The 72,089-nt window shown below is 43.5% G+C and overlaps 4 protein-coding genes and 1 pseudogene across 8 annotated transcripts; all 5 read right to left on the reverse strand.

The window, feature by feature from the left end:
* Window positions 1–15,301: 15,301 nt before the first annotated feature.
* LOC125511532 (transcription factor BHLH6) lies at window positions 15,302–23,952 on the reverse strand. Of its 5 annotated transcripts, none has more exons than XM_048676927.2 (6): window positions 23,803–23,952; window positions 23,477–23,669; window positions 23,173–23,385; window positions 20,296–20,466; window positions 19,014–19,066; window positions 15,829–17,307 (listed from the first exon to the last, which is right to left on the reverse strand). In XM_048676927.2, the coding sequence occupies exons 1-6, from the start codon at window positions 23,877–23,879 to the stop codon at window positions 17,265–17,267; spliced, it is 750 nt and encodes a 249-aa protein (XP_048532884.1). In that variant the 5' UTR covers window positions 23,880–23,952; the 3' UTR covers window positions 15,829–17,264. The 5 variants fall into 5 exon arrangements, with proteins under 5 accessions (XP_087378428.1, XP_048532884.1, XP_048532881.2 ...); XM_048676924.2 differs by having other exon boundaries at window positions 19,014–19,080; XM_087522302.1 differs by lacking the exons at window positions 15,829–17,307; window positions 19,014–19,066 and adding an exon at window positions 15,302–15,796.
* Window positions 23,953–33,212: 9,260 nt separating this feature from the next.
* Window positions 33,213–34,591, reverse strand: LOC147973936 (uncharacterized). Its single transcript, XM_087525136.1, has 5 exons — window positions 34,556–34,591; window positions 34,235–34,408; window positions 33,791–34,150; window positions 33,497–33,706; window positions 33,213–33,407 (listed from the first exon to the last, which is right to left on the reverse strand). The coding sequence occupies exons 1-5, from the start codon at window positions 34,589–34,591 to the stop codon at window positions 33,213–33,215; spliced, it is 975 nt and encodes a 324-aa protein (XP_087381262.1).
* A 5,236-nt stretch (window positions 34,592–39,827) lies between these two features.
* LOC147973937 (uncharacterized) lies at window positions 39,828–41,301 on the reverse strand. The gene is made up of 3 exons (XM_087524845.1): window positions 40,438–41,301; window positions 40,151–40,351; window positions 39,828–39,950 (listed from the first exon to the last, which is right to left on the reverse strand). Exons 1-3 carry the CDS (start codon window positions 41,299–41,301, stop codon window positions 39,828–39,830), a joined length of 1,188 nt encoding a protein of 395 aa, XP_087380971.1.
* Window positions 41,302–42,847: 1,546 nt separating this feature from the next.
* LOC147973938 (uncharacterized) lies at window positions 42,848–44,078 on the reverse strand. The gene is made up of 3 exons (XM_087525137.1): window positions 43,938–44,078; window positions 43,440–43,715; window positions 42,848–42,880 (listed from the first exon to the last, which is right to left on the reverse strand). Exons 1-3 carry the CDS (start codon window positions 44,076–44,078, stop codon window positions 42,848–42,850), a joined length of 450 nt encoding a protein of 149 aa, XP_087381263.1.
* A 367-nt stretch (window positions 44,079–44,445) lies between these two features.
* LOC147973939 (F-box/FBD/LRR-repeat protein At1g16930-like) lies at window positions 44,446–45,229 on the reverse strand (annotated as a pseudogene).
* Between the last annotated feature and the right edge of the window lie 26,860 nt (window positions 45,230–72,089).

Here is a 72,089-nt window from a genome sequence, read left to right on the forward strand (position 1 = left end):
TCCAAGGACAGGTTCTTTAACGAGTTTAGCACATCGCCCAAAGGCGAGTGCTAGAAGATATCTGCGGCGCTGAACTCGAAGATCGATAAATGATCAAGTTCGGCGCCCGCGGGCTCATGTGGTTCGGAACGTACAGCCGGAGACGAGTCCGGAGTTCCGGTGACAAAGACGTCGTGAGAGGTTAAGTCTATGTGCGGCTCGAACACCATGGAATCTGTGGCCTCCGTGGTGGGGTTGATCCTCCCGTCCTTGGATGGCACAGTCTTCTCCGGCTCTAAGGCCAGAGCGGTTACAGGGTCGATCTCCTGGATGTGGTCTGATGACAGATTTAGGTCATGATCATTGGGGTGACCGGGGGTGGCAGCCGCGGTCTCGAATCCGGCGAAGATCAAGTCTCCACGGATGTCTACAACGTAGTTCAAGCTCCCAAATCTGACCTGATGGCCAGCGGCGTAGCTATCAATCTGATCTAGGTGGCCACACGAGTTGGCCCGCAGTGCGAAGCCGCTGAACACGAAGATCTGTCCGGGAAGGAAAGTTTCTTCTTGGACAGCGTCACTATCGACGATTAAAAGGGCCATCAAACCTTTCGTCGATAGCACAGTGGAACTCTCAATGAAAGCACCAATGTCGGTGTCAAAACCGGCGGATCTCGGGTAGAGGGTCCCGAACTGTGCGTCTAAGGTCGATGGTAATAGGAGAGAAGGGACACGATGTTTACCCAGGTTCGGGCCCTCTCTATGGAGGTAATACCCTACGTCCTGCTTGATTGATATTGATGAATATGAGTATTACAAGAGTTGATCTACCTCGAGATCGTAATGGCTAAACCCTAGAGGTCTAGCTTGTATGGCTATGGTAATGAAAAATCTCCTCCGGACTAAGTCCTCCTGTTTATATAAGCACCGGGAGGATCTAGGGTTACACAAGGTCGGTTACAAAGAAAGGAATCTACATATCCGGTCGCCAAGCTTGCCTTCCACACCAAGGAGAGTCCTATCCGGACACGGGTACAGTCTTCGGTCTTCGTATCTTCACAACCCATCAGTCCGGCCCATGGCTAACAGGCCGGACGTCCGAGGACCCCTTAGTCCAGGACTCCCTCACCCCCTCCACCATAATCCACCTCGATCATATTGTAGTGGTGCTTAGGCGAAACCCTGCGTCGGTAGAAACATCATCACCGTCATCACGCCATCGTGCTGACGGAACTCTCCCATGAAGCTCTGCTGGATCGGAGTTCGTGGGACGTCATCGAGCTGAACGTGTGCTGAACTCGGAGGTGCCGTGCGTTCGGTACTTGGATCGGTCGGATGGTGAAGACGTTCGACTACATCAACTGCATTCTCATAACGCTTCCGCTTACGGTCTACGAGGGTACGTGGACGATACTCTTCCCTCTCGTTGCTATGCATCACCATGATCTTGCGTGTGCGTAGGATTTTTTTTGAAATTACTACGTTCCCCAACAGTTGCGAGCAAAAAACAACATGTGAAAAATAGAGTGAAGTTCAAAAAACATGCGAAAAAGCTCAACCTCTTCACGCAATGCATTTCCGAAGACTCTGTTTTCGCAATGAAGGCAGAATGCATGATCTCGCCATTTTCATAATTACATAAAAACTGCTAGGAATCAGTGAAAATGTTATATATATGAAAAAGTTCTGCATTTTCGACATCTTTCCAGCTGTATATTATTTTTCCCATTCCGACAAAGTCTGCAAAAATTATGAAAAATAACCTTTTTAGCCATTTTCAAAATTGTCATAAAACCGTAAATAACTGGGAGAAACCATATATATATAAGTTTCGCATTTCTTCAACCTTTCCAACGCCATATCATTTGCTGCATTCTGACAAAACATTTAAAAAATAAGTTGAAAAATATGAACTCGGAGGAACTTTGGCCATTTTCTAAATTACTTTTAAACCATTTAGAATTGGAACAAACATTCTATATGAAAGAGAAGTGCATTTTCATAAGCTTTCCAAATGCCATATCATTTGCATCAATCTGGTTAGCCCTTCTCATATTATGCCAAAAAATGGGCTCGGCTGTTTGGTTTGAGAAATTCCGCCAATTTTTAAATTGCTCTTTACCTTAGGGAATTTGGAAAAACTTTCTACATGTGGAATGAGCAGGTATGCAGCAGATTTCCAATGACTTATTATTTTCCTCATTCCGATAAACGGTTTAGAAATGGTCTCAAAAATACGATTCATGTTTTCCTGTATGAAGAATAATGGTTTGTAAAACTGCTCTTAACCCGTGTAGATTTTGACAAAAAATTAACTTAGGTTGTGATTCATGTGTCCACAGTTTTCCAACGATATATCGCAGGACCCATTTGTACAATATTCGCTGAAGTTCAACTACTACTAATGCGATGGGTCGACTAGTTATCAGAATATTATTCTCATCCTGTATTATCTTCAGGCAATCTGAAAACAATGCCCGAGCCAGGGACGACATTGTTGTTCGCTGCCATTGGGATGCTCTTCGGTCAGTTGGCGTACGTGGGGAGAAAGACTACAGAGAGAGAGAGATGGGGGCAATGCCTTTGAATGATCAAATGGCAAGGCATATATATAGTGAAAAATGGGATACGAACATCATTCGTGAGAAGTCAAAACATATTTGGTTTCACACTATTTTTGTGACCACATTACTATTTTGATATTTTTTTGTGTCACGTATTAGTGGCGCCGACCTCTATAAAGACGCCACAAGACTCAAGGCCACAACACTCTGCTGAATGTGATGCGGAAGTCTCCTTGTGTGGATTTCTGACCTTTAATTAAATACTAGCGGGGATACATATGCCAACGCTAGTCAAGACGCTCGTTGGCAGTGGGTAGATACTGATACGTCTCCGTCGTATCTATAATTTTTTATTGTTCCATGCCAATATTCTATAACTTTCATATACTTTTGGCAACATTTTATACTATTTTTGGGACTAACATATTAATCCAGTGCCCAGTACCAGTTCCTGTTTGTTACATGTTTTATGTTTCACAGAATATCCATATGAAACGGAATCCAAACGGGATAAAAACGGACGGAGCTTATTTTTGGAATATTTGGAAAAATCCGGAAGAAAAATCCACGCGAGACGGTGCCCGAGGTGGCCACGAGGCAGGGGGGGCGCGCCCCTGACCCTCATGGGCCACCCGTAAGGCGGTTGATACCCTTCTTCAGCCGCAAGAAAGCTAATTTTCAGAAAAAAAATCACGGCGAAGGTTTCGATCCAATCGGAGTTACAGATCTCCATATATACCTGAAACGGTGAAAGGGCAATAGAACAGAACGCAGAAACAGAGAGAGACAGAGAGACATATCCAATCTCGGAGGGGCTCTCGCCCCTCCCATGCCATGGAGTCCAAGGACCAGAGAGGAAAACCTTCTCCCATCTAGGGAGGAGGTCAAGGAAGAAGAAGACGAAGGGGCCCCCTCTCCCCTTCTCTTCCGGTGGCGCCGAAACGCTGTCGTGGCCATCATCATCATCACCGCGATCTACACCAACACCTCCGCCATCTTCACCAACATCTCCATCACCTTCCCCCCTCTATCTACAGCGGTCCACTCTCTTGCAATCCGCTGTACCCTCTACTTGAACATGGTGCTTTATGCTTCATATTATTATCCAATGATGTGTTGCCATCCTATGATGTCTGAGTAGATTTTTGTTGTCCTATCGGTGGTTGATGAATTGCTATGATTGATTTAATTTGCTTGTGATTATATTGCTGTCCTTTGGTGCCCATCATTTGATTGCGCGCGTGGATCACACCCTAGGGTTAGTTGTATGTTGATAGGACTATGTATTGGAGGGCAAGAGTGACAGAAGCTTCAACCTAGCATAGAAATTGATGCATACGGGATTGAAAGGGGACCAATATACCTTAATGCTATGGTTGGGTTTTACCTTAATGAACATTAGTAGTTGCGGATGCTTGCTAATAGTTCCAATCATAAGTGCATAGAATTCCAAGTCAGGGATGGCATGCTAGCAGTGGCCTCTCCCACATAATACTTGCTATCGGTCTAGTAAAGTAGTCAATTGCTTAGGGGCAATTTCGCAACTCCTACCACCACTTTTCCACAATCGTTATATTTACTTTATTGCTTCTTTACTTACAACGGCCCCTACTTTTTATTTACATACTCTTTATTATCTTGCAAACCTATCCAACAACACCTACAAAGTACTTCTAGTTTCATACTTGTTCTAGGTAAAGCGAACGTTAAGCGCGCATAGAGTTGTATCGGTGGTCGATAGAACTTGAGGGAATATTTTCTTTGCCTTTAGCTACTCGTTGGGTTCGACACTCTTACTTATCGAAAACTGTTGCGATCCCCTATACTTGTGTGTTATCAAGAGATACCAGACGCCGCTAGTGGGCCAGGGACAAAGAACTTGTGGCGTTGGCGGCGGACGTGGAGATAAACGCCACTATTTATTAATATGTTAATGGCATTGGTGTGCATAGACACCACTACTATTTATGCTTGCTATGGTCCATGAACGATGGACCACAAGTATAGGGGATCAATTGTAGCCCTTTCGATAAGTTAGAGTATCGAACCCAACGAGGAGCAGAAGGAAATGACAAGTGGTTTTTAGTAAGGTAATTTCTGCAAGCACTGAAATTGTAGGTAACAGATAGTTTGATAGCAAAATAATTTTTAATGAGCAAGTAACGGTAATGGTAAATAAAGTGCATCACGTTAGCCCAATCCTTTTGTGGCAAATGACAGGCCAAAATGATCTCTTATAATAAGCAAAGCGTTTTTGAGAACATACGGGAATTTCATCTAGTCACTTTCATCATGTTGGTTTGATTCACGTTCGCTACTTTGATAATATGGTATGTGGGTGGACCGGTGCTTGGGTGCTATTCTAACTTGAACAAGCCTCCCACTTATGATTAACCCCCTCGCAAGCATCCGCAACTATGAGAAAAGTATTAAGATAAAATCTAACCATAGCATTAAACATATGGATCCAAATCAGTCCCTTACGAAATAGCACATAAACTAGGATATAAGCTTCTGTCACTCTAGCAACCCATCATGTAATAACTACTCCACAATGCATTCCCTTAGGCCCAAAGATGGTGAAGTATCATGTAGTCGACGTTCACATAAAACCACTAAGGGAATCACAACATACATATCATCAAAATATCGAACGAATATCAAATTCACATGATTACTTGCAACATGACTTCTCCCGTGGCCTCAAGAACAAAAGTAACTACTCACAAATAATATTCATGCTCAAGATCAGAGGGGTATTAAATAGCATAATGGATCCGAACATAATCTTCCACCTAAAAATCATATAGCATCAACTACAAGATGTAATACACACTACTAGTCACCCACATGTACCAATCTGAGGTTCCGGTACAAAGATTGAACACAAGATATGAACTAGGGTTTTGAGATGAGATGGTGCTGTTGAAGATGTTGATGAAGATTGGCCTCCCAAAGATGAGAGGGTTGTTGGTGATGACGATGGCTTCGATTTCCCCCTCCGGGAGGGAAGTTCCCCGGCGAAATCACTCCACCGGAGGGCAAAAGTGCTCCTGCCCAAATTCCGCCTCGACACGGCGGTGCTCCCTCCCAAAATTTCTCTCCTTATTTTTTTCTAGGTTAAAAGACCTTATATACTAGAAGATGGGCACCAGAGGTGGACCAGGCTGCCCACCACTCACCAGGGTGCGCCTGGGGGGGTTGGTGCGCCCTGGTGTCTTATGGACACCTAGCAGCCCCTCTCTGGTAGTTATTTTCTCCAATATTTATTATATATTCCAAAATAATTCTCTGTAAAATTTCAGCTCATTTGGAGATATGCAGAATAGGTATATCTGACATAGCTTTTTCAGGTCCAGAGTTCCAGCTGCCGGTATTCTCCCTCTTTGCGTAAACCTTGCATATTATGAGAGAAAAGGCATTAGAATTACTCCATAAAGTGTTATTATGCATAAAAATATTATAAATAAGAGTAGAAAAACATGATGCAAAATGGATGTATCAATGAATTACTAAGGTTTGTAGTACGGCACACACATGTAAGGAGCTGATGTTTGCGGCGCCTCGCGTATTTCCGACGTTGGTGCTATTTTGCCAGAATAGCGCCGACGTCCAAAAATGGTGATGCTCCACTAACGTATTATTCCTATAAGGTTTTTCTTACTAGTGCGCAGCGCAAAATCTGTCAAGAGAGAAATACTCATGTACATAGTGGTCCAACTTCAAGTTCCTGCTTTCCATGAGAAAAACTAGTGCACCCATGTTCCTCAAGTTTGCCCTATGTGTTGCCAGTCAAGACAAGTGCAGCCATGTTCATCAAGTTCCACAACAATTCTAAGATTCTTTTTGTCAGTATCCCTCACCTCAGCCATTGTATTAGAGGACTTACATGTCTTCAAGTGACCATGTCCTCTACTTCTATTGTTTATTTTTTGAGTGGAAACAGGTAGCATCTCACCTTTAAGAAAGTATCCAATTGTTATCCTCTTGTTCATAAGTATCATAATTGTGTCTCTCAGTGTGATAGCTAACTCGTCAACGGACATGCTTCGTAGTCCTTAACCCAGTTACTGAATGACTTGAAGAGGATTTTATGAATGTAATCACACTTGATGTCAATATTAAATTTGCACCTTATGCACAACAATGAGTGATATGTGTTCAAATACTCACCAACACTTGGATCTGTTTCCAAGACCTTGTTCATGTGGTACTAAAAAGAAGTGTCCTTGTAAGCCTTAGTTGCTAGCCACATGTGACCAAAGACATCACTATGAAACCTTTTGACAAAGTTCTATATAAATATATTGTGAATGTACTTTCCTATCACTTTGAATCATCCATCTAACTCTTGTTCAATGCCTCATGAACTAAGTTATAAATTCACTATTAGTTGGGTCAATTATTTTATTTGGTCCCTTTTAAATAATAAGTTTTTACTAAGCATCACTCTCATTGAGGGGTTGCCGCAATCTTAGAGGACATTGAGCTAACTAGGACAAAAGGTGTCACAAACTCAATCTTAGGGGACCAAAAGTGAAATTTCCTATTCAAAAAAATACATGCACACACATGAGTGTTCCTCATAATCAGAGAGGATATACCATATGTTTTTGCATAATTTCCAATTTATATGGAGTGCATGCTGGCATTAAGTCCATAGAACATGACTATTTCTTTAGCCATATAGTTAGTTTCAACTGTTGTCACATTATTTGAAGATGACTATAGTATGAGAGTGAAACTGAACAAGGTGTAGGTAATTGGGCTGCCAATTTGTGCATTCTTTGCAACATCTAATCTTCATTAGGGATTCATGGACTTCGGTGATCTTCTTCTCACATTGAGATGACTGAGTGAGACTTTACCATCTCCTTGATCGTTTGAGCACAATCCATTCCATCCGTCTGAAAAATACAACTAGATTTATTTAAATAATATTAATGCCTGCTAATATTGACACAAAATATTGTGAAATATGTGCACACAAATATTAATGCACGTGTCCAACAAATTTCGGTGAATCAATTTTCAAGAACCCAACTTAATCATATTAATCCGTACTCAGAATATTGGATTACAATTTGTAATTCTTGTTTGTTCTCGATCGCTCGCGGATATTAAACCTTTGCGTCCAGGCTTGCCATGCCTTTGGCATCGTCGGTGACCTCTAGGGGATTGGTCTAGCGGTTTGCAAGACACACTGGCTAGTGTCCAGCATGGTCGGGTCGTCAAGGTTGATTTTTCGTTCAAAAGAAGTTTGTCACAACGAAATATCGAGATACCGCTACCTCATATAAACAAATAACAAGAAAGATGTTGGTGTATCCTCTAGGAAGTTGTAGCCTAGCTAGATGACTTTTTCTAATGGGCACAAACCTTAGGATCAATCCCGACTCTTTTCCAAATTGAAGCATGAGAAAACCCCTAAGCGAGAACTCATTTAAATTGGCCCTAATTAACCATGGCCTAACACATGAGATAGCCCACCCAGTTTTTCTTTAAGAGATAATTCATTCCTAGGAAACACTAGCACCACATACGTGAAAAGAATGTGTTCACAATCACTATGCCACAATGCAAGCTCATGCAACTACATACATAGTAATATGAACTCACAACATGATCAAGCATAATTGTCAAATGTGATACACACCATGTTTTTGGTAATATTTTTAGAATAACGATCTAGCTATAGCGATTCATAAAAAATTGAAATCAACACCAACAACAATTATCTCTGATAGAAAAAAATATCTACCAAAATTCTTGTTAATTAGCCTACATCATTCGTTCCCTCTTTCGTAACTTGATGTTTTCCTATGTATTGCGATGACCTAGGCGCAAAATGCCAAGCCCACACAAGCTAGACTAAGTCCATATGTTTTGAAGAGCGTCAAGAGACACACACCACATGAAGAGAGAAGCTATAATCTTTGGAATGGGCCTTGTTCGGGGATGCGCACCTCACAAGACATGTTCTCAAACCCATTCTAAATTGACGAGGAATAAGATGAAAGCACGAAGTGGCAAGTTATGAGATTTGTGTCCATTATTAGACCACGGGAGTCATTCTAGGAGATCAGTGGAACGAGGAGACATTTATTCAACATGGCACCATCTCCACCACCAAAGCACACAAACCTAACAAATAATGTACCCCAGACTAAATATTAGATGATTCGTGGTTGTGTTGCCTCTTGTCTCTATATTAGGTATCAGAGACATAGGTAAATTTTGAAAATTTAAAGGTTGAACGATTCTTTGTTGGTGGTTAGGGTTTATTCGCAGCGTCTCTGTTAGACGATGCATGAAAAAAGTAGATCAGAATGTCTTTTAGGGTAAATCAAATTTGAAAATATTTTCCAAAACCTAATAATATTGGACTACAAGATTTTTACACAAACCTTGAACTCATGCCTAAAATTCATGTTTACTGTTATTTCTCAATGGGTTTTAAATAACTCATGTCTATTGCATAGAAAACATATATAACATATTCTTAATATGTGTGCCTATGTCATAATCGTCCAATGCCAAAAAGCCAAAAAGTGAAACACAAACATTTTGAATGGGGTTATAGAAAAATAAGATGACATGAAGATTCTCTTACTTTTCTGATGAAGTACAATACTCCCTCCATTCCATAATGTAGTGCGCCCACACCTTTCAAGATTCAACTTTGACCAGAAATTACACCAATAATACATAAATAACTTTACTAAAAAATTATACCTTTGAAAACTTCTTTCGAATACGAATTCAAAGTTATCTATCATGCTCTCACCATAGTCGCCCATGTTGGTTAAATTTATGGTCAAAGTTAAATCTCAAAAGCATGGCGCACTATATTATGGAATGGGGGGTGTTCCTTAAATAATATCATTTCCATTGATTGGCAACTATGTGACTTGTTTGCAGCAACTCTATGCTTGAGTGATTACTCTACACTTGTCCTTTGTCGGAAATCATATGAGGACACAAATAAAAAATACACTAGCACATGTCAATAGATCTGATATTGTGTTATAACATGTTGATGGGATGTTTCGTAGGACATGGACATAGACATGTCGAGCCAATAATATGAACACATGTTAGGAACATGGAGTTGGACAGGACCAACTTAAAACATAGCGGGGTTGTTTTCTAATTTTCTCTTGTAATGTGTAAGCTATGTCAATAGATACGATATTATCACATGTAATTGCGATGTCCTAGTGAATTACTTATGAGACACCAAATGCTACGATGTACTGGATCACTATAAAGTTTTCTTTCTTATTTTTCGTGAAGCATGTTCTATGGCGTGGTCAGTTAAGATGGGGTTTGTCAATCTCTGCAATGGGATAGATATCTCTAGGTCCGTGGGGTGGTCACAAGTTGTAATTCATGTCCGCACTGCTTAAATTACAGAGTTAACCTGATATAGTATTCCTAGTCATGTGATCGAGAAAGAGTGGTTCAACCTGAGCCTGAAAAATATTGTGGGGGGGGGGAGGAATTTTCATGTAACATTGTTAATTAATGCTCATCTCTACCGTCTTTATGTCTCCTTCTAGGGGCATTTACCAACTAGTGACTGAGTAGGAATATTCCAATCATATCTAATAATGCAAGAGCCTAGGTTTATCACACTTAAGTGGTCGGAGCCTAATTTGGGCTAGTGTAGTCTATCCTGTTTCCTTCACCAGGCACATCAAGAATCCCAATGAACGTCTTAAAAAAATAGTGGACTTGCCATATGCCGCCATCAATCAGGTGGTGACCTGACCCTAAAGATTTCCAGAAAACTCGATGAAAGAGATAGGAGCAATCATTTTGTTCGGGAAATCTAGAGAACAATAGGATAAATTAATTAGAATGGAAAGGGGAAAATCATGGGTGGTTACCTCGATGAACATGTTGTGGACAATGTTGTCGGACACGACGGTCACACTTGCCGTGATGACATTGAGACAGAGCGACTCGAGCACCCCATACACCTTCGCCATGGCCTCCTACGCTTTTCTATGTCTCACGTTAACCACTGCCAAATCCTCTGCCACCTGCGTCACCTCCAGCTGCACAACTTGTAAAGTTATATGTTTATTTAATGGTCATTCAATTGTATGATTTTCACAGTGTTGTTACATAAAGTTGCCCCACATTTTCCCTCTGTCCCAAATCTTCTCATTGTCTAAGACATGGTGCATGCATAAACATAAGTTCTAGAAATAATTAATCAAAATAATATCTATCTTTTGTGCATTTCAATACTTCTTTACAAGCCTATTGAGATTTTCAATAGAAATACTAGATTCAGAGTGGGTTAGTACTTGATTTAATTATTCTAGAATTCTCCTACCAAACCCTGCATTAGGAGTGTCTATTCAATTGATTCTCTTAATATGATTGCATGTTAATACTATGTTGGTACCACATTTCAGGTAAATACCATAACAACCGAAGTCAATTAGAGTACCAACTTGCTAATATACATGTTTCATGTGTGTGGTCCACAAATGTGGCCTTCTCCCTCTCATCATTTTCTTCTCATTTCACATGGTAGATTCACATAATTCGTATATCTAGCAATGCCACTAGCTCAAGTGATGAATCAAAGATCGATGTGACGAATACATGCTTGCCAATAAGTACATGACTATAACGACATGCACACAACAACCTAACTTTTGTGAGATATTTGTAAAAGTGAAACTAAAACTAATGGCATTTCAATAGTTTAACTCTTTAAAAAAGTGATTTCAATTTTTAACTATTCATAAAAGGTGATTTCAATAGTTTCGGTATTTCAAAATGCAAAACTAACACCGTGTTAAAAAATATTTAATGTTGTTGTTTCAAATAATGATATCAAAGTTGCACTATTAAAATGGTTAAAAGAAAATTTCCAAAAGGTGATTTCAATTATTTCACTATTTAAAACATGATTTTAATTGTTTCATTATTTCAAAATGTGATTTCAAATTTTCTCACTATTCCAAAAATTACTGAAACTTAACTATGATACCTTCTGAACCAGCTTATTTCAGTTATACACACGGGGAAATAAGCATATTGATAAATATTATATTCCCATTTCAGTTAAATTTCACAAATATTAGTTTCACACAAAAAAATAAGCATCTTACAAACACCGTAAGTTTTTTCATACATGAAAAAAAATATTTTTCAGATTTTTTAGGATAGATTTAAATTATTTCAAAAAAACCAATTTCACTAACTTAAAGAAACTAATTTCACTCAATTTAACCAAATAGTAAAAATCATTCAAAAAGCCCATTCCAGTCATTTCAAAAAACTAATTTAACTCAATTCAAAAACTTATTTAACTAACTTGAAACAATCAATTTTATTCTCTTGAAAAACTAGAAGTTCACTCGATTGAGTTCAGTCATTTTTAAAATTTATTTCACCCAATTCAAACAAATAATTCCACTTATGTCAAAACCATATTTCACATATTTAAATACTGGTCAAACTAAATTAGATAGTTCATTCATTTTCAAAAGGCGGATTCCCCTTATTTCAAAAAACTATTTTTGCTGAATTTGAAAAACTAGTTTCAATCATTTGATAATTTATATCACTCATTTCAAGAAACATAGTTCACTCATTTCAAAAACTGACTTAGACATTTTCCAATATTGATTTGACCCATTTGTACAATATTCGCTGAAATTCAACTACTACTAATGCGATGGGTCGACTAGTTATCAGAATATTATTCTCATCCTGTATTATCTTCAGGCAATCTGAAAACAATGCCCGAGCCAGGGACGACATTGTTGTTTGCTGCCATTGGGATGCTCTTCGGTCAGTTGGCGTACGTGGGGAGAAAGACTACAGAGAGAGAGAGATGGGGGCAATGCCTTTGAATGATCAAATGGCAAGGCATATATATAGTGAAAAATGGGATACGAACATCATTCGTGAGAAGTCAAAACATATTTGGTTTCACACTATTTTTGTGACCACATTACTATTTTGATATTTTTTTGTGTCACGTATTAGTGGCGCCGACCTCTATAAAGACGCCACAAAACTCAAGGCCACAACACTCTGCTGAATGTGATGCGGAAGTCTCCTTGTGTGGATTTCTGACCTTTAATTAAATACTAGCGGGGATACATATGCCAACGCTAGTCAAGACGCTCGTTGGCAGTGGGTAGATACTGATACGTCTCCGTCGTATCTATAATTTTTTATTGTTCCATGCCAATATTCTATAACTTTCATATACTTTTGGCAACTTTTTATACTATTTTTGGGACTAACATATTAATCCAGTGCCCAGTACCAGTTCCTGTTTGTTACATGTTTTATGTTTCACAGAATATCCATATGAAACGGAATCCAAACGGGATAAAAACGGACGGAGCTTATTTTTGGAATATTTGGAAAAATCCGGAAGAAAAATCCACGCGAGACGGTGCCCGAGGTGGCCACGAGGCAGGGGGGGCGCGCCCCTGACCCTCATGGGCCACCCGTAAGGCGGTTGATACCCTTCTTCAGCCGCAAGAAAGCTAATTTTCAGAAAAAAAATCACGGCGAAGGTTTCGATCCAATCGGAGTTACAGATCTCCATATATACCTGAAACGGTGAAAGGGCAATAGAACAGAACGCAGAAACAGAGAGAGACAGAGAGACATATCCAATCTCGGAGGGGCTCTCGCCCCTCCCATGCCATGGAGTCCAAGGACCAGAGAGGAAAACCTTCTCCCATCTAGGGAGGAGGTCAAGGAAGAAGAAGACGAAGGGGCCCCCTCTCCCCTTCTCTTCCGGTGGCGCCGAAACGCTGCCGTGGCCATCATCATCATCACCGCGATCTACACCAACACCTCCGCCATCTTCACCAACATCTCCATCACCTTCCCCCCTCTATCTACAGCGGTCCACTCTCTTGCAATCCGCTGTACCCTCTACTTGAACATGGTGCTTTATGCTTCATATTATTATCCAATGATGTGTTGCCATCCTATGATGTCTGAGTAGATTTTTGTTGTCCTATCGGTGGTTGATGAATTGCTATGATTGATTTAATTTGCTTGTGATTATATTGCTGTCCTTTGGTGCCCATCATTTGATTGCGCGCGTGGATCACACCCTAGGGTTAGTTGTATGTTGATAGGACTATGTATTGGAGGGCAAGAGTGACAGAAGCTTCAACCTAGCATAGAAATTGATGCATACGGGATTGAAAGGGGACCAATATACCTTAATGCTATGGTTGGGTTTTACCTTAATGAACATTAGTAGTTGCGGATGCTTGCTAATAGTTCCAATCATAAGTGCATAGAATTCCAAGTCAGGGATGGCATGCTAGCAGTGGCCTCTCCCACATAATACTTGCTATCGGTCTAGTAAAGTAGTCAATTGCTTAGGGGCAATTTCGCAACTCCTACCACCACTTTTCCACAATCGTTATATTTACTTTATTGCTTCTTTACTTACAACGGCCCCTACTTTTTATTTACATACTCTTTATTATCTTGCAAACCTATCCAACAATACCTACAAAGTACTTCTAGTTTCATACTTGTTCTAGGTAAAGCGAACGTTAAGCGTGCATAGAGTTGTATCGGTGGTCGATAGAACTTGAGGGAATATTTTCTTTGCCTTTAGCTACTCGTTGGGTTCGACACTCTTACTTATCGAAAACTGTTGCGATCCCCTATACTTGTGTGTTATCAAGAGATACCAGACGCCGCTAGTGGGCCAGGGACAAAGAACTTGTGGCGTTGGCGGCGGACGTGGAGATAAACGCCACTATTTATTAATATGTTAATGGCATTGGTGTGCATAGACACCACTACTATTTATGCTTGCTATGGTCCATGAACGATGGACCACAAGTATAGGGGATCAATTGTAGCCCTTTCGATAAGTTAGAGTATCGAACCCAACGAGGAGCAGAAGGAAATGACAAGCGGTTTTTAGTAAGGTAATTTCTGCAAGCACTGAAATTGTAGGTAACAGATAGTTTGATAGCAAAATAATTTTTAATGAGCAAGTAACGGTAATGGTAAATAAAGTGCATCACGTTAGCCCAATCCTTTTGTGGCAAATGACAGGCCAAAATGATCTCTTATAATAAGCAAAGCGTTTTTGAGACCATACGGGAATTTCATCTAGTCACTTTCATCATGTTGGTTTGATTCACGTTCGCTACTTTGATAATATGGTATGTGGGTGGACCGGTGCTTGGGTGCTATTCTAACTTGAACAAGCCTCCCACTTATGATTAACCCCCTCGCAAGCATCCGCAACTATGAGAAAAGTATTAAGATAAAATCTAACCATAGCATTAAACATATGGATCCAAATCAGTCCCTTACGAAATAGCACATAAACTAGGATATAAGCTTCTGTCACTCTAGCAACCCATCATGTAATAACTACTCCACAATGCATTCCCTTAGGCCCAAAGATGGTGAATTATCATGTAGTCGACGTTCACATAAAACCACTAAGGGAATCACAACATACATATCATCAAAATATCGAACGAATATCAAATTCACATGATTACTTGCAACATGACTTCTCCCGTGGCCTCAAGAACAAAAGTAACTACTCACAAATAATATTCATGCTCAAGATCAGAGGGGTATTAAATAGCATAATGGATCCGAACATAATCTTCCACCTAAAAATCATATAGCATCAACTACAAGATGTAATACACACTACTAGTCACCCACATGTACCAATCTGAGGTTCCGGTACAAAGATTGAACACAAGATATGAACTAGGGTTTTGAGATGAGATGGTGCTGTTGAAGATGTTGATGAAGATTGGACTCCCAAAGATGAGAGGGTTGTTGCTGATGATGATGGCTTCGATTTCCCCCTCCAGGAGGGAAGTTCCCCGGCGAAATCACTCCACCGGAGGGCAAAAGTGCTCCTGCCCAAATTCCGCCTCGACACGGCGGTGCTCCCTCCCAAAATTTCTCTCCTTATTTTTTTCTAGGTTAAAAGACCTTATATACTAGAAGATGGGCACCAGAGGTGGACCAGGCTGCCCACCACTCACCAGGGTGCGCCTGGGGGGGTTGGTGCGCCCTGGTGTCTTATGGACACCTAGCAGCCCCTCTCTGGTAGTTATTTTCTCCAATATTTATTATATATTCCAAAATAATTCTCTGTAAAATTTCAGCTCATTTGGAGATATGCAGAATAGGTATATCTGACATAGCTTTTTCAGGTCCAGAGTTCCAGCTGCCGGTATTCTCCCTCTTTGCGTAAACCTTGCATATTATGAGAGAAAAGGCATTAGAATTACTCCATAAAGTGTTATTATGCATAAAAATATTATAAATAAGAGTAGAAAAACATGATGCAAAATGGATGTATCAATGAATTACTAAGGTTTGTAGTACGGCACACACATGTAAGGAGCTGATGTTTGCGGCGCCTCGCGTATTTCCGACGTTGGTGCTATTTTGCCAGAATAGCGCCGACGTCCAAAAATGGTGATGCTCCACTAACGTATTATTCCTATAAGGTTTTTCTTACTAGTGCGCAGCGCAAAATCTGTCAAGAGAGAAATACTCATGTACATAGTGGTCCAACTTCAAGTTCCTGCTTTCCATGAGAAAAACTAGTGCACCCATGTTCCTCAAGTTTGCCCTATGTGTTGCCAGTCAAGACAAGTGCAGCCATGTTCATCAAGTTCCACAACAATTCTAAGATTCTTTTTGTCAGTATCCCTCACCTCAGCCATTGTATTAGACGACTTACATGTCTTCAAGTGACCATGTCCTCTACTTCTATTGTTTATTTTTTGAGTGGAAACAGGTAGCATCTCACCTTCAAGAAAGTATCCAATTGTTATCCTCTTGTTCATAAGTATCATAATTGTGTCTCTCAGTGTGATAGCTAACTCGTCAACGGACATGCTTCGTAGTTCTTAACCCAGTTACTGAATGACTTGAAGAGGATTTTATGAATGTAATCACACTTGATGTCAATATTAAATTTGCACCTCATGCACAACAATGAGTGATATGTGTTCAAATACTCACCAACACTTGGATCTGTTTCCAAGACCTTGTTCATGTGGTACTAAAAAGAAGTGTCCTTGTAAGCCTTAGTTGCTAGCCACATGTGACCAAAGACATCACTATGAAACCTTTTGACAAAGTTCTATATAAATATATTGTGAATGTACTTTCCTATCACTTTGAATCATCCATCTAACTCTTGTTCAATGCCTCATGAACTAAGTTATAAATTCACTATTAGTTGGGTCAATTATTTTATTTGGTCCCTTTTAAATAATAAGTTTTTACTAAGCATCACTCTCATTGAGGGGTTGCCGCAATCTTAGAGGACATTGAGCTAACTAGGACAAAAGGTGTCACAAACTCAATCTTAGGGGACCAAAAGTGAAATTTCCTATTCAAAAAAATACATGCACACACATGAGTGTTCCTCATAATCAGAGAGGATATACCATATGTTTTTGCATAATTTCCAATTTATATGGAGTGCATGCTGGCATTAAGTCCATAGAACATGACTATTTCTTCAGCCATATAGTTAGTTTCAACTGTTGTCACATTATTTGAAGATGACTATAGTATGAGAGTGAAACTGAACAAGGTGTAAGTAATTGGGCTGCCAATTTGTGCATTCTTTGCAACATCTAATCTTCATTAGGGATTCATGGACTTCGGTGATCTTCTTCTCACATTGAGATGACTGAGTGAGACTTTACCATCTCCTTGATCGTTTGAGCACAATCCATTCCATCCGTCTGAAAAATACAACTAGATTTATTTAAATAATATTAATGCCTGCTAATATTGACACAAAATATTGTGAAATATGTGCACACAAATATTAATGCACGTGTCCAACAAATTTCGGTGAATCAATTTTCAAGAACCCAACTTAATCATATTAATCCGTACTCAGAATATTGGATTACAATTTGTAATTCTTGTTTGTTCTCGATCGCTCGCGGATATTAAACCTTTGCGTCCAGGCTTGCCATGCCTTTGGCATCGTCGGTGACCTCTAGGGGATTGGTCTAGCGGTTTGCAAGACACACTGGCTAGTGTCCAGCATGGTCGGGTCGTCAAGGTTGATTTTTCGTTCAAAAGAAGTTTGTCACAACGAAATATCGAGATACCACTACCTCATATAAACAAATAACAAGAAAGATGTTGGTGTATCCTCTAGGAAGTTGTAGCCTAGCTAGATGACTTTTTCTAATGGGCACAAACCTTAGGATCAATCCCGACTCTTTTCCAAATTGAAGCATGAGAAAACCCCTAAGCGAGAACTCATTTAAATTGGCCCTAATTAACCATGGCCTAACACATGAGATAGCCCACCCAGTTTTTCTTTAAGAGATAATTCATTCCTAGGAAACACTAGCACCACATACGTGAAAAGAATGTGTTCACAATCACTATGCCACAATGCAAGCTCATGCAACTACATACATAGTAATATGAACTCACAACATGATCAAGCATAATTGTCAAATGTGATACACACCATGTTTTTGGTAATATTTTTAGAATAACGATCTAGCTATAGCGATTCATAAAAAATTGAAATCAACACCAACAACAATTATCTCTGATAGAAAAAAATATCTACCAAAATTCTTGTTAATTAGCCTACATCATTCGTTCCCTCTTTCGTAACTTGATGTTTTCCTATGTATTGCGATGACCTAGGCGCAAAATGCCAAGCCCACACAAGCTAGACTAAGTCCATATGTTTTGAAGAGCGTCAAGAGACACACACCACATGAAGAGAGAAGCTATAATCTTTGGAATGGGCCTTGTTCGGGGATGCGCACCTCACAAGACATGTTCTCAAACCCATTCTAAATTGACGAGGAATAAGATGAAAGCACGAAGTGGCAAGTTATGAGATTTGTGTCCATTATTAGACCACGGGAGTCATTCTAGGAGATCAGTGGAACGAGGAGACATTTATTCAACATGGCACCATCTCCACCACCAAAGCACACAAACCTAACAAATAATGTACCCCAGACTAAATATTAGATGATTCGTGGTTGTGTTGCCTCTTGTCTCTATATTAGGTATCAGAGACATAGGTAAATTTTGAAAATTTAAAGGTTGAACGATTCTTTGTTGGTGGTTAGGGTTTATTCGCAGCGTCTCTGTTAGACGATGCATGAAAAAAGTAGATCAGAATGTCTTTTAGGGTAAATCAAATTTGAAAATATTTTCCAAAACCTAATAATATTGGACTACAAGATTTTTACACAAACCTTGAACTCATGCCTAAAATTCATGTTTACTGTTATTTCTCAATGGGTTTTAAATAACTCATGTCTATTGCATAGAAAACATATATAACATATTCTTAATATGTGTGCCTATGTCATAATCGTCCAATGCCAAAAAGCCAAAAAGTGAAACACAAACATTTTGAATGGGGTTATAGAAAAATAAGATGACATGAAGATTCTCTTACTTTTCTGATGAAGTACAATACTCCCTCCATTCCATAATGTAGTGCGCCCACACCTTTCAAGATTCAACTTTGACCAGAAATTACACCAATAATACATAAATAACTTTACTAAAAAATTATACCTTTGAAAACTTCTTTCGAATACGAATTCAAAGTTATCTATCATGCTCTCACCATAGTCGCCCATGTTGGTTAAATTTATGGTCAAAGTTAAATCTCAAAAGCATGGCGCACTATATTATGGAATGGGGGGTGTTCCTTAAATAATATCATTTCCATTGATTGGCAACTATGTGACTTGTTTGCAGCAACTCTATGCTTGAGTGATTACTCTACACTTGTCCTTTGTCGGAAATCATATGAGGACACAAATAAAAAATACACTAGCACATGTCAATAGATCTGATATTGTGTTATAACATGTTGATGGGATGTTTCGTAGGACATGGACATAGACATGTCGAGCCAATAATATGAACACATGTTAGGAACATGGAGTTGGACAGGACCAACTTAAAACATAGCGGGGTTGTTTTCTAATTTTCTCTTGTAATGTGTAAGCTATGTCAATAGATACGATATTATCACATGTAATTGCGATGTCCTAGTGAATTACTTATGAGACACCAAATGCTACGATGTACTGGATCACTATAAAGTTTTCTTTCTTATTTTTCGTGAAGCATGTTCTATGGCGTGGTCAGTTAAGATGGGGTTTGTCAATCTCTGCAATGTGATAGATATCTCTAGGTCCGTGGGGTGGTCACAAGTTGTAATTCATGTCCGCACTGCTTAAATTACAGAGTTAACCTGATATAGTATTCCTAGTCATGTGATCGAGAAAGAGTGGTTCAACCTGAGCCTGAAAAATATTGTGGGGGGGGGGGGGAGGAATTTTCATGTAACATTGTTAATTAATGCTCATCTCTACCGTCTTTATGTCTCCTTCTAGGGGCATTTACCAACTAGTGACTGAGTAGGAATATTCCAATCATATCTAATAATGCAAGAGCCTAGGTTTATCACACTTAAGTGGTCGGAGCCTAATTTGGGCTAGTGTAGTCTATCCTGTTTCCTTCACCAGGCACATCAAGAATCCCAATGAACGTCTTAAAAAAATAGTGGACTTGCCATATGCCGCCATCAATCAGGTGGTGACCTGACCCTAAAGATTTCCAGAAAACTCGATGAAAGAGATAGGAGCAATCATTTTGTTCGGGAAATCTAGAGAACAATAGGATAAATTAATTAGAATGGAAAGGGGCAAATCATGGGTGGTTACCTCGATGAACATGTTGTGGACAATGTTGTCGGACACGACGGTCACACTTGCCGTGATGACATTGAGACAGAGCGACTCGAGCACCCCATACACCTTCGCCATGGCCTCCTGCGCTTTTCTATGTCTCACGTTAACCACTGCCAAATCCTCTGCCACCTGCGTCACCTCCAGCTGCACAACTTGTAAAGTTATATGTTTATTTAATGGTCATTCAATTGTATGATTTTCACAGTGTTGTTACATAAAGTTGCCCCACATTTTCCCTCTGTCCCAAATCTTCTCATTGTCTAAGACATGGTGCATGCATAAACATAAGTTCTAGAAATAATTGATCAAAATAATATCTATCTTTTGTGCATTTCAATACTTCTTTACAAGCCTATTGAGATTTTCAATAGAAATACTAGATTCAGAGTGGGTTAGTACTTGATTTAATTATTCTAGAATTCTCCTACCAAACCCTGCATTAGGAGTGTCTATTCAATTGATTCTCTTAATATGATTGCATGTTAATACTATGTTGGTACCACATTTCAGGTAAATACCATAACAAGCGAAGTCAATTAGAGTACCAACTTGCTAATATACATGTTTTATGTGTGTGGTCCACAAATGTGGCCTTCTCCCTCTCATCATTTTCTTCTCATTTCACATGGTAGATTCACATAATTCGTATATCTAGCAATGCCACTAGCTCAAGTGATGAATCAAAGATCGATGTGACGAATACATGCTTGCCAATAAGTACATGACTATAACGACATGCACACAACAACCTAACTTTTGTGAGATATTTGTAAAAGTGAAACTAAAACTAATGGCATTTCAATAGTTTAACTCTTTAAAAAAGTGATTTCAATTTTTAACTATTCATAAAAGGTGATTTCAATAGTTTCGGTATTTCAAAATGCAAAACTAACACCGTGTTAAAAAATATTTAATGTTGTTGTTTCAAATAATGATATCAAAGTTGCACTATTAAAATGGTTAAAAGAAAATTTCCAAAAGGTGATTTCAATTATTTCACTATTTAAAACATGATTTTAATTGTTTCATTATTTCAAAATGTGATTTCAAATTGTCTCACCATTCCAAAAATTACTGAAACTTAACTATGATACCTTCTGAACCAGCTTATTTCAGTTATACACACGGGGAAATAAGCATATTGATAAATATTATATTCCCATTTCAGTTAAATTTCACAAATATTAGTTTCACACAAAAAATAAGCATCTTACAAACACCGTAAGTTTTTTCATACATGAAAAAAAAATATTTTTCAGATTTTTTAGGATAGATTTAAATTATTTCAAAAAAACCAATTTCACTAACTTAAAGAAACTAATTTCACTCAATTTAACCAAATAGTAAAAATCATTCAAAAAGCCCATTCCAGTCATTTCAAAAAACTAATTTAACTCAATTCAAAAACTTATTTAACTAACTTGAAACAATCAATTTTATTCTCTTGAAAAACTAGAAGTTCACTCGATTGAGTTCAGTCATTTTTAAAATTTATTTCACCCAATTCAAACAAATAATTCCACTTATGTCAAAACCATATTTCACATATTTAAATACTGGTCAAACTAAATTAGATAGTTCATTCATTTTCAAAAGGCGGATTCCCCTTATTTCAAAAAACTATTTTTGCTGAATTTGAAAAACTAGTTTCAATCATTTGATAATTTATATCACTCATTTCAAGAAACATAGTTCACTCATTTCAAAAACTGACTTAGACATTTTCCAATATTGATTTGACCCATTTAAAAAATTAATTTCTACAATAAAAAACACTTGATGCATTTCAAAAATCTGATTTTTCTCATTTAAAAATTGGTTTCACTCATTATAGTAACATATTTTTCTCATTTCAAAAAATTGATTTAACTTGGTTAAAAAAACTAATTTCATATTTCACTTTCAGTTATATTTCACAAATAACAGTTTCACACAATGAAATAAGCAGCTTCACAAACAAAATATGGATCTTATGTACGAAAATCATATTTTTTTGTATATTTTAAATAATCAATTTGACAAATTGAACTGGAACAACTTAAACTAAACTTGTTTGAAATACATTGGCAATTGGTATGTTCCGAAGATCTTATATCTAGAGTTCCTGTTCAAGAATTCATCCGATTAACCAGTTAACTTGCCGATTAATCCCTACTCATAGTGTCCCCGAGTAGCCAATTACCCGATAAATTGTCCGATTAATTGATTAGATGACCGATTAGCCTATTAATCCCATACTCACCAGCCGACCGAGCAGCTACCAGTTAACGATTTCCTCAACAATGTTCAAACATATAAAAAAAATCATGTTTTTTTGGTTTTAAGGTTATGAATATCCTAAATGATCAAAAGTAAATAAAAGTGATGGATTATGAGAGGGTGAGAGGAGAGATAATTTAGAGACAGGGCATGTCCTAGTCTGTAGTTGAGTGAAAAGAGAGAGACAACTGTCTATATATGAAAAAAATCAATTTCACATTTTTGAAAGAACCATCTACAAAAGTACATGATTTTATCATGAAATAACCATCAATTTCACATGATGGGCGGGCATGTCCTCGCTCGCCATGTCTATAGAGTATAAAAGTACATGATTTTTTGTACAAGCTAGCCACATAAAAACGTGTTTCATGATGAAATTTAACACAGATCTCGTATACATCTATAAGTACTTGTGTATCTTTTCAGATTTTTTGAAACTTAATAGGTTGATTTTTGAATGCTTGAAAATAGAGCCCAAGCGCAAAAAATCCACTCTGGCAGTCTCGCTTTGCTATCACATATCTCTCTCACCTCATTCTTATTCCTAACTCCCTTTCAGCCGTCAGCGACAGATGAAGTTATAATTACCTCGAGGATTTGGACCGGATGCGGGGAAGGGGAACAGATGGAGGAGGCGGAGGTAGTCCGTGGCGGGGAGCCGACGCCGTCGTCCACGGTCGAGTCCGCCTGGACCACGGCGGCGCAGCCATCTGTTCCAGGGGCGGCGAGAATCTGGCGCTCCTGCTCCTGCAGCTCCTCGATGTAGGCGATGGCGTCCTGGATGATGGACGCCTTGTTCATCTAACGCCCGGAACAGAAACAGGATCAAATTAGACCGCAGCATAAACACGCACACAAAAGTGTTCTTCCCGTAGTGGTCCGTAAATGAAACCTTGGTGATGTTTGGAACGACGCCGCGAATGGCGTAGAGCTTCTCGTTGAGCCTCCTGCGCCGGTCCCTCTCGTTGAGCATGTTCCTGCCAGCCCACCTCCTCGTCAGCCCCGAGTTGGCGCCGTCCGGCGAGCTAGTTGAGTCGCCGTGCTCGTACAGACAGGACAGAGAGTCCTCAGCTGGCAGGTGCATGCTGCAAGAATCCATCCAACTCCAACGGTTACTTAAGGGTACTAGGCACGAAAGATGGATTAGAACTGTCACCGCAAGATCAAGAAGCAGATCGAGTGGGCTACGGTGTTCATGCTAGCTGCATGCAGACTCACCTATCTGCGTCGCAGAGCTCGAAGAAGCTAGGCGTCTCCCAAGAGAAATCCAAGCTCATCTCCATGTCGGACTCCATTGCTCTCTCTCTCTCTCTCTCTCTCTCTCTCTCTCTCTCTCTCTCTCTCTCTCTCTCTCTCTCTCCCCCTCCCTCCCTCTGATATTTATTCTCGTGCCTGTGTCTGTTCTACGTCGCTGGGTAGCGGGGCCATGCATGCATGGGCTGACGTGGCGACCGAGCCCACCATATCCGGATGACACCTGGCGGCCTGCCGCCCAGCAATTGGCTGGTTTTCTAGTTTCGGATTGCCTCCCCGTAAATTACAGATCAAATCTCAAACCGTGCGTTGATATCACCGTTTAACGTGGGTCCATGCACTTTGGCGCCTCGCGTGGCCAACCAAGCACCGCTCGGCTCAAGCAAGAAAAGTCCCAATACATTCAGACATTCTCCTGTCACTTTTAAAAGAAGATAAATAAAGATATTTGCGCACGCATTCTGCAATAATATTCCGTAAAAGGAAAAAACAAACAGCACGAGCATCGCCCATTTAGAGCATCTACAACTGCAACCGGAATTGCATAATTCGGCTCCCTATACATCAGCGGACACGCCCGCGGACAGTGACCGGGTGGGCGTCAATTTTTTTATCATTTACAACCACAAACCCACACCAAATACATACACGTCGATCATTTTGTCTGCGTTGGGCCGGCCAGGGTGTTATAAAAACCAAATATATTTTTGTACTTCAGATTTCCAATGTTGGGCCGACCTGGTTGTTATAAACATCAAAAACATTTTTGTACTCAATATTTCCAGTGTTGGGCCGGCTTGGTTGGGGGTTAACATCAAATCTATCATACTAGAACAGTCCATTTAGCTAGTACATCACCACTAGATAAACACTGAACTAGCTAAGACATCCCTACATATAGATAAGATCTACTCCTCATCGAAGGAGATGTCGATCCTCCCCCCCCCCCCCCCCCCCCCACACACACACACACCACCCGCGGGGACCATCCTCGTCATCATCGGCCGCCCTAAAGAGTTGATCCCCACTACCTCTACAATCTCTTAACATGCACACATGCAACCTCATGAAAGGCCCATCACAATACACATTTGAAAAAGTTTTTCATGATTAGCTTATCTCATGCACACATCCATCTCGCAACACATTCCACCTCATCGAAAGTCCACTCAACATGCATGAGAAAAGTTGTCCATTATATTATGTCACTTAAATTCAATAAATATATTCAAATACACTTAACCAAATAAAATATATAATATGTACTTCCTCTGTTCCTAAATATAAGTCTTTTTAGATATTCCAATAAGAACTATATACGGATGTATATAGACATATTTTAGAGTGTACATTCACTCATTTTGCTCTGTATATACTCCGCATTGGAATCTCTAAAAAGACTTATATTTAGGAACATGGGGAGTATATTTTATTTTGGTTCATATATTATTAATTGAACTATTCATGTTTCATATACAATCAAATCACTCGAAATATATTGCGATCGATTCCGCAGCAACGCGCGGGCGGGGTATATCCTCTAGTATCCAGAATGACACAAATCAAAATTTCCCAAAGGAAAAGGTAACTATGCCTTAACGGGTCAGGTCATGTAGCTCTTTGTACTACTATCTGGCTGTGGGCTCTGGCAGCTAGTCTTTTATTTTTCTTCTTCTGGTTATCGGTAGTTGACACACAAATATATGTAGCCAGCAGCAACTGGAAAGCTAGGATCCAAATGCCTCCCGGACCACACTAAAGATAGCTAAGCTAGCTCACAAACTGAATTAATTGGATAGACCAATGGTCCTTCCTTGGTGCAATTGTAGGTCGATGTTACGTTGGTAGTTAGCGCTGTTTGGTTGTGGCCTGTATAAACGGCGTGCATGCATGTGCAAATCTGTCGGCCCGTCGGCTGTCTGCGTCAGGATTCGTGAGAGAGAAAATCCCTGAGATTACTATCACGTTTGTGTCTGATATTATCTACTCATCTATCTATCTGTGACATACGTGCCAGAGCTGCTTCCACAAGAAATTGATCGATTTTTCTCTTCTTCCTACCGCGCCATGCAACGATAAGATATTTCATGCATGTAACTGAAAAGAAAACAAGTTTTCATATTGGTACACATATTTATTTTATCACCCATACTAAGATGGACACTGAAGAAAACTACCCATTATTTGGGTGAATAGGTAGTGGTTGAACTTGTAATTAAGTCATCACCGATAAAATCTCAGCGATGACGTCCTCTTGCCAAAGATTCGCTTGGTGGCTTCATCAAACTGGCAAGTCCACATCTTGTGTATCAATAGGCTATGTGCGTGCGTGCGTGTGTCCAGTACGCAGCTAGAACTTTAATCTAAGGCGGTCGAGTTGGCTGTTCTTTTTTTCACAAAAAATACGACATGCCAACATACTAGTCTTGAATTTATCAAGATCACAGATCGATAATTTCTTGCAAGCATTTAATATTCAAACCTAGGTCTAAATAATTCTCATTAAAGAAGCCAACAAACATAATTTGTCGAGATAACACATTGCCATGACCGTGAAGGTCTCAATTATGTTCAAGTATGTCATCTTCATTCTCGTTGGAGAAAGTTTCTTGCACGCGCACACACCTAACTTTTTTTAAACTTTGTTGTATGGAAAGATCTTCATATGAAACAAAGCGATCGATACATAGATCCATCCATATCTGTGAAATGCCTTCAGTTGCAGAGAGAGCGGCCAACATAGTACTCCATCCGTTTCTTTTTAGTCTGCATATAAGGTTTGGTCAAAGTCAAACTTTGTAAAATTTGACCAACTTTGTTTGAAAAAATATTATCGTCTACAATACAAAAACTATATGATATGAAAATTAATTTCATGATGCATCTAACAATATTGATTTCATATTGTGAATCTTGATATTTTTTTCTATAAACTTAGTCAAAGTTGACAAAGATTGACTTTAACCAAATCTTATATGCAGACTAAAAAGAAACTTGAGGGAGTACCATAGCCCGATAGGAGAGGAATACTACACTTGGTGCATGCGTCACCCCTGCTTCCGTCACCACAAACATGCATGCATCCTCGAGGGTGTATGTATGTGCTCGATCACTCTGTCCACAAGCTTCACATACCACTAGAAAATGGGTCCACATAACGGTCAATCCACTGATATTTTTCTGCAAAACGTTTCAGTCGATTTCACAAATAAAAGCTGAATGGGTACAACTGCATGCGCCATTTTTCTACAAGCAAAATATAAGAATGGCCAGATTTTAGATAAATCAAACTTATAAGTAAGACTAATAATAATAAAGTTATGTTGAGAAGCCTAATAATAACCTTTATATGCTTGCTAGGTAGATCTTGAGAAGCCTAATAATAATAAAGTTATGTTGGCACTTCTTCTGTAAACTCTTGATTTCAAACAAAGAAACATAGAAAAAAAGGGTTGTGTCGAGGAGACCCATTCGGGGGGATACTTCTAAATATTGTTGTTGGCGTGCAAGCTAGTGGTCCGTGTTGAATGGTCCAAGGCCATCGAACTTACTGATGTCGTTGATGCTTGAGAAGGCTAATAATAATAATAAGACCGAGTTGTCATGTCTACCACAGAAGGCAAAAAAAAAAAGGTTGCATCAAGGAGGCCCACTCTCCTTGGCACTTGTAAATAATGTTGTTGACATGCTAGCTAGTGTCCTTGTTGAATGGTCTAGGCCAGCGAATGATTTGCAGCGGTGGTACCTCATCTAGGTGATGAGGGTTTATCTACCCTTTTATATGCTTGTGATATGATTCTTGGTATGGAACATGAATGGCCTTGAAAAAAAAAATCAAAAGCTCATGCCTACCAAGGATATCTACAATGACTCCAAGGACATCCACATCATCTTTAAGTTACTGCGACACAAACACTCTCTGTGCCTTGTTTCTAAACAATGAACTTTAGCACTAAGCACATACGATCAACAACAGGTAACTACTTCCTCCGTTTGGGTATATTTGGCCCCTTCATATTTGAGGTCAAACTTTGACCATCTATATAACCAACAACATGTGATTTATAAGCTACAAAAAGTAAATCATTGGATTTGCATTTGAAAGAGGATTCCCATCATATAATTTTCATGGCATATAGTTTATATTTTATTATTTAACTTTATGATCAAAATTTGACACTAAATTCTAAGGATCCTAATAAACCAGGAGGGAGCGAGTACTTTGCTAGCTTGATCGAAAAAAATGCTAGCCATGGTTGCTCAAAAATATTTGGTAATGAAGTAAATATGCAATGTATTCTGGATTGGACGAAGTACTATTTTGTGCCTAATTACCTACATCATGATGACATCTGGCATAAAAAACTCGCACAAAATAAATATGTAACTACATTTTTTTCCTTGTTACACATCCGTGTTGTCCTTCAAACAAAATGTATCATGCGTTCCTCGTGGCCGATCAAAGCTGCACCTTAGAGTTTATGTGGCAGTCAGAGATACATTGAGGAACAACAGTCTCCACTTGGTACACGAACTACTATTTCACTTTCTGGTTGTCTCCACCTGGAATATTTTGGGTGAACTACTATGATTGAAAGAAATATTTTCTCCCCGTTTTGTGGGTTCATTTTTCAAGCCACTTACTGCACGATCTTTTGGTATGGGTTTCATGATATTGCGGAAGTCACACTCCCAACTTGCATTCAATCATGATCCTGTCTTGCCCCTTGTAATTTCAGATGACCGAGAATTATATTAGATCAGATATTTGGAACCTAGGTACATCGTAAGTCACTTTATAAAACTTAAAAAATGCATTTGTATGTTGCTCTGTAGACCAAGCCCGAATTAGCATCACTGGGTACATCGTAAGTCACCTTGAGACGAATTTGTCGCAAGCAGACCAAGCCCGAATTAGCATCACTGGGTACATAGATATAGCCCAAAAGCAGTTAAATTAAGGTGTGACTCCTACACTTGGTGCATGCGTCACTCTTGCTTGCGTCACCAACGCACGCATAAGTTGCTCTGGGCTGGCGCTATCAGGAGCAGGCTATGCATCAAGCCCATCCACCGTATACTAGCATTACTCCGTGCACGAGCTAGCTTCACCAGGAGAAAAACAATAAGGAAATCAAATCCTTATGTATGGTAGATCTTGACAAGCCTAGATAATAAGTTTGGTTGTCGTTTCTATTAAAAACAAACAAAAAATGGGTTGCATCGAGGAGAGGAGACCCACTCTCCCTAGTACTTCCAAATATTGTAACTGACGTGCTAGCTAGGTCCTTGTCGAAATGGTCCAACCCCAACAGACAATTTGCTGCGGTGGTACCTCATCTAGTCGATGGTAAGCAAATATGACAGACAGAAATATTTTCTATTCTCCACATGTGGGTATATGGAGTATCTAGCTACTACATTTCGTGCGGTAGTTTTCCATTGGACTCACTCCATTGTTTGCTGAGCAAAATACTTACTGCATTTTTATGGGTTGGGGGGCATCAGCACTCAATAATATTCCATGTATGGCACATTACCCATAACTATGTGTTCGCCCATCACCTAAGAATCCATATATACGCTGGGGAAAATATCCAGTGATACCAACTCAGATGCTACCATGATTGATACAAACTCGAAAAAAAAATCAAATTTAAACATTTCAAGAAAATTTGAAAAAAATCATGAATGTTCGCAACACATATGTCGACTACCCCTAAAAAGTTCAGATCAAAATTCATAATACACATGGAGAAAAAAAAGAAAAATTCAGATGAGAATAGTGTCATTTCTGCTTTTGTCTTCTTTTGACACTATTCATGACGGATTTATCTTTTTTTCTTTCTCAATGTTTTTTTCGAATTTTAATCTGAATTTTTAGGAGTTGTCAACATATGTGTTGTGCACATCTGTGATATTTTTCAGAATTTTTTGGATTGTTTAAATTTGAATTTTTTATGTTTGTATCATGGTAGCATCTATAGGTAGGTATATCACCTGATACTTACCCATATACGCTGCTGTTACCTGATAAGTACTTACCCATATACGCTGCTGTCACTTGTCACCGCATTGAATGCAGTGTCGCGGTCCAGCCAGCACGTATATATAATATGTACTGCTAGTATAACAGCAACCATTCATATTCCTGGAGTAGCATGTGTACCTTACTGCATTGCACTTCTGTGGCCACAAATACCTCATTCGTACACAATTAAATTAAAATATGATGCGTCTAGGCGTACTCCCGAAAGAAATTAAAATAGCTATGTAGTACGCAGTAGCAGATTTCCCATACTCTCATGGCTGGCCCTTATCTGTACACACCCATTTAAACCATGCCACGCGCGAACTGCTTCTTCTTCCTCCATTTCATCCTTCTCCTACTTTGGTATCTTCTGGCGAAGGACTCAGAGAAGGAGATGAGGCAGCTCATGGAGGCTCTCTGCCAGAAGCTCGCGCCCCTCGCCCCAAAAGAACACTACCCCAACCCTGTAACAACTAAGGCCCTGTTCGGAAAATCTCCACTCCGCCGAGCTGTGGAGCTGGGTTTTAGCTACTCCGTGAAAATGGGTTGTAGCCAGGTCCGCTCGGGTGCGGAGTTAGAGGAGCGGAGAGGAACCAAACATGCTCTAAGAATACTTAGTACTTCTCATTATGGCTGGAGTATAACTCAACAGTGTTGTATCCAGTCAGCGACCATATTCTGAATATTCAAGTGGTGAATGGTAATTAATAGGGTGAATTTGTTGGTGTTTGATGGGCATATATTTTCACTGGTAAGTGAAAATAGCCATTGGCATAGTCCTCCTCATCACATGTAATATCATAATCAAGGGGCCACGGGCATCTAGTTTTCTTCGAAGCGTATTGCTTTCCTCGATTAAGTTTGTTCTTCTGCCGGTGCCATATTATGATTGTCAGGAAATATCAAAGTTTCATGCTTGTAGGAGTAGTCCTTTTGTTTTTTGTTTTCTTAGATAAAAGGATCGAGTTGAGCTCGGCTTTGAATTAACAAATCCATCAACCGGCCAGGAGTTACAACACATCCATGAACCACAACAGCCGAAACGTTACAATGTGGCTTCCTTTTTCTTTTTCGAGGGGATACAATGGGGCTTACTGGAAAGCAAACAACACAACAGCCAAAGCTAGCATCTAAGAAATGGAAAACAAAGAGCACAACTAAGCTAATAATGACGAAGCACTCCTTTTGTTTGTAGCTTGCAACAATTATTTTGTTCATCTTGTAAAACTCCTCCTCTGAATTTGCACATCCACAGGTAAGAATACATGGTTTTCCTTGCAGAACTAGCCCGAGGCCCCCACGTCACTCTTTCTGGGCGACCAGGGCACCGCGTCCAGCTTACGTTGCCAAGCCACCTCCTCCACACTCCTCTTCCCGTTCGCAATTTTTTTAACTTTGTGGTTAAAAGTGTTATGAATGATTGGATAACTCATTGGCTTGTCAAACACTCCGCCAAACCGAATGAAAAACATTGAAGCTTCCATTATCTAGAAAATGAAGGGTTGCCTGAGCAAGTAAACTCATGTCATGACTTACAATTCACAAATTCATTCTCATAATCTTTTCGCACTATTGTTCCTTAAATGTGTATGTAGGATACAATGACACATCTAGGCGGAATGGATGTGGCGGCATCATACATCAAAGAAGCTGAAAGAGAGAGTCGATGAGCTACAATGTAGGAGGAGCTATGTGCAGGTGTTGGATACCTTAAGAAGAGATATTAGCATCCCAACGTCCACTATGACCACTACCACAAGAAGCGGTGCGGGGTCCACAAGAAGGGAAAGCTTGGAAGGCATCAACACAGGTATTAGATGCGCGGAAACATGGCAATTCAAGCATGGAGGTCAGGCTTATATACAGCATAGAGAGGCCGATTTAATCTTCTAATATTTTTTTTGGCATCTATAAGTATGCTAACCATGAATCAGATCTACTTACCAGATCAACATGGCACTCCACAGTAGTGGCGGGTGTAGGATATTTACACGGCATATTGCAGGTGCCAAACTAAATATAGAAACGTATGAATAAGTACATTCGTTCAAATTTTTGAAATTTGTACTACAAATAGTATAACTTGGTCTTGATATCATCATAATTCTAACAAAAAGACGTGAAGTAGACTACAAATTATTGGTCAACTATTGTTCAGTATATGATGTAGGATGTTTTGCACTTTAGGAGGAGGTGCCATGGCATCCATGGAACACCCACTGGATCCGGCCCTGCTCCACACATGGATACGACTTGAAGAAGTTGTTTAGTTTTGTGCACCAATTGGCACATGGAGTGACACCATCTGCGAACCTCAGAGTCACTCTTTTAAGCACCGGAGCACATGTAAATATCACATTCAGGAAATCCAACTCATGATCCTTCCCGTCAATGCCTTCGATTTCCACGCTTTCAAGATCAGCCAACGAGACAGTCACTACCGGAATCGCAACCTATGCCGACAGCCAGGGCCGTCGGCATATCCCTGAATAGCCGTCGGGACAGGCCTATGCCGACGGCACCCGTCGGCATAGGGCCGTCGGCAACATATCCGTCGGCGTAGCCAGGAATGCCGTCGACATAGAAAGGCCGTCGGCATAGGCCTTATCCCGACGGTGTCCGTACATCTATGCCGACGGCCCCTGTCGTCGGCAACGTTATCGCCTAACGGCGGCCGCCGTCAAGTGCTGACCAAAGCTTGCTCGCCACGTGGCAGGTCTGTGCCGACGGCCTGGCCGTCGGCATAGCTGTCGGCTTAGGTTGAATCTATGCCGACGGCTAGATCGTCGGCATAGACCTGCCACGTGGCAGCCACTGGGAGCTCCTGGAGCAGGCATATGCCGACGACTTAGCCGTCGGCTTAGTTTGAAACTATGCCGACGGCTAAGCCGTCGGCATAGACCTGCCACGTGGCAGCCACTGGGAGCTCCTGGAGCAGGCCTATGCCGACAACTTAGCCGTCGGCTTAGTTTGAAACTATGCCGACAGCTAAGCCGTCGGCATAGACCTGCCACATGGCAGCCACTGGGAGCTCACGGCAGCTCTATGCCGACGGCCTTGCTGTCGGCATAGTTTCTGTCTGTTTTTTTTTCTTTTTTCTGTTTTGTTTCAGCTCAATTTATTTGAATATATACAGCACACAACAAATATATGCATCACATAACAGCTGGCCCAGCAGCATCACAGAACAAATTCATCATCACACATCATAAGAAGCATCGCAAAGCATAAACATATAAGTATCATCACCACCAAGCATAAGAATCTCACAAACAACAATAAGAACCATCACAAGCATATAAGTATCATCACCACCAAGACCGCCACAATGTGACCCAAAGGCTTAAGCGCCAGGACGTCGAGCACCACGGAGGTCGTCACCGCCAAGACCGCCGAAGCCCAGGTCGTCACTGCTACCGGCAGCGCTACCGCCAAGACCGCCTCCTCGTCCGCCTCCGCCTCCGTGGATCGGAGTGGTCGGGCTCTGTGTCTCCAGAGTGCTGCGAAGACCACCGCCAACTGTAGATCCACCTGTTCCCTGGATGTTGAAAAGACATATGCACGGGATATATGACTGTGTTGAAAGGCATGACATGCTTTGGGTGAATAGATTGGGGATGAACTAACCGGCGAGGGGCCAGCGTTCTGTGCCACAAACTCCTCAAAGCTCATCAGCACTGGTTGTGCTGGAGGGCATTGTGCTGGAGGGAACTGAGGACACCTGCCGGCCGCCATATCCTGAAAAGCCTGCTGCATCTGGCTATCCCTCTGCACTTGGTGTTCATAAAGCCTCTGATGCCACGCCATGGTCTCCTGGCGTGTGTACTCCATGTAGGCCTACGGTATGACATGATGGAACTCATAAAACTACTAAATGCAGAAAATGAAGTGAGAAATGAAGATAAGAGGGAAAATACTTACAGATTGTTGCTCCTGAAAGAGGTACTGTGTACTAGTCACTGGCTGGCTCGTGCGTTGGCTCAGACTCGGGTCGATCCGACGAAGCTGTGTGTAGGAGATACTAGGAGTGATCACAACATCGAGAACCGCCTCCCGACCGTGCTCCTTGGGCCCCATCCTCACCACCGCCATGTCGTCCAGAGGCGCCGCAATGGGGTCAGGTGTGTCAGGATGTAACTCCAGATACGCTTCGGAGTAGGCCTTCTTCCTCTCTACGGTCTTCTTGCCGTAGTACTTGGGCTCGCCAGGCTTGGGGTCCTTCCGCGTATGGGCGATCTCCCACGCCTGCATGTGTGAGAGCGGCCGCTTCAGTTTCTCCTCCTGCACCACCAAACAGAGGTTAGTCATACATAAGAAAGTGATGGTAAATAGAAGAAGAAGAATGTTTAATGGGGTTAGTCATACATTAACTGCCTTGTGGAGATAGTGGTTTCGGTTTCCCTGAGCATGTATTCCCTCCGTCCCTCGGTTAGCCTTATTTTTGGTTCTCATAGCCGCCCAGGCTCCAGCCTCATCACACCAAAGATCCACCAATGCCGCCCAGGACTCGTCTTTTCCATAACACCAATTTGGACACACCTACATAATAAAAGCATAATGGCATGTAGGTGTGTCCAAATTGGTGTTATGGAATCATAAAGCATAAAGCATAATGTACCACAAGGTAATGAAAGCATAATGAAAGCATAATATATGAAAGCATAATGAAAAATCTTTTATACTTACCGCCAAGAACTCGGGCCTCTCCAAGGTAATGCCCATCCTCTGCGCTTCTTCCTTGGTCATCTTCACACCAAGATAGTCGTGGTAGTATGTGGAGATGGCCACATAGCGCACCTCGTACTACATCTGGCGGGCCTTCTTCTTGCATTGGCGCAGCATGATCTGGTCCGCTCTAGCCCTGTGCTCCGGAAGAACTCGATAGAATTTCTACAATCATGCATGAAACAAGAATGGGAGAAGCCATGAGTTAAATCATTCATGAAACTAGAATGGACTTGTGCTTCTGAAGAGAACTCACCCAGAAAGTAGTGATCACGGCCTTGGCATGGGTCTCATGGTCCACGTGGCGGGCCGCTTCCCAGTGGTCCCAGCTCGTGGCCAAAACCCGACGGTCCGGCTGCCTGACTGGATCAGGACAGTACAACCCCGGCCAATATAACTTCAGCAAGATGGTGATGAGGCCGTTGGGAATACGGACCCCTTTAGAATATATCCAGTTGCTGCAAAAGAACGAACTATTAGCATGTGATGGTTAGCTGCTTTTTCTCACCATCCTCACCGACCACCTCAATGTACCGAGACGAACCGCACTTCCTACAGTACTTGTCATCCGCATACTCGTGCCTAAACAAAAGGCAATTCTTCGGGCAAACATCTATTTTCTCATAATCCATAGAGAGTGCCTTCATGATTTTCTTTGTATCGTACATGCTTTTCGGCAGTTCATGACCCTCAGGGAGGCTGTTAGCCCATACTCCCAGGAATGCTTCGAAGCATTTCTGGCTACAGCCGTACTCAGCCTTGACTGCAATCAGTTGCGAGATGGCATCCAGCTGAGATATTTTCGCACCCGCATAAAGAGGTTTCTTCGACGAGGCCAAGACCTCCAAGAAGGCCTTTGCGGTTGCCTCCGGCTCCTCCGGTTCATTCTCTGAAGGTGTCGCATTTGCCGTTTCTGCAACAATGACATCATCTAGCATGTCCCTGACCCCGTCGTCCTCATATCCATCGATGCGTTGTCGCATCACCTCCTCTCTACCACGGTCCTGCTCGGCTATGTTTATCGGCGGCATGTCAAAGTTTGGCATATATCCGTGCGTGCGAAGGTGCTCACTCATGTCCGTCTGAACAGCAGAGGGATGCTCAGGGGGACCAACGCGTCGTACAACGGTCACTTCGATGAAATGCGACACCACAAAGCCTGCAAATTCCACCGAAAGAACAACTTAGATCATCACATCTCAGTAAAGTGTCAAACTTTTGTCTTCTATTTTTTTAGCAACATCATCATGAGTATCATTTTTTTAGCAAGATCATCACATCTTAGTAAGTCTCAAAATTTTGTCTTCAATTATTTTATCAAGATCATTATGAGTATCAAAAAAATAACAAGATCATCACATCTCAGTCAAGTGTCAAATTTTGTCCAACATCCATCCATCCATTCATCTATCATTAACTTTACCACATACATTCGTCAACATGACCTAACATTAAATATATGACAAACAAAACAGAATCGCACCAGAATCCATCTATGATTCTAACAACATCCATGAATCCATCTAAGAAAAATTTATCCATACATCCATCCACCTAAAAATATATGACAAACAAAGTTTCTAAAAAAATTCACTGACATTCCATCCATCCACCATCTATGATTCTAACAACATCCATGAATCCATCTAAGAAAAATTTATCCATACATCCATCCACCTAAAAACAGTAGCAAGAAAAATTAGAACATCACAACTCATAGAACATCACAATATCATCATCATCGTCTAACAATCATCGAATCATAAAAAAACATCATCATCATCTAAAAATTATCGAAGCATAAAAAAACACCATCATCTATCATCAACATCATCATCTACCAATCATCTATCATCATCATCATCTACCAATCATCTATCATCTATCAACTATCACATTTAGCCCTCTTATCCTCTGCAAAATCATGAAAAAACAAAAAAAATCTGGGGAGGGAGCCGGACCTAACGGAGAGGAGGTCGAGGCGGCGGCGGGGTGGCTGCGTTGGGCGGGGACGAGGTCGGGGCGGGGCGGCGGCCAGGGCGGGGACGAGGTCGAGCCGGGGTGGGGGCGTCGGCCGGGGCGGAGACGAGGTCGGGGCGGGGACGAGCTCGGGGCGGGGAGGGGCGTCGGCCAGGGCGGAGACGAGGGCGGGGCGGGGCGTCGGCCGGGGCAGAGACGAGGTCGGGGCGGGCCGGGGCGTCGGGCGGGGCGGGTGGGTGGAGCGGCGGCGCGGCGCGGGTGGGTGGGTGGGTGGGGATGGGGCGGGTAGGGCGGAGCGGCAGCGCGGCGCGGGTGGGTGGAGATGGCGGCGGCCGGTGGCGGGGCGAGCGGCTAGGGGGCATCGACGGCGTGGAGAGGGTGGCGACGGCGGTTGGGTGTCGAGGAAAGGTTGGGTGCGAGGAGAGAAACGAGTGGAGGAGGAGGGCCGGGGTGACGAGGATAAGGTGGCCCTATGCCGACGGCCGGGCCGTCGGCATAGGAGTGGTCCCACCTGACAGCGAGAGGGCCATCGAGTGGATAAGGGTGGCTCTATGCCGACGGCCAGGCCGTCGGCATAGGGAGGAGGCCTATGCCGACGGCTATGCCGTAGGCATAGATGGCAACTACTTTTTTTAAAAAAGATAGTCCCACCTCGCCGAGGGAAAAGCAATTAGACCTGTTTAAATAGTTCACTAATTCAATTATTACATTTTTAGATTCTTAGTTTACCGTCTGTATGGGACCCGGTACCCCGCACCTGGAGGGAGGAAATGGACGCGTGGGGTCGCCGGCGGCGGCGCCGTCCGTGAGGGGGGCACACCCCGGACACGTGTCCCGCCTCTTCGGACATGCCACCACACCATCAGGTTCCATCGCACCCGCACCATCCCCCTGCGATGTTTCGGTGGCATAGCTACACCCCGAAGGCCACCCCGAATCCTAGTTGACCAGTAGATCTAGCCCTTCGACTTTCGCCGGATGGGCTTTGACCGGTGGACTCTTCCACCTGATTGCGATAAGTCAGCCCATAGCAACATCCCCGAACACGGTTTGGACCCAACCCAACACTAGATTCCCTCCGGTTCCATCGCACCCGCACCATCCCCCCCCTCTAAGTGACGGCTGCTCTGCCTTCCGTGGAGGGGGGCCACACCACGGAGCCCCAAGACGGGCGTCTACGCATGCCAGAACACTTTCACACATGCATCAAGACCCGTGCGGTGTTTCGGTGGCATAGCTACACCCCGAAGGCCACCGCGAATCCTAGTTGACCAGTAGATCTAGCCCTTTGACTTTCGCCGGACGGGCTTTGACCGGTGGACTCTTTCACCTAGTTGCGATAGGTCAGCCCATAGGAACATCCCCGAACACGGTCTGGACCCAACCCAACACTAGATTCCCTTCGGTTCCACCACACCCGCACCATCCCCCCCTCTAACTGACGGCTGCTCTACCTTCCGTGGAGGGGGGCCACACCACGGAGCCCCAAGACGGGTGTCTACGCATGCCAGAACACTTTCACACATGCACGCGACCCATGCGATGTTTCGGTGGCATAGCTACACCCCGAAGGCCACCACGAATCCCAGTTGACCAGTAGATCTAGCCCTTTGACTTTCGCCGGACGGGTGTTTGACCGGTGGACTCTTCCACCTGGTTGTGATAGGTCAACCCATAGCAATATCCCCGAACACGGTTTGGACCCAACCCAACACTAGATTCCCTCCGGTTCCATCGCACCTGCACCATCCCCCCCTCTAAGTGACGGCTGCTCTGCCTTCCGTGGAGGGGGGCCACACCACGGAGCCCCAAGACAGGCGTCTACGCATGCCAGAACACTTTCACACATGCATCGGGACCCGTGCGATGTTTCGGTGGCATAGCTACACCCCGAAGGCCACCGCGAATCCCAGTTGACCAGTAGATCTAGCCCTTTGACTATCGCCGGACGGGCTTTGACCGGTGGACTCTTCCACCTGGTTGCGATAGGTCAGCCCATAGGAACATTCCCGAACACGGTCTGGACCCAACCCAACACTAGATTCCCTCCGGTTCCACCGCACCCGCACCATCCCCCCTCTAAGTGACGGCTGCTCTGCCTTCCGTGGAGGGGGGCCACACCACGGAGCCCCAAGACGGGCGTCTACACATGCCAGAACACTTTCACACATGCATCGGGACCCGTGCGATGTTTCGGTGGCATAGCTATACCCCGAAGGCCACCCCGAATCCCAGTTGACCAGTAGATCTAGCCCTTTGACTTTCGTCGGACGGGCTTTGACCGGTGGACTCTTCCACCTGGTTGCGATAGGTCAGCCCATAGGAACATCCCCGAACACGGTCTGGACCCAACTCAACACTAGATTCCCTCCGGTTCCACCGCACCCGCACCATCCCCCCCTCTAACTGAAGGCTGCTCTACCTTCCATGGAGGGGGGCCACACCACGGAGCCCCAAGACGGGTGTCTACGCATGCCAGAACACTTTCACACATGCATCGCGACCCATGCGATGTTTCGGTGGCATAGCTACACCCCGAAGGCCACCCCGAATCCCGTGAGGGGGGAGGGGGCACACCCCGGAGCCGCGTGCCTGCGCATGCCAATGTTTCCACAACCGTAGGAGGGCCTACCGCAACACCTGGCGGCATTGCTACCCCCACAGTTACCCGGCCCGTCCCGTCTAACCTCTCCATGACACGACGGAAGAAGGCCCGTGTGGGGGGCAATCGATATATGTTTTCTGTACATTTAAGTTAATGAAATTAGTATTGGAAAAAAATAAAAAATAATAAGAGAAAATACAAAAAATATAAAAATATTATTAGAAATCTATGCCTATGGCCTAGCCGTCGGCATAGCTACGGCCACGGAACGGTAGAGCCCTGGATCGATGACATGGCGTAGGGCGGGGATCAATGACATGGCAAAAACGTGGGCCAGGCCTATGCCGGCGGCCTAGCCGTCGGCATAGAGATGCCACCCCACGGGACCGGCGAACGACGCGGATCGATGACGTGGCGGCGCGGTGGATCGATGACGTCGGCGTAGCTATGCCGACGGGCTAACGGTTAGCCCGTCGGCGTAGCCTGACGCCGTCAAACTGCCGTCGCCGCACGGGTAGACGGGCCACGTGATATGCCGACGGCCTGCTCTATGCCGACGTCCCGCGTCGGTATATTCGGAGAAACGCCGACGGCTTATCTATGCCGACGGCCCCCGTCGGCATAGATGGTTATACGCCGACGGCCTTTCTACGCCGACGGCTTTAGTTGTGCCGTCGGGGTAAGACCATATATGCTGACGGGGGCCGTCGGCATAGATATGCCCGTCGGCAACTGCCTAAATTCTGGTAGTGAGTCTGTGTTCTCCAGTCCCTGGACTCATCGCAGAGACAATTTAATTGGCATGCAGTTGTTGTCACCTAAAAAAATGTGAATTACAGCAAGAAATTACATGTGTTACAACACTGATACGTTAGCTCAAGAATGCACTTTATTTATTTATTTATTTATTGTTGAACATGTACTGCATACAATCCAGATGTGATCATAAGCACAAACGATACATAAATTACCTCTGATCTTAGTAGGATGACCTTCAGGTTCCTTATAGAAGCTGTATGAATCGGATGCATTGCGAGGAGACGCAACACAAATGCTCCAAACACATGTCCCTTGGTTCTGAGGTGTAGGTCCAAACCAGAGAAGTTGGTGACCAGATGTTTATGTATATCTGACGGAAACCGGAGCTCTGCACTGTGAGATTTAAATGAATCCTGCAAAGCCAATTCAGCGATACGTACGTCATGACATGTCCAATTTATGTGGTAAACTGATGAAAGCAGGGTGACAAGAGATGTACTTGGGCACACATGTGCAGGGACAGGACATGTACGCCTTTCTCGGTAGTGTTTACGCCCACCTCCAGGAGGCCCCAGAGACCAAGTCTGTAGAAGGCCCTGGCATACGAGCACCGCCACGAGACCTTCTCCACCATTGGCGCCAATACGGAGACCCCGAGGTCGCCGAGGGCATGGAAGCGCACTGCCAACTGCTTAAGCACAAGGGCCTCGACGTGGATACGGGTTCTCAGCTTGTTGCCACCCTCTATAACGAGTTCCTTCAGCCACTGTGAGTGCACGGTGAGTTTCTCCATGCCTGGCACACCGATGGTGTTCACCGTGAGGAACCGCAGGCACGGGCACCGCGGGATCAGCTCGGCGAGGTTGACGTAGCAGCCCGAGAGGGAGAGTCTCGTCAGCGCGGGGAACACGGCGCTGGCCCGTGGAGGGGCCAGGCGGAGGTACCCGGCGCGGAGGTCGATGGAGGTAGCGCGGTCAAAGCTGGGCAGCTCCACGTCCGAGCCGACGACCTGAAGCTTCCGCGGGAGGGTCAAGCGCAGCTCCGCTGGCGAGAGCGCCGCGGCGGCGAGCAGGAGCGACTCCAGCGAGGAGACCATCAGGTAGGGGAGGAAGGGGACGCTGATGTCGAGGAGGAGGTGTTGGTACATCCCGGGACGAGCGGTACCGTTGAGCGCGGTTTTGAGCGACAGGAACGGGAGGTCATGGAGGGTGACGACGATCTCGGGGAGGCGGGTCCAGAGGTTGCTCCACCGGCGGGAGAGCATGCATGTGCGCGCGGCGCCGCCCCCGGAGCCGACGCTCTCGATGATCTGGAGGAGCACATCATCCGGAAGGGCGCTGATGTGGTCGGCTGAACCATCCATGGATACAAAACCCCAATGCGATCATTGCGTACAACGGGATCTGATTTGAGGTCGAGATGGGGCAGGGGAAGAAGAAGCGGAAACACCGTGTTGTGTGTGTTACCATATATTCCTACATATACTACCTTGATTTGATTTGTACACGCTTGATTTATTGCAAAACCCTTATTTGTTTCCAAAATCAGTACTTGATAGTTGAAAGTATGTTTTGGTCTTATGTTTTCTTTTCTTCCAAATTTGGTTCAACTTGCACCGTTTCACTTCTCACAAATTTTACAAGTCTTTCTTTTTGTCGAATTATAAGTCCTCTTTTCAAGCACAAAGGAACCTTGCTTTGTTCCCAAAATAAGTAAATAAACCCCTAAGAGGAAGAAACTACCCTGTTTTCTCGATGACTTAATACAAGGTTCCATACAAGAGCAAAGTGGGTCGAGAATTTTTTTAACACAATTTATAGTGCGCGACCGTTGGGTATTTGGCATGGCCGCACGACCTCCCCTACACTGTCTACTTATGTTTTGGCGCCGGCATGGTAATGGAGATTTGGGGAGCCAACTGAGCGGATGCTGACGTGGGAGAGAAGGCCAAGGGTTGCGCATAGAAGTGGTCAGTCGCGGTAGTCCATTCCTTTTAAAAAAAGGGTTTCACTAATTGCACTATAGCTTCTTCATTATTAGAAGAGAGTTCCGCCACATCGAAACAGCAGTGAAAATCAGAAACTAAATCTGTGAAAAATACAATTTTCATCAATTTGGATATGTTAAATATCCTATATTGACCCCTTTTTCTTTTATTTCCATGCATGCTATGAGTGAAAACCTTTTCTTACAAAATAATACAGTAGTATAATAGTATCAAAAAATATATACGGTAGCATAACTAGTTTCCACACTGGCTGGCAAATGTTTCAGAATTTTATTGAGATCTCGCTATACACTTTTTGATTATTTCACCTCGATCATATATATAGGGTGCAACAAAATATCCTCATTTTACACATATAGATTGGTATTGGTCGTCATCTCAAAAAGGAAATTTGAATACTACTTGGAAGAAAAATGCGTTTGAAAGTGTGCATGTTGAAATATATATATCGGAGCTTATGATAAACATTGCAGTAACGTGGATTATGGGCTTCCTTTTGAGGCCTGTAATGGCAATGGATTGGATGATATGCTGGAGAAAAGAAGTAACATAAAGCGAGGAAGATCCTGTTTGAGAGAAAAGAAGTAACGTAAACGGTAGACCAGACTTATAAGTACTTAACAGACATCACTTGGGCAAGAACATAGGGTGAGTTCATCACTACTAATCTAGTAATCTTGGGCTTTTCCAATCAAAAGGAGACAGTGACATATATAAAGGCCTGTAGATCCACAAGGGGGCACCACTTCAACGCCTGTAGATCCACTACACTAGAAACATAACAGAAAGTAGTCTGGATTGAAGCCATCAAGCAAGATCCTGTAAACAGATAGGAGTTGGTCGGTGTGGGAGAAGACAACCTTGTAATCAGAACCATCAATCCGCAAATGTAAGCATCATGTCAATGCAGAACTTTGTCTACTACATATTGACCCTGCATGGACAGGAGGTAAAACAAAACCAGTTCAATCACATGGAAATATTAAGGTGACTAAGATAAGGAAGCTGGTATATAGACTAGAAAGTGCACAAAGAAAAGCTGAGGATGTATGTACAAATTCAGAACTAATACTCCCTCAAAGATGAATCAGCAGAAATATAGCATATTCAGCCAATTATTGGAGTGCATGCAGGAGCATCTATATCCTCCCAAAGTATAGATGGTATGACTGAATTATAAAAGATGAGCATGAAAATGGAAGAACATCGATGTAGCATGTGGACCATCAGTGTCGAATATTTGAGCAAATAAAGAGGGCAAAACCAAGCTAAAACTGAATCAGCCTTGAACAAATAATTAACATGTCATTGACACATTCCGACAGCTCTAGAAATTTGCAAACTATGAAGACCACTGATATGAAAGAACTGCAAAAGTTTCTGATCAAAATACAGGCACATGGCTAATGGATAAGTTTAGAATTCTAAATGGTAAAACGATAAAATAGTTTTTGAATCCATGAGCATGCTAAGGATGTGTCGGGCATGCTTACCAGATCAGTGTTGCACTTCACAAAAGGATACGCCTTGAAGATGTTGTTTACTTTTGTGCACCAATCGACACATGGGGTGACACCATCTGCCAGCCTCACAACCACTCTTCTAAGCATTGGAGCAGATGTAAATATCACTTCCAAAAAATCAATCTCATGATCCTCCCCGTCAACACCTTCAATCTCCACGGTTTCAAGATTAACCAAGGAGATAGTTTGTGTTCTCCAGTCCTTGGGCTCATCACAGAGACAATTTACTGGGCATGCTTCTTTCACCTAAAAGAAATGTGAATTGCAGTATTTATATTACTATATATGTTCAATTATTGAAACCTTAGCTCAAGAATAATGTACCCACAATATTTTTGTTGAACATGTACCGCATATATATTATAGATGTGCCACTACCGAGACCTTAGCTAAAGAATGTACCTAGATTTTTTTGTTGAACATGTATCGCATATATATTCCTAATGTATAAGCACAGCAATAAATTACCTCTGATTTTAGCAGGACGATCCTAAGGTTCCGTACAGCTGTACGGATCCGATGCATCCCCATGAGACGCAACACAACTGCTCCAAACGCATGCCCTGTGGTTCTTAGATGTAGGTCCAAACCAGAGAATTCGGTAACCATATGTTTATCAATCTCGGCCGCAAAGGTGTGCTCTGCATTTATAAATTTAAATGAACCCTGCAAAACAAATTCAGAAGATATCGCGAGTAAGTTAAATTTATCAGGCAACTAATTCTGGTAAATTGAGCAAGCAAGGCAGTAAGGCAGGATGCATATATACTTGGGCAGCCATGTGCAGGGACAGGACATAGCCGTTGGGGAGCTCCAAGCATCCGCCTTTCCGGGAGTCTATGGTGTTTAAGCCGACCTCCAGGAGGCCCCAGACCAAGCCTGTACATGGGCTTAGGGTAGTAGCACCGCCACGAGAACTCCACCATGGGTGCCAAGACGGAGACCCTGAGATCGCCGCGGGCATGGAAAGACACTGTCAACTGCTCAAGCACCGGCGCCTTGACGTCGATACAGCTTGTCCATGTGTCTCTGCTCTCCACAGAGAGTTCCTCCAGCGATGCCGAGTGGATGGTGATGCTGTCAATGGCCGCCAAGCCGTTGTTGTCCACCGTGAGCACGCGGATGCGCGGGCAGAGAGGGATCAAGGCGGCGAGGTCGACGTCGCAGCCGGTGAGGGAGAGTGTCTCCAGCGATGGGTAGCCGGAGGAGGGATGGCGCAAGGGGAGGTGCCGCGCGCGTAGATCGATGGTGGTGGCGCGGCAGAAGCGGGGCAGGTCCACCGGAGGAGGGGGAGAGACCTCCGTGCTCCAGGGGATCCCTACGAGCAGCATCAGTTGCAGCAGGTCATCGGGCAGGTCCGTACGTGGGACGTGGACGTCCGGCGAGAGAACAAAGAGCATGTCCACGGGCGAGAGCGCCGCGGCAGCGCGGAGCAGCGAGGAGATGCTGGCGGCGGGGAGCGGGTCGTCTTGCCAGGGGACACGGATGTCTAGGTGGTAGTGCCACACCCCGGGACGGGCAGCGCTAGCCAGCGTAGCCTCGAGCGAGCTGAACGGGACGTCATGGAGGGCGACGGTGAGGATGGGGAGGCGGGTCCAGAGGCCGCGCCAGCGACGGGAGAGGAGGCTGGTGCGCGCGGCATCGCGGGCGCAGCCGAGGCGCCCGAGGACCTGGAGGAGCAGATCCTCCGGGAGGGAGCTGATGAGGTCGGCTGGAGCTGCTGGGCAGCCATGGCACGGTCCGCTCTCGGTCTCCTCCATGGGAAATTCCAATGCTGCAACAGAAACCTGGCCGGGGCGTGGTGGACGCCCAGGGTGAGTACTAATGCAAATATGTAATTTCGTACTAGGAAATAGGACTCTTTTTTGCTTTTGCGCGAGGGAAACACAACTCCTTGGTTTTCCCATCGTACAACAAACAAACTTTAATTTGGTGCACAATTAATAATGTATGTACTGTCTCTGTTTCTAATTACACTTCTGCTTCGATAGACCCCAAACACAACGACAGCCGAGATTATCCAATACCTCTTCATAACAGAGGGCATGATGGGCATTTTTCTAAAAAGGAGTCCGCCCGCTCGCCCGCAAAAAAAGGCCGGAACAGGACCTGCCCGCCTGCAAAAAAAAAAGTGCTACCCCGCCCACCCGAAAAAAGTAAAACCCCGCCCGCCAGGATAAAAAAAGTTGAACCGCCCCGGCCAGCCGCCCGCCCGCGCCTGCGAATGTGGCACACATGCAGACGTGCCCGCGCCGCCCGTTCGTGATCAACGCGGCAACCCCGCAGTCAACACGTGGAACTGCCGCGCATCGTCATCCGCGCGTCGCCCCGTCCCGTCGCGCGTCGCTGCCGCCCGACAGCACTGCAACCTCGCCTGCCGCGCCCCTGTCCCGTCACGCACTCCTGCCGACCGACAACGCCGCCACCTCGCCTACTGCTCCCCGACCGCGCAGTCATAGCGCCTGCCGCCTCGCCTACCGCGCAGTCATAGCACCTGCTGCCTCCTCCGCTGCCGGCTCCTCGCCTGCCGCGCCTGCCTGCAGCACGCTACCACTGTCACCTCCCCGCCTACTGCATGCGACAGCTGCCCCTCCTCGCCTGCCGCGCCTACCCTCCCGGTCCCGTCGATCTCGGCGCCCGAGGGGTCAAACCGACGCCCATTGACGCCCTCGCGGCCCCGCCGCTATATAAACAGACGCTTCGTCCCACCGACGCCCACCGGCCCCCCTCGCATCCGCCCCCCGACGAACCCGTCCCACGGACGCCCCTCGCATCCCCCGTCCATATCGATGGCGTTCAACCGCGGCAGCAGCAGCGCCGGCGGCGACGATGACAACGACGTCCCCGGCACCTGGCCGACGAGCCTCAGCGTGTCGGAGACGGAAGAGCTCCACCGATACTGCCTTCCTGTGCCGTTGGGCTGTCGTCTTCCATGCACTGGAAGATCGACAAGGACAGCTACCCGATGCCGGGGGCCGGCGCGACGAAGGAGGAGCTCCGGAGCCACAACAGTGGCCGGCACAACATCCGCGGCCGCCAAGATTTCTGGCACATGAAGGACTACTGGGAGGTCATCGCCGCCTTCCGCCTTGCTACGGCCGGCGTGAACCCCGACTTGATGGGTCGTGCTACCTTTTCAGCACCGCGTTGGCTTTCCCTTGAAGAGGAAAGGGTGATGCAGCAAAGCAGCGTAAGTATTTCCCTCAGTTTTTGAAAACCAAGGTATCAATCCAATAGGAGACCACGCGCAAGTCACCTCGTACTTACACAAACAAATAAGAATCTTGCAACCAACGTGATAAAGGGGTTGTCAATCCCTTCACGGCCACTTGCAAGAGAGATCTGATAGAGATAATAATAATAAGATAAATATTTTTGGTATTTTTGTGATATAGATTGAAAGTAAAGATTGCAAAATAAAATATATTGGAAACTTGTATGATGGAAAATGGACCCGGGGGCCATAGGTTTCACTAGTGGCTTCTCTCAAGATAGCATAAGTATTACGTTGGATGAACAAATTACTGTCGAGCAATTGATAGAAAAGCGAATAATTATGAGAATATCTAGGTATGATCATGTATATAGGCATCACGTCCGTGACAAGTAGACCGACTCCTACCTGCATCTACTACTATTACTCCACACATCGTCCGCTATCCAGCATGCATCTAGAGTATTAATAAGTTCATAAGAACAGAGTAACGCCTTAAGCAAGATGACATGATGTAGAGGGATAAACTCATGCAATATGATATAAACCCCATCTTTTTATCCTCGATGGCAACAATACAATACGTGTCGTTTCTCTTTCTGTCACTGGGATCGAGCACCGCAAGATTGAACCCAAAACTAAGCACTTCTCTCATTGAAAGAAAGATCAATCTAGTAGGCCAAACCAAACTGATAATTCGAGGAGACTTGCAAAGATAAACCAATCATACATAAAAGAATTCAGAGAAGATTCAAATATTGTTCATAGATAAACTTGATCATAAACCCACAATTCATCGGATCTCGACAAACACACCGCAAAAGAAGATTACATCGAATAGATCTCCAAGAGAATCGAGGAGAACTTTGTATTGAGATCCAAAGAGAGAGAAGAAGTCATCTAGCTAATAACTATGGACCCGAAGATCTGAGGTAAACAACTCACACATCATCGGAGGGGCCATGGAGTTGATGTAGAGGCCCTCCGTGATCAATGCCCCTTCGACGGAGCTTCGGAAAAGGCCCCAAGATGGGATCTCTTGGGTACAGAAGGTTGCGGCGGTGGAAATAGGGTTTCGTGGTGGTCTCTGATGTTTTCGGGGTACATAGGTATATATAGGAGGAAGAAGTAGGTCGATGGAGCAACGAGGGGCCCACGAGGGTGGACGGCGCGCCCAGGGGGTAGGCACGCCCCTGCCTCGTGGCCTCCTCGATTGTTTCTTGATGTCCACTCCAAGTCCCCTGGATCACGTTTGTTCCAAAAATCACGCTCCCGAAGGTTTCATTCTGTTTGGACTCCGTTTGATATTCCTTTTTTGTGAAACACTGAAATTGGCAAAAAAGCAGCAATTTGGGCTGAGCCTCCGGTTAATAGGTTAGTCCCAAAAATAATATAAAAGTGTAAAATAAAGCCCATTAACATCCAAAACAGATAATATAATATCATGGAACAATCAAAAATTATAGATACGTTGGAGACGTATCAAGCACCCCCAAGCTTAATTCCTGCTTGTCCTTGAGTAGGTAAATGATAAAAACAGAATTTTTGATGTGGAATGCTTCCTAACATATTTCTCAATGTAATTTTTCTTTATTGTGGCATGAATGTTTATATCCGAAAGATTCAAGATACAAGTTTAATATTGACATACAAATAATAATACTTCAAGCATACTAATTAAGCAATCATGTCTTCTCAAAATAACATGGCCAAAGAAAGTTCATCCCTACAAAATCATATAGTTTGGTCATGCTCCTTTTTCGTCACACAAGAATGCTCTCATCATGCACAACCCCGATGACAAGCCAAGCAATTGTTTCATACTTTATTAATCTCAAACTTTTTTCAACTTTCACGCAATACATGAGCGTGAGCCATGGATATAGCACTATGGGTGGAATAGAATATAATGAAGGGGGTTATGTGGAGAAGACAAAAAAGGATAAAGTCTCACATCGACGCAGCTAATCAATGGGCTAGGGAGATGCCCATCAATTGATGTCAACGCAAGGAGTAGGGATTGCCATGCAACGGATGCACTAGAGCAATAAATGTATGAAAGCTCAACAAAAGAAAATAAGTGGGTGTGCATCCAACTTGCTTGCTCACGAAGACCTAGGGCACTTGAGGAGGCCCATTGTTGGAATATACAAGCCAAGTCCTATAATGAAAAATTACCACTAGTATATGAAAATGAAAAAACAAGAGACTCTCTATCATAAAGATTATGGTGCTACTTTGAAGCACAAGTGTGGAAAAAAAGGATAGTAGCATTGCCCCTTTTTGGGGCCTTCCTTTTTTTATTTGGCCTTTTGTTTTTTTCCCTTTTTATGGGACAATGCTCTATTAATGATAATCATCACACTTCTATTTATTTACAACTCAATGATTACAACTCGATACTAGAACAAGATATGACTCTATATGAATGCCTCCGTTGGTGTACCGGGATGTGCAATCACCCATGAGTGACATGTATGAAAGAATTATGAACGGTGGCTTTGCCACAAATACGATGCCAACTACATGATCATGCAAGGCAATATGACAATGATGATGCGTGTCATAATAAACGGAGCGGTGGAGAGTTGCATGGCAATACATCTCGGAATGGCTATGGAAATGCCATAATAGGTAGGTATGGTGGCTGTTTTGAGGAATATATAAGGAGGTTTATGTGTGATAAAGCGTATCGTATCACGGGGTTTGGATGCACCGGCGAAGTTTGCACCAACTCTCAAGGTGAGAAAGGGCAATGCATGGTACCGAAGAGGCTAGCGATGATGGAAGGGTGAGAGTGCGTATAATCCATGGACTCAACATTAGTCATAAAGAACTCACATACTTATTGCAAAAATCTACAAGTCATCAAAAACCAAGTATTATGCGCATGCTCCTTGGGGGATAGATTGGTAGGAAAATACCATCGCTCGTCACCAACCGCCACTCATAAGGAAGACAATCAAATAACACCTCATGTTTCAAATTTGTTACACAACATTTACCATACGTGCATGCTACGGGGCTTGCAAACTTCAACACAAGTACTTCTCAAATTCACAACTACTCAACTAGAACAACTTTAATATCACTATCTCCATATCTCAAAACAATCATCAAGTATCAAACTTCTCTTAGTATTCAATGCACTTATATGAAAGCTTTTTATATTTTTATTATGCCTAAAAGAAAATTGCCATGTTGTTCTAAAGGACTCTCAAAATAATATAAGTGAATCATGAGAGATGAATTATTTCTATAATATGAAACCACCACTGTGCTCTAAAAGATATAAGTGAAGCACTAGAGCAAAAACTATATAGCTCAAAAGATATAAGTGAAGCACATAGAGTATTCTAATAAATTCCGATTCATGTGTATCTCTCTCAAAAGGTGTGTACAGCAAGGATGATTGTGATAAACTAAAAAGAAAATACTCAAATCATACAAGATGCTCCAAGCAAAACACATATCATGTGGCGAATAAAAATATAGCTCCAAGTAAAGTTACCGATGAACGAAGACAGCAGAGGGGATGCCTTCCGGGGCATCCCCAAGCTTAGGCTTTTTGGTGTCCTTGTATTTTACCTTGGGGTGCCTTGGGAATCCCCAAGCTTAGGCTCTTGCTACTCCTTGTTCCATAATCCATCAAATCTTTACCCAAAACTTGAAAACTTCACAACACAAAACTTAACAGAACATCTCGTGAGCTCCGTTAGCGAAAGAAAACAAAACACCACTTCAAGATAATGTAATGAACACATTCTTTATTTATATTGGTGTTAAACCTACTGTATTACAAATTCTCTATGGTTTATAAACTCCATTACAAGCCATAGATTCATCAAAATAAGCAAACAACACACGAAAAACAGAATCTGTCAAAAACAGAACAGTCTGTAGTAATCTTTAACTAACGCATGCTTCTGGAACCCCAAAAATTCTAAAATAAATTGCTAGACGTGAGTAATTTATCTATTAATAATCTTAAAAAATAATTAACTAAATAGAACTCTCCAATAAAAAATGGCAGCAATTCTCGTGAGCGCTAAAGTTTCTGTTTTTACAGCAAGATCAAAAAGACTGTCCCCAAGTCTTCCCAACGGTTCTACTTGGCACAAACACTAATTAAACACAAAAAACAAAACCAAAACAGAGGCTAGATAGATTATTTATTACTAAACAGGAACAAAAATCAAGGAATAAAAATAAATTTGGGTTGCCTCCCACCAAGCGCTATCGTTTAACGCTTCTAGCTAGGCATAAAAGCGAGGATAGATCTAGGTATTGCCATCTTTGGTACGCAATCCATAAGTGGCTCTCATAATATATTCATATGGTAATTTAATTTTCTTTCTAGGGAAGAGTTCCATGCCTTTCCTTAACGGAAAGTGGAATCTAATATTTCCTTCCTTCATGTCAATAATTGCACCAATCGTTCTAAGGAAAGGTCTACCAAGAATAATAGGACATGAAGGATTGCAATCTATATCAAGAACAATGAAATCTATGGGCACATAATTCCTATTTGCAACAATAATAACATCATTAATTTTTCCCATAGGTTTCTTAACTGTGGAATCCGCAAGGTGCAAGTTTAAAGAACAATCATTAAATTCACGGAAACCTAGCAAATCACACAAAGTTTTTGGGATCGTGGAAACACTAGCACCAAATCACACCAAGCATAGCATTCATGATCTTTAATTTTAATTTTAATAGTAGGTTCCCACTCATCATAAAGTTTTCTAGGGATAGAAACTTCCAACTCAAGTTTTTCTTCATAAGATTGCATTAAAGCATCAACGATATGTTTAGTAAAAGCTTTATTTTGACTATAAGCATGAGGAGAATTTAGCACGGATTGCAACAAGGAAATAAAATCTATCAAAGATCAATTATCATAATTAAATTCCTTGAAATCCAAGATAGTGGGTTCATTGCTATTTAAAGTTTTGACCTCTCCAATCCCACTTTTATCAACTTTTGCATCAAGATCTAAAAACTCCGAATTTTTGGGACGCCTTCTAACTAAAGTTGACTCATCTCCAGTCCCATCATTATCAAGATTCATATTGCAAAACAAGGATTTAATAGGGGACACATCAATCACTTTTAGATCTTCATCTTTATTATAATGAAAACTAGAAGAACACGCTTTCACAAAGCAATCTTTCTTAGCACGCATCCTAGCGGTTCTTTCTTTGCACTCATCAATGGAAATTCTCATGGCTTCGAGAGACTCATTGATATCATGCTTAGGTGGAATAGATCTAAGTTTCAAAGAATCAACATCAAGAGAAATTCTATCCACATTCCTAGCCAACTCATCAATCTTAAGCAATTTTTCTTCAATAGAAGCATTGAAACTCTTTTGCAAACTAATAAATTCTTTAATACTAGATTCAAAATCAGAGGGCATATTATTATAATTTCCATAAGAATTGTTGTAGGAATTACCATAATTATTAAAGGAATTACTAGGAAACGGTCTAGGATTAAAATTACCTCTATACACGTTGTTACCAAAATTGTTCCTACCAACAAAATTCACATCCATAGATTCATTATTATTCTCAATCAAAGTAGACAAAGGCATATCATTAGGATCACTAGGAGCACTCTTATTAGAAAACAATTTCATAAGTTCATCCATCTTTCCAATCAAAACATTAATCTCTTCAATCGCATGAACTTTTTTACTAGTAGATCTTTTGGTGTGCCATTGAGAATTATTAACCATAATATTATCTAGGAGTTTGGTAGATTCTCCTAAAGTGATTTCCATAAAAGTGCCTCCCGCGGCCGAATCTAAAAGATTTCTAGAAGCAAAATTCAATCCGGCATAATTTTTTTGTATAATCATCCATAAATTCAAACCATGTGTAGGGCAATTATGTATCATTAATTTCATCCTCTCCCAAGATTGTGCAACATGTTCATGATCAAGTTGCTTAAAATTCATAATATCGTTTCTAAGAGAGATGATCTTAGCGGGAGGAAAATACTTAGAGATAAAAACATTTTTGCTCTTATTCCATGAAACAATACTATTTTCAGGCAAAGACGAAAACCAAGCTTTAGCACGATCTCTAAGAGAAAACGGAAATAGCTTAAGTTTAACAATATCATTATCCACATCTTTCTTCTTTTTCATATCACACAAATCAACAAAGTTGTTTAGATGGGTAACGACATCCTCACTAGGAAGGCCAGAAAATGGATATTTCATGACAAGATTCAGCAAAGCAGTATTAATTTCACAAGATTCAGCATCGGTAAGAGGAGCAATCGGAGTGCTAATAAAATCATTATTGTTGGTATTGTCAAAGTCACACAATTTAGTATTATCTTGAGCCATCGTGACAAGCAAGCAATCCAACACACGAGCAAACAAGCGAAGAAAAAGCGAATGGAAAGAGAGGGCGAAAAGAAAAGAGGGCGAATAAAACGGCAAGGGTGAAGTGGGGGAGAGGAAAACGAGAGGCAAATGGCAAATAATGTAATGCGAAGGATAAGAGTTGTGATGGGTACTTGGTATGTCTTGACTTGGCGTAGGTCTCCCCGGCAACGGCGCCAGAAATCCTTCTTGCTACATCTTGAGCACTGCATTGGTCTTCCCTTGAAGAGGAAAGGGTGATGCAGCAAAGCAGCCTAAATATTTCCCTCACTTTTTTGAGAACCAAGGTATCAATCCAGTAGGAGACCACACGCGAGTCACCTCGTACCTACACAAACAAATAAGAACCTCGCTACCAACACGATAAAGGGGTTGTCAATCCCTTCATGGCCACTTGCAAGAGTGAGATCTGATAGAGATAATAATAATAAAATAAATATTTTTAGTATTTTTGTGATATAGATTGAAAGTAAAGATTTCAAAAATAAAATAGGTTGGAAACTTGTATGATGGAAAATAGACACGGGGGCCATAGGTTTCACTAGTGGCTTCTCTCAAGATAGCATAAGTATTACGGTGGGTGAACAAATTACTGTCGAGCAATTGATAGAAAATCGAATAATTATGAGAATATCTAGGTATGATCATGTATATAGGCATCACGTCCGTGACAAGTAGACCGACTCCTGCCTACATCTACTACTATTACTCCACACATCGACCACTATCTAGCATGCATCTAGAGTATTAAGTTCATAAGAACAGAGTAACGCGTTAAGCAAGATGACATGATGTAGAGGGATAAACTCATGCAATATGATATAAACCCCATCTTTTTATCCTTGATGACAACAATACAATACGTGTTGTTTCCCTTTTTCTCACTGGGATCGAGCACCGCAAGATTGAACCCAAAGCTAAGCACTTCTCCCATTGCAAGAAAGATTAATCTAGTAGGCCAAACCAAACTGATAATTCGAAGAGACTTGCAAAGATAGACCAATCATAATAAAACAATTCAGAGAACATTCAAATATTGTTCATAGATAAACTTTAGCATAAACCCACAATTCATCGGATCTCGACAAACACACCGCAAAAGAACATTACATCGAATAGATCTCCAAGAGAATTGAGGAGAACTTTGTATTGAGATCCAAAGAGAGAGAAGAAGCCATCTAGCTAATAACTATGGACCCGAAGGTCTGAGGTAAACTACTTACACATCATCAGAGGGGCCATCGAGTTGATGTAGAGGCCGTCCATGATCAATGCCCCCTCCGGCGGAGCTTCGAAAAAGGCCCCAAGATGGGATCTCTTTGGTACAGAAGGTTGCGGTGGTGGAAATAGGTTTCGTGGCGCTCTCTGATGTTTTCGGGGTACGTAGGTATATATAGGATGAAGAAGTAGGTCGGCGGAGCAACGAGGGGCCCACGAGGGTGGAGGGCGCGCCTAGGGGGGTAGGCGCGCCCCCTACCTCGTGGCCTCCTCCATTGTTTCTTGACGTCCACTCCAAGTCCCCTGGATCACGTTTGTTCCAAAAATCACGCTCCCGAAGGTTTCATTCCGTTTGGACTCCGTTTGACATTCCTTTTGTGCGTAACACTGAAATAGGCAAAAAATAGCAATTTGGGCTGGGCCTCCGGTTAATAGGTTAGTCCCAAAAATAATATAAAAGTGTAAAATAAAGCTCATTTACATCCAAGACAGATAATATAATAGCATGGAACAATCAAAAATTATAGATATGTTGGAGACGTACAGGCCGCAGCGGCCGTCTTCGCGCCCCGCCTCCGCCACAGGATCGCCGTGGATGTACCCGTGGCCATGGGGCGCACTTGGCAGTAGCGCCCGCCCCGGACGGCCCATCTCGCCGCCGGAGTTCGAGTTGCTGTCAGAGCAAGTCTTCCTCTGCGAGGACGGCGATCCGGATGACACCCCGGGGTACCACGTGCCCCTACGGGCGTCGGAGGTGGCGGCGGCCACGAGGGAGGCCGCCGATGTCATGGCCTCAATCGAAGAGGCCGAGGCGATGGCGGCCGAGTAGGCGGCGATGGAGCCAGCGGAGTGGGAGTAGGCGCCGGCGGAGTGGCAGCAGGTGCCGCCGGAGTGGCAGCAGGCATCGTAGCAGGCGCCGGCGGAGGTGGCGGAAGAGGCACCCGGCGACGGCCCAGTCGATTGGGATGACCTCGCGAACCGGTCCAGCAGCGACGATGACGACGACAACGGCCCGGTCGACCTCGTCGATAGCGACGAGCAATAGTTTTATTTTATTTTTAATGTCTTTTTAGGTTAATCTCGTTAAGTCGTTCCAAGCCTAAGTCGTAGACTTTATGTATGAACTTATAATTATCGAGTTCGCTCGACTATGTAAAATATCTTATCTATGTTCAATGAAATTTGAGTGAAATTTGTTCCGTCCATTTCATTCGAGAGTGTTGATTCGATGATGCATTTGTACACGAATATTTGCTAACACTGGTAGAAAAAGGGCCTGTTGTCCCGGTTCGTAAGGGCCTTTAGTCCCGGTTCCTGAACCGAGACTAAAGTGTCGGTACTAATGCCCTGTCCCTTTAGTCCTGGTTCAATCCAGAACCGGGACTGATGGGCCTCCAAGTGGCCTGTGCGCGAAGCCCAGGCAGGAGACCCTTTGGTCCCGGTTGGTGGCACCAACGGGACCAATAGGCATCCACGCGTCAGCATTTCTGTGGCTGGGGTTTTTGTTTTTTTTGAAAGGGGGGGTGGGGGTTTTGGGGGTTTTGGGGGGTTAATTTAGGTGTTTCATATATTGTGTTAGCTAGCTATAATTAATAGAGAGAAGTGTCCTCTCTTATGTCCGTGCTTGGTCGACGCTACGTACTATACATACGTATAGAGAGGACTAGACACGCTAGCTAGCTAGTAAGCAAACGAAGGAAACAGAAGATCATCATGAACATATATGCATACAGAGAGAAGTGATATCGACCACCTCTCCTTCTCCGAGAGATTGGTCGAACAACAAGTTCTCGTATATCTATCCGACACTACCGGCTACATATATACAATAATTATCTCTTACAAATATAATCATACGGACTCATGGTCCACATAGTATTCTCCGTCTTCAGCGATCACGTGGTCAAGAAAGAAACACCTAGTGATACACGCTAGCTAGCTAGTAAGCAAACGAAGGAAACAGAAGATCATCATGAACATATATGCATACAGAGAGAAGTGATATCGACCACCTCTCCTTCTCCGAGAGATTGGTCGAACAACAAGTTCTCGTATATCTATCCGACACTACCGGCTACATATATACAATAATTATCTCTTACAAATATAATCATACGGACTCATGGTCCACATAGTATTCTCCGTCTTCAGCGATCACGTGGTCAAGAAAGAATGTCACCAATTCCTCTTGAATTGCTCGCATGCGAGCTGGTGCTAGGAGTTCATCCCGCTTTCGAAACATCTAATTTGAAGAAGGGGGTCAATACATATATATATGAATGAATGAAACTCAACACAAATGATGGTAATAAAATAAAATTGTGAATGTTGTTATTTACGTACTTCATATTGTTCGTCAGAGTACGCGCCCCGCTCACAGGTCGTGTGGCGGATGGACTCGCAGACGTAGTATCCACAGAAACCATTCCCTTGTTCCTGCCACAACCACTTTACAAGAAATAGAGGTCAATCAAACTGATAAGCAAGAATGCTAAATGGTATTGATGAAACTAGCGCTTGAATCACTAGGAGATGCGCGGAACATGCTACTATAGTACTTACTTTCGGGTGTCTAAATTCCAGCTCCTTCGGCAGTCCCGGAACTTTTCTGGTGAATTTTCTCCAAACCCTGCCGGACAAAGAAAACAATTACTTGATATCAGGAAATGAACAAAGTTGCTGATATGGTGGATAATGATCGATTTAACTTACTTCTTGAGGATTTCAGTCATGTTCGCATACTCCTGGGGATCTTTTCGTTTAGAGTCCTAGACGGTTACTACTCCCTGCTCAAGCCTAATCTCTAGGAGAATATAGTGGAAACTGCACACGCATGCATAACTTATCAATTAAATTACTATAACCCGGACTAATATATAAGGGAAACCGAATATGCACAAGACAGTAACACTCACTTGAAGTTGTAAGGAAAGAGTATTATATCTTTGTTTTCATTTTTTTTGAATGATCGTAGCAAGTTGGCCTCGGTATCTTCGGGACGATGTTCAACCTCAGTTGCATCTATGAGATATGTGTTAACGAACCCAATATCACCGATTTGTCTTTTCTTCAATTCGGCGATCTTCAATCTGCATAATATAGTGAGGATAATTATAAATACATGCAATGAAAGAGATGAGCTATATAGAGAGACTTAATGACAGAAGTAGTAGTACTTACAGACAGTAGCAGGTGATTGTTGTTTTATCGAGGGCCAATTGATTGAAAAACTGATAGAACTCCTCAAATGGAATAGGCAACAGTTCAATTCCAACGAGGTCATGCTCTGGTTTAACTCTCGCATACAAAGTACTCCTCCCCCCAGACTCTCTGCAGATTTTCAAGTACCAATCATGTAATCTTCGCATCATCGTTGTTAAAGATTTTTCATCTTTGACGAGAGGCTTCCCATACTCGTATCTGTGTATCTGCACCTCCATGGGATCATAATGTACATCGTCGGGCAGGTAATCGTCAACATTGCCATAACCGGGCACCATCCTCGGATCGACGATGTCGCTAGGCACCTTGAGCGGGGGGCACGATTGCTTCGCTTGTTCACCGAGCTGGGCAATTTGTTTCCCAGCTGCTCATCGTTCTTTCAGCCTTTTATCACTGACTGTACTTCCCGACCGCTCCGCTTTGTCCCATGTCTTTGCAGTAATGCGCTCATAGTTGCCTTTCGGCGGAGACTTGGGTGGTTTTGCCAGGGCAGCCAGAGTGCGCTTCACTTTCACCGGATCTACCTTCTCCTCCGGAGGTGGATGTCTCTTTGCTTTCAACCCTTGAAACCAGTCATCCACTTCAGTTCGCGCGATCTTCGCGTTCTCCTCCGGGGTCCTATCGTATGGTAACTTCTGTGGACTCTTAAGAGAAGGACCGAATCTGTATGTCCTCCCGCCTCTGGTTGTACTGCTAGACGCCGGCCGAGCAGACGAAGCGGTTGTCTTCTTTACTTGCTTACGAGGCGGAGGAGAAGGACTACGACGCGCCGGAGCAGCTGCTGGAGCGGCGGCGGGTCTCTTCCGCCCTTGCTGACAAGGCGGAGAAGGAGGAGGCTGGCTGCTCGGGCGCGCCGGCGCAGGCGGAGTGCCGCCATGCGCCGGAGAAGGAGCCGGCCGAGGGCCCTGATCGTCACTCGCCGGAGGAGGAGGCAGTGGAGGAGGCGGAGTGTCCTGACTCGCCGGAGGAGGAGGCGGAGGCGTCCAGTTCGGAAGGTTGATGAGCTCCTTCCGCCATAGGCATGGAGTCTTCAGAGAAGACCCCAGCCGAGTCTCCCCTTCACCTGTAGGGTGGTCAAGCTGGAGGTCCTCAAATCCCTCCGTTATTTCATCCACCATCACCCTAGCATATCCTTCTGGAAACGGCCGGCAGTGAAAAGTTGCGCCGGGTTCAGTAGGATAAACAGAGCCAACAACCGCCTTGACCTTCAAATTCATCCATTGCGTCATAAGGTGGCAATTTTGAGACTCCGTGATAGCATCCACGGGATAGCTGGCAGGAGCCGTCAAGGCATGCTCCGGCTGAAGCAGCTCGGTGGAAGCCACGCTGCTTCTGCGCTGAGATGGCGGGGTAGCTTCGGGGGAAGCTTCGGCAGTACGTTTGCTGCGATTTGCTTCTCGTTCCTCTATCGCGTCTACCCTTGCTTGCAGCGCCTGCATTTGGGTCTGCTGCACTTTTTTCCTCCTCTCATGGGATTTGTAACCGCCTGCGTCCGGAAACCCAACCTTCCACGGAATGGAGCCTGGCGTGCCTCGTGTCCGTCCAGGGTGCTCAGGATTCCCGAGGGCCATTGTGAGCTCGTCGTTCTCTCTGTATGGAAAGAACTTCCCTTGCTGCGCTGCTTCGATATACTGCTTAAGCTTCCTGACTGGTATGTCCATTTGATCGTTCGTCCAAATGCACTTCCCTGTTACAGGGTCCAAGGTTCCGCCAGCCCCGAAGAACCAAGTCCGGCAACGGTCTGGCCAGCTAATTGTCTCTGGTTCGATCCCTTTATCAACCAGATCATTCTCAGTCTTGGCCCACTTAGGCCGGGCTACGAGGTAGCCACCTACCCCGTGCGATGGTGAGGCTTCTTCTTCGCAGCATTTTGCTTGTTTGTCGCCGACATCTTCTTACTCTTTTCCGATGTCTTGTCGGCCACAAATGCGGGCCAGTGATCTCTGATCTTCTCATATCTCCCCTTGAATTCTGGTGTCTCATTATTTTCAACAAACTTATTCAGCTCTTTCTTCCACCTCCTGAATAGTTCTGCCATCATCTTAAGAGCAAAAGACTTGATTAATTGCTCTTTAACTGGGTTCTCTGGATTATCCTCTGGCGGTAGGGTGAAATTTGACTTCAGCTCAGTCCAAAGATCATTTTTCTGCATATCATTGACATAAGACACCTCAGGGTCTTCTGTAGCCGGCTTAAACCATTGCTGGATGCTTATCGGGATCTTGTCCCTAACCAGAACCCCGCACTGAGCAACAAATGCGTTCTTTGTTCGGATGGGTTCAATCGGTTGGCCGTCGGGCGCGATTGCTATGATCTCAAACTTTTCATCCGAGCTCAACTTTTTCTTCGGGCCTCGTCTCTTTACCAAAGTTGTGCTCGATCCGGAGGGCTAGAAAAAAGAACAAAGACTTAATTAATATGTGTACATACCAAAACAATGAATGCATCAATCAGCTAGTCAGCACAGGCTTAACTAATATATATACCTGGCCGGACTCGGTTCGGTCACCGGAGCCGTCATCACGGTCTCCTTCTTGCACCGGCATTGGGTCACCGGAGCCGTCCTCATGTTCTTCTTCTTGCACCGGCATTAGGTCACCGTAGCCAGCTTCTTCACCCTCTCCTTCCATACCATCGGTGTCGTTGAGAAACAACGAGACGGCATCACTTCCTTCTGCGATTATGTCCCTCAACAACGCTTCTTTTGCTTCGTCTCGGGCGGTGTCCATAGTTTCTACAAATATTTACAACATGGCAATTATTATTCAAACATGACAGATGGGTATATTAGTGCCAAACATAGAACTAGCTACCTAATCATAGTAAGGAATCATATATATTAATTAGTGGCCTCGACGCTGCTTCTCTAGGGTTTGGGGTGGCCTCGACAACGCTTCAAGGGTTTGGGGTGGCCTCGAGAACGCTTCAAGGAGGGGGTAATATCGACCCCCACGTGTTGAAGCTATCGGGAGGGGGTATATATCGACAATGACGACACTACATCTATATGTCCCTCGACGACCCTCGTTCCCGATAAAAAAAGAGGAAGAAGAAGAAAAAAAAGAGGAGAAGAAAGAATAGAGGAGATCTTCTCCTCTATTCTTTCTTCTCCTCTTTTTTTTTTCTTCTTCCTCTTATTTTTTTATCCTCTTCTTCCTCTCATGTTCGAGAGGATCGCCGAGGGGTCGGGAGGTTGCCTAGTGTCAAAGGATTCATCAAAACCATGTCTTCATCATTAGGCGAAAGTAACAGGTGCATGATGGTATGAAGCTCTCCAAAGTTATTTTGGAACGGAGTCCTAGATAGGATAATTCGCTTTTTGGTACAAAGTTCAGCAAGAACCTTCCAAATATCGTTATTTGGAAGGCCTTTGCTGAAATTCATACAAAAAGGCAAATTATCCTATCCGGGACACCATTCCAAAATAACTTTGGAGGACTTCGTCATGCCCTGGTTACTTCCGACTAATGATGAAGCCATGGATTTCTTCAATACTCTGACACTAGGAAATCTCTCTCTCGACCCCTCGGCGATCCTCGACCCCTCAAACCCTCGACGACCCTGGAACCCTCGACCCCTCGGTGATCCTCTTCTTCCTCTCATGTTCGAGAGGATCGCCGAGGGGTCGGGAGGTTGCCTAGTGTCAAAGGATTCAACAAAACCATGTCTTCATCATTAGGCGAAAGTAACAGGTGCATGATGGTACGAAGCTCTCCAAAGTTACTTTGGAACGGAGTCCTAGATAGGATAATTCGCTTTTTGGTACAAAGTTCAGCAACAACCTTCCAAATATCGTTATTCGGAAGGCCTTTGCTGAAATTCATACAAAAAGGAAAATTATCCTATCCGGGACACCATTCCAAAATAACTTTGGAGGACTTCGTCATGCCCTGGTTACTTTCGGCTAATGATGAAGCCATGGATTTCTTCAATATTTTGACACTAGGAAATCTCTCTCTCGACCCCTCGGCGATCCTCGACCCCTCGAACCCTCGACGACCCTGGAACCCTCGACCCCTCGGTGATCCTCTTCTTCCTCTCATGTTCGAGAGGATCGCCGAGGGGTCGGGAGGTTGCCTAGTGTCAAAGGATTCAACAAAACCATGTCTTCATCATTAGGCAAAAGTAACAGGTGCATGATGGTACGAAGCTCTCCAAAGTTACTTTGGAACCGAGTCCTAGATAGGATAATTCGCTTTTTGGTACAAAGTTCAGCAAGAACCTTCCAAATATCATTATTTGGAAGGCCTTTGCTGAAATTCATACAAAAAGGCAAATTATCCTATCCGGGACACCATTCCAAAATAACTTTGGAGGACTTCGTCATGCCCTGGTTACTTCCGGCTAATGATGAAGCCATGGATTTCTTCAATACTTTGACACTAGGAAATCTCTCTCTCGACCCCTCGGCGATCCTCGACCCCTCAAACCCTCGACGACCCTGGAACCCTCGAGCCCTCGGCGATCCTCTTCTTCCTCTCATGTTCGAGAGGATCGCCGAGGGGTCGGGAGGTTGCCTAGTGTCAAAGGATTCAACAAAACCATGTCTTCATCATTAGGCGAAAGTAACAGGTGCATGATGGTACGAAGCTCTCCAAAGTTACTTTGGAACGGAGTCCTAGATAGGATAATTCGCTTTTTGGTACAAAGTTCAGCAAGAACCTTCCAAATATCGTTATTTGGAAGGCCTTTGCTGAAATTCATACAAAAAGGCAAATTATCCTATCCGGGACACCATTCCAAAATAACTTTGGAGGACTTCGTCATGCCCTGGTTACTTCCGGCTAATGATGAAGCCATGGATTTCTTCAATACTTTGACACTAGGAAATCTCTCTCTCGACCCCTCGGCGATCCTCGACCCCTCGAACCCTGGACGACCCTGGAACCCTCGACCCCTCGGCGATCCTCTTCTTCCTCTCATGTCCGAGAGGATCGCCGAGGGGTCGGGAGGTTGCCTAGTGTCAAAGGATTCAACAAAACCATGTCTTCATCATTAGGCGAAAGTAACAGGTGCATGATGGTACGAAGCTCTCCAAAGTTATTTTGGAACGGAGTCCTAGATAGGATAATTCGCTTTTTGGTACAAAGTTCAGCAAGAACCTTCCAAATATCGTTATTTGGAAGGCCTTTGCTGAAATTCATACAAAAAGGCAAATTATCCTATCCGGGACACCATTCCAAAATAACTTTGGAGGATTTCGTCATGCCCTGGTTACTTCCGGCTAATGATGAAGCCATGGATTTCTTCCATACTTTGACACTAGGAAACCTCTCTCGACCCCTCCGCGATCCTCGACCCCTCGAACCCTCGACGACCCTGGAACCCTCGACCCCTAGACGACCCTGGAACCCTCGACCCTCGATCCCTCGACCCTCTACCCTAGTTCCCGACCCTCGACCCCTCGGCGATCCTCGACACCCTCGTTCCCGATAAAAATTAAGAAGAAGAAGAAGAAGAAGAAGAAGAAAAAAGAGGAGAAGAAGAAAGGAATAGCTAGAGGAGAAGATCGAAGAAAAAAAAGAAGAGAAAAAAGAGGAGAAGAAGAAAGGAATAGTGGAGAAGAAGAGAAAATAGAATATTCTATTTTCTCTTCTTCTCCACTATTCCTTTCTTCTTCTCCTCTTCTTTTTCTTCTTTTTTCTTCTTCTTATTTATTTCTCCTCTTCTTCCTCTCCTCTTCTTCTTTCTAAGTCATGCTTATATACACAGAGTATTGGTCCCGGTTCGTACCCCACTCGACCCCTCGTCCCTCTCTCGACCCCTCGACGACCCTTGTCCCTGATAAAATTTTTTTTCTCCCCTCGACCCCTCTCGACCTCTCGTCCCCCTCTCGACCCCTCATCATCATCTATCACCCCCTCGTTTTCTTTAGCATATATCCATGAACAAAAAAATAATTCATATATAGAAAAAATGCTATATGAACATACATACATATGAGCATATACAGAGAGCATATACATAGCCAAATCCATATACAGAGAGCATATACATACATACGTACATACATATCAGCATATACATACATACATACATAGCCAAATCCAAATACATATGAGCATATACATACACATATGAAATTTTTTATCACACACAGAGAGCAGCGGCGGCGGCGGCGATGGTCAGAGCGACAGGGATCGATGGGAAGGGGCGGGGAGCTCACTGGGGGCGCGACAGAGAGGAGGCCGGGGACGGGGAGGAGGCCGGCGACGGTGTGGGGGAGGCCGGCGACGCGGCACGGGGCGACGGGGAGGGGGCCGGAGATGGCGCACGCAACGACGAGGAGGAGGCCGGCGACGGCGCACGCAGCGACGGGGAGAAGGCCTACGGCGGCGCGGGGCGACGGCGATGGGGAGCGGGCGACGACGGGCTCGGGGCGGCGACAACGACGACGAACGGCCTGGCGGCGTCGGGGGCGAATGGGAGCGGTTGGCGAAATTTTCACAAGTGGTACCTTATATACCCAGAGCAATGGTCACGGTTCGTGGCACGAATCGTGACCAATGCACACCTATGGTCCCGGTTCGTGCCACCAACCGGGACCATAGGTCTCTTTTCAGCAGCCGAAAGGGCGGGAAGCAGAGGCCTATGGTCCCGGTTGGTGGCACCAACCGGGACTAAAGCGGGGCATTGGTCCCGGTTTGTGCCACGAACCGTGACCAATGCCCCCTTTAGTCCCGGTTGGTGCCACCAACCGGGACCAATGGCCTTGTGCTGCCCCGCGCCCAAAAGTTTAGTCCCATCTCGCTAGTTGAGAGGGCTCGGGAGTGGTTTATAAGCGCTGCTACGCCCACCCTCCCGAGCTCCTCTCAACTGCAGGCTTTCGGGCCTAATCTGTCACTGCAATGCCTGTGGGCCTACTGGGCCTGCTGCGGGCCTGAATCCTGGCCCATGGTAGGGTTTCTAGTCGTATTCAGGCCGTGGTGGCCCAGTAGGTGGCATTTTTTTGTTTTTTTGTTGCTTTATTTATTTTTCTTTTGTTTTTTGCTTTATTTTTTTAATTCTTTATGCTTTTAGTTTTAGAAAAATTATAAACTTTTTGTTAATGCCATTAGTTGTCAAATTTGAAAACACTTTTTTGGTTTTTTTGTTTTCTTTGTTGCTTTATTTATTTTATTTTGTGATTAACTTTACTATAAAAATAGTTTATTCCTGTTTTTTTGATTTGTTTTTTGCATTATTTATTTTCTTTTGTTTTTTTCTTTAATTTTTAATTCTGTTTGCTTTTAGGTTAGCAAAATTATAAACTTTCTGTTAGTGCCATTAGTTTTTAGAAAAATTATAAACTTTCTGTTAGTGCCATTAGTTTTCAAATTTGAAAACACTTTTTTAGTTTTTTAGTTTTCTTTGTTGCTTTATTTATTTTATTTTGTGATTAACTTTACTATAAAAATAGTTTTTTCCTGTTTTTTGATTTGTTTTTTGCATTATTTATTTTCTTTTGTTTTTTGCTTTAATTTTTAATTCTGTTTGCTTTTAGTTAGCAAAATTATAAACTTTCTGTTAGTGCCATTAGTTTTAGAAAAATTATAAACTTTCTGTTAGTGCCATTAGTTTTCAAATTTGAAAACACTTTTTTAGTTTTTTAGTTTTCTTTGTTGCTTTATTTATTTTATTTTGTGATTAACTATAAAAATAGGTTTTTCCTGTTTTTTTGATTTTTTTTTGCATTATTTATTTTCTTTTGTTTTTTGCTTTAATTTTTAATTCTGTTTGCTTTTAGGTTAGCAAAATTATAAACTTTCTGTTAGTGCCATTAGTTTTCAAATTGGAATAGTTAAAATTTGAATTCTTTGAAATTTTTTTGAATCACAAGTTTGTGATTAACTTACTAAAAAAATGAGAATAGATGCGCTTATAGAGAAAACTTGATGCACTTCGTGTACAAAATGGACAATCACTTTCAAATGAACTCTGAAAAAGTTGAAAGTTGGGATGGTATCATAATTTCACCCACATAGCATGTGCATGTACAAAATGGACAATGGTAGCATGTTCGTGTGTTACAAAGTTGGCATGGTATCATCATAATAGTTGCGGGAGAAAGTCTTCACTTTTTCTTCGCTTGTGTCATTTGCTTATTGCGCCGTAACCATGGATAATCTTCATTGTTTATCAGGATGCTTGGGTCAGCCTTGACATTGAAGGGAGGAATTTCATGAAACTTTTCATAATCTTCAGACATGTCTGTCTTGCCGTCCACTCCCAGGATGTCCCTTTTTCCTGAAAGAACTATGTGGCGCTTTGGCTCATCGTATGATGTATTCGCTTCCTTATGTTTTCTTTTTCTCGGTTTGGTAGACATGTCCTTCACATAGATAACCTGTGCCACATCATTGGCTAGGACGAACGGTTCGTCAGTGTACCCAAGATTTTTCAGATCCACTGCTGTCATTCCGTACTGTGGGTCTACCTGTACCCCGCCGCCTAACAGATTGACCCATTTGCACTTAAACAAAGGGACCTTAAAATAAGGTCCGTAGTCAAGTTCCCATATGTCCACTATGTAACCATAATATGTGTCCTTTCCGCTCTCGGTTGCTGCATCAAAGCGGACACCGTTGTTCTGGTTGGTGCTCTTTTGATCTTGGGCGATCGTGTAAAATGTATTCCCATTTATCTCGTATCCTTTGTAAGTCAATACAGTCAAAGATGGTCCCCTGGACAACAAGTACAACTCATCACAAACAGTGTTGTCACCTCTGAGACGTGTTTCCAACCAACTGCTGAAAGTCCTGATGTGTTCACATGTAATCCAGTCGTCACACTGCTCCGGGTGTTTGGAGCGCAGATTGTTCTTGTGTTCATCGACATACGGGGTCACCAAGGCAGAGTTCTGTAGAACTGTGTAGTGTGCTTGAGACCAAGAATATCCGTCCCTGCATATTATTGAGTCTCTTCCAAGAGTGCCTTTTCCAGTCAGTCTCCCCTCATACCGTGATTTAGGGAGACCTATCTTCTTAAGGCCAGGAATGAAGTCAACACAAAACCCGATAACACCCTCTGTTTGATGGCCCATGGAGATTCTTCCTTCTGGCCTAGTGCGGTTACGGACATATTTTTTTAGGACTCCCATGAACCTCTCAAAGGGGAACTTATTGTGTAGAAATACGGGCCCCAGGATGACAATCTCGTCGACTAGATGAACTAGGACGTGCGTCATGATATTGAAGAAGGATGGCGGGAACACCAGCTCGAAACTGACAAGACATTGCACCACATCACTCCTTAGCCTTGGTACGATTTCTGGATCGATCACCTTCTGAGAGATTGCATTGAGGAATGCACATAGCTTCACAATGGCTAATCGGACGTTTTCAAGTAGAAGCCCCCTCAATGCAACCGGAAGCAATTGCATCATAATCATGTGGCAGTCATGAGACTTTAGGTTCTGAAACTTTTTCTCTGGCATATTTATTATTCCCTTTATATTTGACGAGAAGCCAGTCGTGACCTTCATACTGAGTAGGCATTCAAAGAAGATTTCTTTCTCTTCTTTCGTAAGAGCGTAGCTGGCAGGACCTTTATACTGCTTCGGAGGCATGCCGTCTTTTTCATGCAAACGTTGCAGCTCCTCCCGTGCCTCAGGTGTATCTTTTGTCTTCCCATACACGCCCAAGAAGCCTAGCAGGTTCACGCAAAGGTTCTTTGTCACGTGCATCACGTCGATTGAGGAGCGGACCTCTAGGTCTTTCCAGTAGGGTAGGTCCCAAAATATAGATTTCTCCTTCCACATGGGTGCGTGTCCCTCAGCGTCATTCGGAATAGCTAGTCCACCGGGACCCTTTCCATAGATTACGTAGTGTAAATCATTGACCATAGCAAGCACGTGATCACCGGTGCGCATGGCGGGCTTCTTCCGTTGATCTGCCTCGCCTTTGAAATGCTTGCCTTTCTTTCGACATTGATGGTTGGTCGGAAGAAATCGACGATGGCCCAGGTACACATTCTTCCTGCATTTGTCCAGGTATATACTTTCAGTGTCATCTAAACAGTGCGTGCATGCGTGGTATCCTTTGTTTGTCTGTCCTGAAAGGTTACTAAGAGCGGGCCAATCGTTGATGGTCACGAACAGCAATGCCTTAAGGTTAAATTCCTCCTGTCTGTGCTCATCCCACGTACGTACACCGTTTTCATTCCACAGCTGTAAAAGTTCTTCAACTAATGGCCTTAGGTAAACATCAATTTCGTTGCCGGGTTGCTTAGGGCCTTGGATGAGAACTGGCATCATAATGAACTTCCGCTTCATGCACATCCAAGGAGGAAGGTTATACATACATAGAGTCACGGGCCAGGTGCTGTGATTGCTGCTCTGCTCCCCGAAAGGATTAATGCCATCCGCGCTTAAAGCAAACCATACATTCCTTGGGTCCTTTGCAAACTCATCCCAGTACTTTCTCTCAATTTTTCTCCACTGCGACCCGTCAGCGGGTGCTCTCAACTTCCCATCTTTCTTTCGGTTCTCACTGTGCCATCGCATCAACTTGGCACGCTCTTCGTTTTTGAACAGACGTTTCAACCATGGTATTATAGGAGCATACCACATCACCTTCGCAGGAACCCTCTTCCTGGGGGGCTCGCCGTCAACATCACCAGGGTCATCTCGTCTGATCTTATACCGCAATGCACCGCATACCGGGCATGCATTCAGATCCTTGTATGCACCGCGGTAGAGGATGCAGTCATTAGGGCATGCATGTATCTTCTCCACCTCCAATCCTAGAGGGCATACGACCTTCTTTGCTGCGTATGTACTGTCGGTCAATTCGTTATCCTTTGGAAGCTTCTTCTTCAATATTTTCAGTAGCTTCTCAAATCCTTTGTTAGCCACAGCATTCTCTGCCTTCCACTGCAGCAATTCCAGTACGGTATCGAGCTTTGTGTTGCCATCTTCGCAATTGGGGTATAACCCTTTTTTGTGATCCTCCAACATGCGATCGAACTTCAGCTTCTCCTTTTGACTTTCGCATTGCGTCCTTGCATCGACAATGACCCGGCGGAGATCATCATCATCGGGCACATCGTCTGGTTCCTCTTGATCTTCAGCAGCTTCACCCGTTGCAGCATCATTGGGCACATCGTCTAGTTCCTCTTCATCTTCACCCACTGGTAGAAAAAGGGCCTTTAGTCCCGGTTCGTAAGGGCCTTTAGTCCCGGTTCTGGAACCGGGACTAAAGGCCCTCCACATGGCCGGTCCACCTTTAGTCCCGGTTGGTAACACCAACCGGTACTAAAGGAAATTTCCTGATTTTTTTTTTTTGAAATTTTTTTTGAATTTTTTTTATTTTCAAATTTCTGAATTATTTTAACCTCTAATCTCTAATCACCCCTCATCACTGCTCAATTTAATCTCTAATCACCCCTCATCATTCCAAATCATCTCACTTCCCAAACGGTCACCCATCCTCTCACTACTCCAGCCTGAGCACGCTTAACTTCCGGGTTCTATTCTCCCTCGTTTCCAAGTCTGCACTTGTTGTTTTCCTGACAATAGTAAGATGTCAATCCTATTAACCCTCAGGAATTTAGCTTGAGCATGAAGTCACATATTTCACTGTTTGAGTTTAAAACTATTGTTCTAAAAAACAATAATTTTTTAGTAACACTAATATTTTTGAATAAGTAGTTTGACCATTGTTTGACCACAGTTTGACCATAGTTTGACCAGATTTGACCAAAATTCAAAAAAGGTGAAATAATTATTTAATAACACTAATATTCTTGAATAATTATTTAGTAACACTAATACTTCTTGAATAAGTAGTTTGACCAGATTTACTAAAAATTTAAAAAAACTGAAATTTGAGCATGACTTTTTTTCCTTTTGGAATTTGAGGATTCTAGAAATTTGCAAACAGGCCATAGGCCGTCTCCATCGGATGTAACTTTTCGAGTAGATGATTTTTCATATAAAAAACTTTTTCATCCGAGTTCGTATGCAAAAGTTATGCCCATTTTACAAATTCTAGAGAGATTTTGTAAATAAAGTCGAAATTCATATTTGTAAATTTTTCCAACCACTAGACCACATATCACATGTGAAACTTATTTTATTTTATTTTTTTGACATTTCCATCATTTTCTTTTATTTTTTTTAAAACTGAAAAGGCGATCCACCGGGGGGGTATAGTTTGAAAATGGGACCTTTAGTACCGGTTTGTGGCACGAACCGGGACTAAAGGTCTCATCCCCATTAGTCCCGGTTTGTGCCTCAAACCGGGACTAAAGGTCTAATCTTTAGTCCCGGTTTGTGGCACGAACCGGGACCAATGGTTGTGGGCCAGGAGCGAGGCCCATTAGTCCCGGTTCATCCCACCAACCAGGACCAAAAGGTCTAGATGAACCGGGACTAATGCCTTAACCGCACGAACCGGGACCAATGCTCACATTAGTCCCGGTTCTAGACTGAACCGGGACTAATGGGCTGAGCCGGCCTGGACCATAGCCTTGTTTTCTACTAGTGACCAGCTCCCCCCGTTGCAGCATCACCGTATTCAGGGGGCACATAGTTGTCATCGTAGTCTTCTTCTTCGCCGTCTTCCATCATAACCCCTATTTCTCTGTGCCTCGTCCAAACATTATAGTGTGGCATGAAACCCTTGTAAAGAAGGTGGGAGTGAAGGATTTTCCAGTTAGAGTAAGACCTCGTATTCCCACATTCAGTGCATGGACAACACATAAAACCATTCTGCTTGTTTGCCTCAGCCGCATCGAGAAACTCATGCACGCCCTTAATGTACTCGCGGGTGTGTCTGCCACCGTACATCCATTGCCGGCTCATCTGCGTGCATTATATATAATTAAGTGTCCAAATTAATAGAAGTTCATCATCACATTAAAACCAAAGTGCATACATAGTTCTCATCTAACAACATATAGCTCTCCAGAGCATCTAATTAATTAAACCATACATTGAAACTATGTAAAACATTTCAATGCGAAAACAAATGCGATCATAATCGCAACTAAGGTAACAATTGATCCAACGGCATAATGATACCAAGCCTCGGTATGAATGGCATATTTTCTAATCTTTCTAATCTTCAAGCGCATTGCATCCATCTTGATCTTGTGATCATCGACGACATCCGCAACATGCAACTCCAATATCATCTTCTCCTCCTCAATTTTTTTATTTTTTCCTTCAACAAATTGTTTTCTTCTTCAACTAAATATAACCTCTCGACAATAGGGTCGGTTGGCATTTCCGATTCACATACATCCTAGATAAATAAAATCTATGTCACGTTGGTCGGCATAATTTTCATAAACAATAAATGAACCAATAGTTATAAAGATAATATACATACCACATCCGAATCATAGACAGGACAAGGGCCAACGGGGGCGGATACCAAAACCATCGCACTATATAAGATGCAATAATAAATGTAAGAAAATGATACAAGTATCTATATAAACATACAAGTAAGAATATTTTTCCTTTCAGAAAGAAGATAAGAACAAGAGGCTCACCACGGTGGTGTCGGTGATGAGATCGGCGCGGGTGATCGACGGAGGTGAAGACGGGGACGGGGCGTGACGGACCGCTAAATCTAGACAAATCTCGAGGAAAATGGAGCTTGGAGGTCGAGCTTCGAGAGGAGAAAGCTTAAGTAGTGTGGCTCGGGCATTCCATCGAACACCTCATGTGCATAGGAGGTGAGCTAGAGCACCACAAAGCCCCCTCCCCCTTGGCCAGAGAAAAATAGAGCACTGGGGTGCTCTGCTCGCGAGCGAGGGGTATATATAGGCACCTCATTGGTCCCGGTTGGTGACATGAGCCGGGACTAAAGGGGAGCCTTTGGTCCTGGTTCGAGCCACGAACCGGGACCAATGGTGGTGGGCCAGGAGCGAGGCCCATTGGTCCCGGTTCATCCCACCAACCGGGACCAAAAGGTCCAGATGAACCGGGACCAACGGCCCACGTGGCCCGGCCGGCCCCCTGTGCTCACGAACCGGGACCAATGCCCACATTGGTCCCGGTTCTGGACTAAACCGGGACTAATGGGCTGACCCGGCCTGGACCAAAGCCCTGTTTTCTACTAGTGTAAAGCATAAGAAATAAGTCATACAAAAAATATGGCTTAAAAAATATGGAACAAACACATAAAATACCGGTAGTCCAGAACGATGCTGGTTGCACTAGCGGTACGTGATCGCATGCATGAAACAAAAGAAAATTTTGCGAGGGTGTGAGCATGCCCAATGTAGGCCCCCACGCAAGATATGAACAAAATCGGACACCAAACACATGTCGCGCCACGTCCGGACAACGTTTTAGGGTATTTTTGCCTGGAAAACCCTAGAAAATGCATCGGACGTCAAAAAATACTGAAAATTGTCGTCCGTGCTCCCCATGGTGCACAGAGCACGTGGAAAAAGTTTTGTGTCATTCAGTGGAGGTAAAAAAACGTCTTTGAGAGTAGCCGGACCGTCATACCCAAATAGTGCTGGTTGCACTACGGGTATGTGATCGCATGCATGAAACGAGACCAATTTTTTGGAGGCTGTGTGCATGCCCAACATAGGCCCCCACGCAAGAGATGAACAAAAACGAACA

This window comes from Triticum urartu, chromosome 5A (assembly GCF_056163025.1).
Source record: "Triticum urartu cultivar PI428250 chromosome 5A, HENAU_Tu73, whole genome shotgun sequence".
Lineage (NCBI taxonomy): Eukaryota > Viridiplantae > Streptophyta > Magnoliopsida > Poales > Poaceae > Triticum > Triticum urartu.

Coding starts and splice junctions, on each gene's coding strand:
- LOC147973937 (XM_087524845.1), bottom strand. CDS start 41,301: ATGGATGGTTCAGCCGACCACATCAGCGCCCTTCCGGATGATGTGCTC. Junction 40,352..40,437: donor CCCTGCACATGTGTGCCCAA/GTACATCTCTTG, acceptor TTGGCTTTGCAG/GATTCATTTAAATCTCACAG. Junction 39,951..40,150: donor TCATCCTACTAAGATCAGAG/GTAATTTATGTA, acceptor CGATGAGTCCAG/GGACTGGAGAACACAGACTC.
- LOC147973938 (XM_087525137.1), bottom strand. CDS start 44,078: ATGGTTACCGAATTCTCTGGTTTGGACCTACATCTAAGAACCACAGGG. Junction 43,716..43,937: donor TCGTCCTGCTAAAATCAGAG/GTAATTTATTGC, acceptor CATTTCTTTTAG/GTGAAAGAAGCATGCCCAGT. Junction 42,881..43,439: donor TGAAGTGCAACACTGATCTG/GTAAGCATGCCC, acceptor CTGTCCATGCAG/GGTCAATATGTAGTAGACAA.
- LOC125511532 (XM_048676924.2), bottom strand. CDS start 23,879: ATGGAGTCCGACATGGAGATGAGCTTGGATTTCTCTTGGGAGACGCCT. Junction 23,670..23,802: donor GAGCTCTGCGACGCAGATAG/GTGAGTCTGCAT, acceptor GGATTCTTGCAG/CATGCACCTGCCAGCTGAGG. Junction 20,467..23,172: donor ATCCGGTCCAAATCCTCGAG/GTAATTATAACT, acceptor CAAGTTGTGCAG/CTGGAGGTGACGCAGGTGGC.
- LOC147973936 (XM_087525136.1), bottom strand. CDS start 34,591: ATGGGCATTACCTTGGAGAGGCCCGAGTTCTTGGCG. Junction 34,151..34,234: donor ATCTCCACAAGGCAGTTAAT/GTATGACTAACC, acceptor TTGGTGGTGCAG/GAGGAGAAACTGAAGCGGCC. Junction 33,408..33,496: donor AGAACGCTGGCCCCTCGCCG/GTTAGTTCATCC, acceptor TTCAACATCCAG/GGAACAGGTGGATCTACAGT.